The 55,307-nt window shown below is 41.4% G+C and overlaps 1 protein-coding gene and 1 long non-coding RNA gene across 2 annotated transcripts; both read right to left on the bottom strand.

The window, feature by feature from the left end:
* Nucleotides 1–2,163: 2,163 nt before the first annotated feature.
* LOC114010553 (uncharacterized) lies at nt 2,164–21,423 on the bottom strand. The gene is made up of 4 exons (XR_003552021.1): nt 21,256–21,423; nt 6,917–7,027; nt 4,310–4,441; nt 2,164–2,238 (listed from the first exon to the last, which is right to left on the bottom strand). It is a non-coding gene; the product is annotated as an uncharacterized LOC114010553 (long non-coding RNA).
* Nucleotides 21,424–28,753: 7,330 nt separating this feature from the next.
* On the bottom strand, nt 28,754–49,397 carry SHISAL2A (shisa like 2A). Its single transcript, XM_005231679.3, has 4 exons — nt 49,184–49,397; nt 41,446–41,585; nt 34,511–34,596; nt 28,754–29,227 (listed from the first exon to the last, which is right to left on the bottom strand). The coding sequence occupies exons 1-3, from the start codon at nt 49,363–49,365 to the stop codon at nt 34,565–34,567; spliced, it is 354 nt and encodes a 117-aa protein (XP_005231736.1). The 5' UTR covers nt 49,366–49,397; the 3' UTR covers nt 28,754–29,227; nt 34,511–34,564.
* Nucleotides 49,398–55,307: the final 5,910 nt, after the last annotated feature.

Genomic DNA, 55,307 nt, shown 5'->3' with positions numbered 1-55,307 from the left:
GGTCTCGCCTTCATTTGCCATGAAGTGCTCCATGAAACTCTGTTTCATTAAAGCCTCCACACAGTGACCTTTGCACAATAACCTGCTCTCTGTAGTCCTTCCATAGTCTGAGGCTGCTCTCATTTAAATTACTGTTATTCTGAGGGAATCAAATACATCTTTTCTCTTCTTAAGTGCCTGGAGCAAACTAATGTCCTTCTGCAGTCATGAAATGCAACAAAAGGACCATGATTTAGAGGACAAGGTGAGGCTTGCAGTCTCTATGGAAACTGGAAACCAGCGTAATGACAGGGGAGAAAAGGAAGCAAGAATACGGGTCCATCAGATGAACAGAAACCATCAAACCTCAGACAAAAGCTGAGAAAACGAGGCAGTAACTGTGGTGAGTAGATGAAGAGCTGTACACTAGCTAGCTGGGAACCTGGTAAGGACTTGTGATAATCTGCAATCACCAAATAGTGTGGTACAGCAAAAACAAATACAGACACCATGAATCTGTATTGGGAGAAAACGAGGAAAGTCACAAATACAGAAAGGCTATACTGTACAGATTTCCCCCCCCCCCCCCCCCCATGTTTTCTGTTGTGGCTATACCAGATGCAAATATGAGCAAATCTGATTATTCAGGGACGTGCCTAGCACACATGCTGATTGATCCCGTCTTTGTAAGCAGGGCTGCTGGCTTTGCCCACCAGCAAGGCTCAGAGGATAGAGGAGGCAGCTTGCAGAGGAGGAACATGGGAGGCATTGGTGCAGGAGCTACATTCAGTGTTTAGCTGTTTTCCAGGAATTTGCACTGTTTCTGCCTAGCTCAAGAACAGAGGGAAGGTGATCAGCAGGTCGGTTTGCTGAGCCTGTGTGACCTGCTTTGCATTTCTTGTTGGGAAGATGTGAGGGCTGAAACCTCTCTTTTCAGATGCCAAAGAGGTTAAACTGTAGGGTCTTGCTGCACAAAAATTGTTAAGAGTTCTCTTTCACTTTGGCAACCTGGAATCAAAGAACTGCCAGGTAAGTGCTGGGGGTCCAACGAGTGGGTCCAGTGAGTTAGGCAACCAGTACAGACTGTGACAGCTCATATCTTCCTATTAAACAAATCGAACTCTCCATTTTATTTCTACAAAGTCTCTCCCTGTCTGTTTTGCAAATATGCCTATTTCCCAGCAGTCCAATCCTCTGTGATTGCCCCAGGACTTGGAGTTCTGCTTTTCCCGGTTTGTTCAAGTGGCACCACTTTCAAGCATGTCCCAGCTTTGTTCAGGGCACAGAGACACACACTCACACCAGGCACGGCTCTCCAGCACATCAGCCGCTGCTCACCAGTTTTCTGTCATGAAAACATCATTGTATTTAGATGCAAAAGTCATACTCTTCATTGTTGCAGATGGCACAAGGTAATTTTGTATGAATGGTCTCCTGAGGAAATAAAATTTTATTTCAGTGTGAGTGATATTAAAATGTACCACACTGGGACACTAATATGCATATTAATAATGTATGTGCTATATAGAAGCCCAGGCAAATTGAGCAAGAAGGAGCCTTGTGGTTATGCAGTCTATTTCTCTGTCCCAAGCCAGAATTATCTGTATTTATCATATCTGAAAGCTATTTGCCCTGTCTAACCTCTACTGGAGGCTTCACAGTTGCTGCACGCAATTTTTTTCCTGTGTTTACTGATCTTTCCACCAGAAAGCTCATGATTTCCTCAACCACCATGAATACAATGAATGAATGTAGTAAAAGCACAACATGCAGGCAAGAACAAACCTAGGAGCACAAATGCAGGAGTCCTGGAAGTCTAAGGGAAGTCCTACTTAACTTGAGCGTTTATTTAGTTCAGGTTGACTACAGTAGGGTATTGTCTACCATCAGGTGAAGAACAACGGTCCTTTCAGCATGCTTGAGAGTGCAGACAAGATACAATTCCTCAGTATCAGAAAAGATAACTAGCAAAGGGTCAATGTAAAAATGCAGTTCATTGCAATGAAAGAGAGAGGCAGAATAAATGAGAGTAGCCTCTTATACTAGTGATAAGGATTGGTCCAGGCTTACTTTTTAACTGTGTCAAAGAGTAACTGCTCTTGATTTTTATTGTTAATGCTGTCATTGCAATAACATGCTAGAAATAAACTGCTTTATTTATTTATTGGTAAGGAAAGAGATTTACCTGCCACGTGATATACTGCTGTTTTCATGCCAGTACAAAGACTGCATCAGAAATCCCAGCCATCTGATTAATATCTGGAATTAGAGGAAAGGCACCTAATGGAAACTTGTTTCTTGACTTTCTGTCCTAGGAGAAGTGCTGTAAAGTGCATGACATCCTGATTTTATTTTAAATACTTTTATTTGAAAATGAAAGCACTCCAATGGCTGTGGTCCAGTTCCCCAGAAAAGAGGGCCCGTGGCAGAGTGTCCATTGCTGGCACAGGCAGCCCTGCTCTGCCACCTCCCTGGGAAGGAAAGCAGAGAGGCCAAAGCTGTTGATCTGACTAAGCAGCTTGACATAGTTTTTCCAGCCCTAATCTGGCAAACGTGCCTCTAAATGTTTGATGAGACAGAATAGAGAAGAATACATTGTCCTGTGCGAAGATGGCTTAATATATACTTTTTTCAGCCAAAACTTCCCATTTCAACAAAGGAAATCGGAGGAAGCCCAGGGAGGACCATGTGAAAACAGAATTCACCCACGGGCCCAACTCAGTAAAAAGGCTTTTGGTGCAACCAGACAACTCAGCCCACTTCCCAGCACCTCATCTAGCAGCGGGCCTCAAATGCCTTTCACTGCCATAATTCTCTTAGATTTCCAAGGCATAAACCACCAGGTCTCATTTGCACCATCTGCCATTTCCTCTTTGCATTAAAACTCTGAGCTGCCCTTGTCAGGTCAGCGCTGCAGTATCACCCTCTCCAGAAGGACTTCGGTCATATATATAACTGAATTAATATTCACTTCATCCCGTATGTCGCAAAGTTTACAATTTAAAATCCCAAATACCAGCTTGGTGGCTCCAGCAAATCCTAGGAAGCATCGCCAGAATCTCTGTAGCTCCTAACCGCCTTGCTCTGGGCCCCCCAGGTACAGCAGTGCTCCTAGGGCGCATCTCCGCCTGTGAGCTGCCCCGTCGCACGTTACAGACTGATGGCCCCAGTCAGAGCGCCAGGGTTAACAGACCATAGTTTCCATTAGTTCAACTTCATGATTTATTGATGCAGCCTAATGAAAAGGAAAGCTGCAGAAACACATTTTATTGTTGACTCAAAAGAGAAATCAATACGTTCGTATATATTAGAGGGAGCAATCTCCATTAAAAAGCAAAGGGGTGAGACAACTATGTTCTTCATACTTGCTAGGACCCCATGGCTTTTAACATGTGTTAGTTTCTGCCTTAAGCCTCTCCCTCAAAAGCTGATGGGCTCACACAAGTGATCAGCCCCATCCACCTGCCCTTACTGACCCCTGGAAACCCACAGCTGATTTCCAGACCCTGCTGGGGAGGCACCTTCCCCAAAAATACCTGGAGGAACTGCCAGGAAGAGGAAGATTCATAAAGATTTTTTTTCCTGTGAATGGTCCAGAGTGATCAGAAGATATAGTGAGATTCAATTTGACCATACTGGCACAGTACATGCTTGCATTTGCTCACTTAAGAAAATAAAATTACATTGATGGGGCTTGTGGTTCCTCTGAATGCCAGGAAATTGAATGGGGCCAGTTCAGATCAAATGAATGATTTTAAGTGCAGTGCTTTGTGCAGGTGTCCTTGTTAAAAAAAAAAAAACAAAAACCAAAACAAAAAAACCCTCCAAACCAAAAGAAACATTGTGAGTCATTAACAGCCTCTTTGTCTCGTGATCGCTTGTGGTTTATTTTACCGAATGAAAATTTATTGGGACATCACTACAAGCAATTTCACTGTTCTCCTTCAGGAACCAAAAAATACGAAGCATTAAACTGGTGCGAGCAAAAAATCCACCAGAGAAGGCAGCAGACATCATAGAGTCCAAAACTGGCACATACCACCCTGGCTTCAGGAGGCCAGGGAGTGCAGATTTGCATGGTTGCAGTCTCCCTCAAACTGCTGTTCATTATAAAGCCTTTTTCTACGGCAAAATCCACCAAAAGAAGTGAACTGTGATGTTTGCTGCAGTAGCTACATGAGAAAATGGTATATTTTCTTACTGAAAACAAGAAACTCTCAAACAGCTCTGGTCACACGTTGCGTTTTGCACCTTCAGCGGCTGTGGCTGCAGGACTACAGGACTAATAGTAAGTGTGGTGGAGACAGGAACATTGAGAAAAAGCACTTACCTAATACCAGCAGCAAAATCACCAGCAGACTCACTGCCAAGCTCATAATGAGCTGGAAGCCCCAATGCTACAAAGGTGTAAGCACAACTGCCGTTTCTCATGGTACGTGATCTACAAAGTATCATGGCAGCCCTGAAAAGATAAGAAGTAGGAATGTCTTAACTAAGGAATGCAAAGTGTTAAGAGAAGACTTGAAGAAGGCAGGTCTACCTACCATGTCAAAGCAATATTTGTACATTTGCTAATATCTCAGAGAAAAGACTCTGGGGAGGAAAATCTTCTGTAGTCAGGTAGCTGCTCCAGGGAACCTGGAGTACAAACATGGACTGACGATCACAGCAGAGGGCAGGATCCTCAGCACCACTTTGAGCTGTGGAAATAGTTACTAGAATCTGGCCTCAACTCCTGCTTACCTTATAGCTTGTGGTACTTGGGAAGAAAATCCTGAAAAACTTGTTAAAACCAGGGACAACTAACTACAGATGATGTGCTTTGTTTCCTTTGATCTGTCTTTAGCTTTGGTTCCTATATGCCAATGAAATTTTTAAGCCTCTACTTTGATAAAACACACCAGATTACCCTTACACTCACTGGTGCACTGACAAAGCAGCTGCAGAACTACAAGGTGTGCACTGGCTTGTCGGACAAGGCCAAGGCTCACAAAGATCCTCCTGCTTGGGATGCCGGGCATACCCACAGTGCCTGTTGAAAACACGCCAGGACCACTGTCTGCTGTCAATATGGGGTCACTCATGGCAAGCAGCCTGCCCAGGAGTGAGTATTTGTACTTCTGAGTCAGAACTCGCCTGCCTCCACTGCCCTGCTGAAGCACTTTTTGGTTTAGTGTTAACTGCCTCTAAACTCTTATCAGGGTCTCTTTCACCCACTAGTACATGCTGCCTTGGCAAATAAGCTCTGGTGACATCTTTGCTGCGTGTTTGGCCCCAAGTGCAGCTGTGCTATTCACAAGCTAAACCACAAGATGCTGCAGCACCGCCCTTCATACAAAAAGGAGGTAAACTCATGTGGTTACACTCATAGCTCAACCTGCAGAGTAGACATCACTAAGTATATAAACACATTTTTCATTATATACCCTGTATAAAAAGATCTAATTGAATGTGCTTTATCTGAAATCAATTTTTACTCCCTCTCTGCAAACTCAGTGGAAGTCAAGATAAGCCCATCTGTTTTAATCCCCAAGACTAATGCTGCTTCCTCTCTTTCATTAACATGAGTTTATCCTGCTCTCCCTTGAATGGGAAACGCAGCAACCTTGAAGTTTGATTAGCGGTAATCAGAAAACATCTATACCTGCATGTAGGCAGCGGGAGGCTTTTCAGTTAAAAATGGATTTTGAGAACATAATGTCTCTGTCTTGAAAGGACAAATGCATCTTTCAAGGAATACCAGCTATAACATGCATTTATGTATTGTGTCCCTTCAAGTATAGTAATGCTATCAGAGAATGAAGTAACTTAATTGTTGAAGGGATTAATTTCTGCCCTTTGGAACTAAATATATTCAATATCACTGAAGAAGTACTGGAGAGTTTTTCAAAGGTTGGATGATAGAACAACCAGTGTTTACCATCTGTACAAAAACAGGGCCCTTTTTTCTTGCTCAGTTTAGGTTTAAAACACAGGTCCAAGACCTGTGGTGCGGGCACCTGCACCCGACACAAAAGCAGCCCAGAAAGTTCTGAAGCAGGGCTGTGCATGGAGGAGCAGGATGATTAGTTCTGAAGAAAGCAGAACGGCAAGGAAGCGGTGCCTAACTGAGATAAGTTATTTATATTAATTCCGTTTCCAAGTCTTTAATGCCTGTTGAAATAAAACATTTGGAAGAAAAATCCTCGCTGATGGTTTAACTTTCTCACCTTTCGGTTAATTTCTAAAGATGTTTTTGCTCCTCGTTTGTCAAGTTCTCAGTAAAGTCAGAGGAAGGCAAGATTTAATATTCCTGTTGCACTTAAATGTAAACTGCAAGCAGAATTATAAACAACATCTACAGGCCTCTTGCATATGCTATAAAAAGCTCAGAAAAGTACATCTATGCACTTCTTTTTCCTTTTCATACTGTCTTTCATCTTTCTGCTTCTATTACCCTAAATAGAAAGATAATAGTATTAATCTATTCCCTGGGGCTCTTGTGAAGATTCATCAGTTAATATTTATGCAGCAAAATGGAGTAAGTGCTGTATAAGTGCTAAGCATAATTGTTGTTCTCTCTCTCTTCATTAGCACATCATGTACATACCAAACAGACCAGATAAGCAGAGAAATTAACTGTCCTCGATGTAAAACAACTGAGAAAGGTAACATGACTGGTACAGAGCCACTAATTACAAACGTTTGCTAGGGGTTATGTCTGTATCTAAGAAAATGACCCACTAAGTTTCAAAGAATTAAATATATTTCTTTACTTATTTGAGCAAGTTCTGTCTGCAGCAAAGAAGCTCTGAGAATATGTCCAAATTAAATATGCTGCACATTTCCATGTGAGTTGTGCTTTGGAAACCACACATATAGTAAGAAGCCCAGGAAATAAATGAGATCTGCAAAGATTCACTCAGAAGGTTTCCAGATCTTAGAATGCAAAACCTACTTGCTGCCTCAGTTGAATTCCTGTTTCAGAAGCTGCTGTGGGAGAGGACAGCCATGGAGGAGTTGGAGGGACAGCTCTGCTCTAGAGCTTTGTGCCGGGAAACACTCTGTGCTGGAAGAGGAAAAATGGTGGGAAGAAAAGTTAAAACCAGAACAAAGACAAATTTCAGAAAAGATGCCTGGCGGATGCCATCGTAGCTGTGGGTGTAAGAGCAGAGGTGAGCAGCGGCGCACCCTTTTCAGTCAGGTGAGCCCTCCACCTCCCAGGCTCACACCAGCACGGAGCCGAGGTGTGCAGTGCCCACGGGACACAGCACCCATGGCATGTGGATCCCCTCACCCCACGGCTCCTGGCAAAAAGAGGAGGCCCAGGAGCCCCCTGCACCAGGAAACCCAATCTCTGCTCTCTCTATCCCACCTTCACCTAAATGCTGACTGCCCCCCTCCCTTTTTTTTCATTACCAACAAAAAACCCCTTGATTGGCCCAACTTCTACCCACAATGTGATCATGTTTCTCTTCAGGGTAGATCTGTAAAATGTAGTATGCTGATCTGGCAACGTTTTACACTTGAGCACACAAAGCCGGTGCAGTGCAAAGTACCTCTCTCAGCTTCAAGACACGCTCTGTCTTGGAGTTTTGTCCTGATCTGGAAAACTCTGAGTCCAATTTGCCTGCAGAAGCCCCTGCTCCTGCAACAGCTGAGGGAGAGCCATGCACCCTTCTCGAGCTAAACCGGAGCACGTTGCAGCGGTGCCAGGTGCTGCACAGCCCTCTTGGTTTGCAACTGCCTCCATCTTTGCAACTACTATAGTAACTAATCCCCATTTCCACAGGTTTTTGATGCAGGAATTGAGATTAGTCCCAGCATCACTGGGACTTTTCATTTGTCCATCTCAAAGCACAGCTGGTGGTTGTGTTTCTACACCTGTCCAGAATACCTTGGCCTTTGCTTTTGGAACAGCTTGCCTTCACTTAGGAATTTTTCATGATGCAGCACAGTATTATTTCCTAGATAAGGCTGGCATGAACAGCGCACAAATACTTAAGCTGAAGTGGTCTAACAGAAATAGGCTTTTTATGCTGTATCACAGTCTGACATAGAAAATTGCCGCATTTCTCTTATGAAAATGTTGCAGGGCTGCTGTCTGCTCAACCATGCATCAGTGCCCAGCTGGGTACATCAGCAAAGGTGCAAGGGAAAAAGGGAACTTCCAGAGGTTCTTGCAATCAAACCCCCTAGTTTGGGAAATCAAACACACATATGAGACTAAAACCAGGCTATGGAACCTGTTTTGCTTTTCTTTTCCAGGAGTAACAACTTCATAATAGCATCCTGCTGGACACAGCCTTCAGTTGAGGGGAGGTGACTTTTATTCCAGCTTATGCAGACGGGGAGTTGAAGCACCCTTCTATGGAAACCTCACAGCCATTTAACAGTGGGTTTACTCAAGGGACTAATCCCCCCGCAACTGCTGGCTGGAGAGACTGAGCCCTCTGCACAAGCAGCTCTTCCCTGCATCTCTCTACATCACAACACCCTCCTGTCCCACTCTTCCAACCTCCAGCTAAAGCTGCTTCCTCCCAGGATGAATGTGCAGTGGATGGCTTGAAAAATGGCAAAACTGAAGGACATCAAGGTGTACCAGTTCTGTGGTGCTATGTGGATCAAGTTGCACCTCCCAAACAAACCGATTAAAAGTGTGCAACCATGGAAGGAATAAAGATTATGGAAGAAAATCAACTTCTCACAGCACCTGGAATTTAGGGATTTTGCCTTCCAGTTGGCCAAACTGGGCCCCTGTTTTACTAAGTTACAGTATTTTATTTAATACTGTAGTAAAGCCTAAGACTCCTTCTCACTCACTGTCAACCTATGGTTCTGGGTACTGCAGAGACTCAGTGAAGAGTTTGTCCTGCATAAAACATTTGCCCTTTGGGCATGCCAAGATGGGACATCTCAGTGCTAAGGAAGGATCTGTCAGTAAGAGAATGCTTGAAATGCGATGTGCCTGTACATGCATACACCGGCTCTCCAGGAAGGTTTTAAATAATAGTGTTTCTCATGCACAGCATTCTCCAGCAGAAAGTTCCTTTTGTCCATTATCACAGATATAAAAATGGTCATTACATTAGGTAAGGGAAACAGGAAAGGGATGCAAAAGACTGTTTTCTGGCATAAATCAGCTCCCCAAAGGCAGTAACTTCTTCCAAGTAAGTCCCCCGAGGACTCCTCTCTGAGGCAGTTCTGTTGGGGCTAATGGCACCTGCCTTCAGAGCCAGACTCCTGGAGAATATGAAGTACTGATCTCAGAGAGCACAGCCACTACTGTGTCCCTGCTGAGAAGCAGTAATGGCAAGCTCTCTGCTACAGCACTATGGTGTCTTAATTCTGCACTTAAAAATTATTAAAAACTCTGTAATGAGATTCCGTTTGGGGAAGTTTGGCTTTGTCTCTCCTCAGAATGCTCTGTGGAGCTGCCAGACAGCTGTGAGTGGTCAAACTGCTGAAAACCTGCCTGCTCCAAGCCAGCACTGGCAGGTAAGCAGTCCTAACGGGCAGGGTGCATGTCACTGGAGGAAGAAAAAAATCCTTCAGAGTATAAATTGTATTAAAGTGTGCCAAGGGAAATACAGGCTTTTCACGTTTGCAGAGGCCTGACAATCATGACGTGGCTTTGTTTCCCGTATCTACTACAGATGTCTTATATGTTCTTGGGGGTGTTGGTGGATGAGAAGTTCAACATGGCCCAGCAATGTGTGCTCACAGCCCAGCAAGGCAACCGTATCCTGGGCTGCATCACAAGTGTGGTAGTACCTCCCCTCTACTCCACTGACATGAGACCCCATCTGAAGTGCTGTGTTTGGTTCTGGGGCCCCCAACATAAGAGGGACGTGGACCTGTTGGAGCGAGTCCAGAGAAGGGCCACGAAGATGATCAGAGGGCTGGAGCAGCTCTCCTGTGCAGCCAGGCTGAGAGAGTTGGGGTTGTTCAGCCTGGAGAAGAGAAGGCTCCAAGGACACCTTAGAGCAGCCACCCAGCACCTAAAGGGGGCTACAAGAAACCTGGAGAGGGACATTTTACAAGGGCATGTAGCGACAGAACAAGGGGAAACGGCTTCAAACTGAAAGAGGGGAGATTTAGATTAAAGAAGAAATTGTTTACTGTGAGGGTGGCAAGACATGGGCGAGAAGCTGTGGATGCATTAACTGCTCTCTCCCTCACACTGACACTCTCGCTGCTTCCTCCTGCATGCAATTTTCCTGTTACACAACACCAGGATTTTGGATTATAACAGAACTGCATCATCTGTGAGGAGATGCTGGACTTCAAAGCAGAAGTGGACATGCCCTTCAGAGCAATAAGGTTTTACAGTGATAACCTGTTCCATTAGCTCAGATTTCATCGCAATGCGATTACCCTTGTTCATGAAGCTGCCTGTTTTAGATTAGGCTTTATGTTAAACCCATGACCACTTCCGTTCTGGAGCTTTAGAAAATAATTTGCATGCTTCAGATTGTGAATTATTGAAGACAAATTGATAGTTTAAGTAAGGGTCCATAAACTATTTTATACAGTGGATGCTGATCCCCCCACCTCATTCCAGTCCAGTCTCTGACCTAAGGTAATCTGGCTCCCAGACTGTGCTTCAAGTCAGAATTCAGCCTTCAGAAAAGACAAACTCAATGCATTGTAAATGTAAGAGTCAAATCTGGCTGGGGAGAAAGCTCATGCCAGCTACCAATCTTTAATTCTGTGATATTACTAGCCTGTGTCCTACAAAATCCAAGCCAGATGTGTTTATTAATAACAAAGATTTTCTCTCGAGGAATATCTGGCTACCTGATGGAGTCTAATTAACCCTGACACAGACAGCTGCCATAAAGAGCATTGAACCATTTCTTGTTCTCATCATTTGCATTTCAGGAATGTCCTAAAGGAAGAGGAGGAAGGATTCACGGCAAATGCTGTCCATTAATTTGCCTGATCTTTTCCTTTCAAGAGAAATAATCACCAACAAGCAGCAGTGAAAACTGCAGATGGCAAGTGAGAATAAGTATAACGTGCAGCTATAAAATAAAATGTCCATTTGCCACAGACAAGAGCTAGTAAAAGAAACTCAGTGAAGCAGGCCAGTTTCGCCCAAAGGTTTTGTTCTGATCAATATGGTCAGAATCTGACTGTCAGGAGACAAAATGTTCGCTTTTTGAGCAGGCCATTACATTGCTTTTTACACACTTTACATTTCAGAACAATTCCTTAAAGCAGATGTTGTTTTCTGGCTGCTTTGAACACTTCTGGGGTGTTAAAAACATTTCCAGGTATGATGAGAGACACTTCATAGGTAAAGGATAATAGCAATTCTTAAAAAGCAAGTTTGTCTTGACTTTTCATGTTCCTAGTAAAGTAACTGGTTTGGGCTTTGTTTGTTTGCTTTTAGTACAGGTTTCTGTAATGAAAAAATGGTTTAGTGCATTTCTTCCATTCAGACTAGGCAAAAAACAATTAATCAATGCAATGTCTGAATCACGTTCCACTAAAATAGCCATCTACAGTTTGTATGAACATTTCAACCTTTCTGAGCATGAAGCACCTCCTTATACAACAGATTTTCATTATACTCTAACATGCAGTGATGCCATCCCACAGCTCTGCTGGGATGTCACATACAGCTTGTAGTTTAAATGTTAAATGCCACCCCCTGCTACTCTGTTAGAGATGCACCCATGTACCACAGCTACCTCCCTCCTGGCACCGCAAATGTTTGATAGCTTTGTTGGAGAACAGTAGGAGCAAGGAGAGCACCATGAGGCAGTTACCAGCAGCTTTCATGATGAGTAATTTTGGATCCTTGCTTACTCATATCAGTACCAATAGATGTTTGCTTGTTTGTTCTTCTGCTGATTTCAGTGATGTAGGATCATACAGTATATTTATCAAAGTGTGAGTTGATCTGCATTTTATCTTTTTCATAAACATCTGTGGGAACTGTGAGAGTTGGACAAAATCCTTACGCACCTCTCTGCTTTTCAGTGTTTACTTATTGTTAACGGTAAGCACACTGCAGTCTTACCATTTGGGATTCATCTCAGCTGCCTATAAATAATCTGAAAGGCAGGCCTCTGCTCCAAGACAGCCACCTGGGTCCCTTCCAACAGCAAATGGCAGGAACACATGTTGCTACAGGGTGAAATAGCTCTTCTGGGGCCGGGATGAATTGGCAAGTGCTGGTTGCTGTCTATCATTTCCATTGGCTACACCAGAAGTGTGGACAAATAGCTGAAACTTTTAGATAGTTAAAATAAGCGTAGACAAATCTACCCTTTGAAGCTGTATCTGTTTTACTTTGCTTTTAAAAGATCTGCTTGGTGTTATAATACATAAGCAAGATTCTTGCTTTCAGGACAAAGCCAGGAAGATTAAAGAAACTTCCTTCCCCCGTTGGCACATTGTTACTCTTTCCTAGCCATCTACTACTATTTTTTTAACCTCCTTCCTGCAAAGCACCTGGTAGCAGGCACTCTGAAGTAGCTGCTGGATTGAAATGAACCTTTGCACAGGTTCAAGATGGAAATTCAGCCATTCTGAATTCAGCGATTTTGATGTTTTAAATTAATACTGAATCATGCAGAGGCACACTGCTGGAAATTTTACATTTATCTATTCCTTGCCCTTCCTCAGTTACTAGCCTGAAAGAACATCTTCTGATCCACCAGCCTACACTGCACGGAACCAGTGTGAAACTTGTGGGCTGTTTGTTCCCTTTACTGGCTTTTGCTTTTAAAAAGAGAAACGTACGCAACCCTCTTCTATCTAGTGCTCTGTTTTTGTGACAATCCATGCCAAACCTGAACTAGAACTGCAAACTCAAAGGGGGTCCTATCAATTAACATCATTGCTAACAATTAGGCAATGAAGGAGAAAAACCCTAGTCTTTTAAAAACAAGAGGCTAATTGTAGCAGTAGTTGTTAACTACAATTAATTTGCAGGACTCTCAGAGGAATCCATCATGGAAAGCCATATGTTACAATCCACATCTGATGCTGGGAGAGACGCTGCCTATTACACGTAATTGCTGTGTTGTAACTATTTTGCTTTACAGCAGGGTTTGAGTTGGGCAATGGTTTGGGTGGGTTTTTTGCTAATGTAAACTTAAAACTAGGCTACTTCATATTTTAAGGGGTTTTTTATCCTCGAATATTGTATGATTACCTCTTATTCTCTTGGAGGCAGACAGCACCTGTGCATGCCAGGGCTGTTCTCTGCTGGAGAGCAGCGACAGTCAAAACTGCTCAAGTGTTTTACTGGCTTCCCAGTGAACTGTGTGATTTAAAAAGTAATCCAAGAGGAATTACAGGGAATTAAAAGATCACTGAGGCTGACAGCTCCACCAGGCCAACTTGTGGAAATCATTACAAAAATCTGAATCAACAAGTCTATGGACAAACATGGTTGAGCAGGAGACTGTCAGTGTAGCCCTTGTACAGAGAAGTCTTCCCCCAGATCCGTGCAAGTTCCTGGGAGACAAACTGTGGCAAAGCATCTAGTAATCATCTTCTTACCCAGCCTCATGAGTAATGTGAAAAACAGTCCTGGGTCTGTGGTGGAGGGGAGGGAGGACACACTGCTGAAGTACTGTGACTGGTGCAAGCATCAGAAGTAAGAAGGTGGTAAGACAAGGGGACCCAGAAGGGACTGGGAGCAGGATTGTATAACAAAGTTAACACGTGGACATGATGAAATAATTAAAAGTCATTGAAATCATGCTAAAGAAACTGGAATAGTGAACTTGGTTCTTGAGCTTCCTAATGTGTTCTTAACTATCCCAGTATCACTGATACTCATATGCATAAAAGGATGCTTTTTTTATATAACAATAAATGATTTGTTAGCTAGCCTTCTCATCTGCTCCTTGGTAGTTTAGATTAATAGCATTTATGTCTTTTTTTTAAAGAAATAGTTATTGCATCTTTCCCATGGTGCCAAAAGAAAGATGCCTGTTGCTGTTCTTTATCCTAATACTATACTTTTTAAAAGTCTAAGCTGGTTTTTTTATTCACTTGAACAGAGAATATGAATAGCAAAAGTTAATTACATTTGCAGTGTATAAATAAAGATGACATCACTTTTGTGGTCTTGATATACATTTAGAGCATTTTTAAAATTCTCATATGCCCAAAATGTACATATACACATTGAGGATAAGTAGCTTGTTCAAAGGATAAACTACTTCATTATTATTTATACTGTTTGACTACTGAAATTATATGCTTTCTTCTCCTTCGATTAAGATTCTGGGTAATCTGAAAGGATCATAGCCAGATGTTAGTTCCTGTGGATGTAACTCACTAGTCATCCAGTTTTATAAGCAAGTTTCACATGCCTTTTCCCTAGAGGATAAGAATTTTATGCCCAATGCTGAAGATGGTCGCATTTTTAGCATAACTTGCAACAGCTTGGTCTTATCATTGGAGGGTGCTGGTTCAGTCCCATAGGAGGACTGCACATGGTCCTTTAAATCATGTGGCAGATGCATTAAAATCCTACTAATTAGAGCTAATTTTAATAAATTCAGGAATAAAGTAGCCTACTCTCTGACTAGCCCTGCAATACTAGGTACAGTATCTTGCCAATTATTTGTGCTTCAAGTTCTTTATTTCATCCCAGTGATGCCGACCACAATGGCGATCGGACATCCCAGCAAACCTAGAGAATTTAGGCACCAAGAGCCAGTGGCCTGGTGTATTCGGGGAGGTAACTGGAGAGCAGCTGTCAGTGGTAAGCGTGTATGAGGTAATGGCAGTACCCAGGCTTTCAACTGGACGCCTTCTCTTACAATCCTTTGGCACATCAGAATGTGACCTTCTCAGCTTTTTCATCACCGGTAAAATGGAGAGATGATACAATTTGTTAATTGTCTGGGAAGAGGAAAAAACCTAACATTGCTACAATTTTGTTGAACAATTTGGTTTTCATGATCTACATATCTGGTTGCTAATTAGTTCACATTCCCAGCTGTCCTTCACATCCCCCATGACTAACCTCACGCTAATAATTCAGCATCTTTTAAAATTTTACTTGAATAAAGCAATTTTTTTTCTCAACTAATTCTGATTGCCTCTAATTTGGAAGCCAGATATGACTTAGCACATCACTAATATCCCTCAACACTCTTCAGTTTTCATTTGGCCACCAGGGAATTCTTTAGTGGCTGAGTGTCAGGTTTTAATTACATGGCTTTGTTGGAAAAGCTGTTTTATTTCAGTCCTTTACCCTTCTGAGCCACATAAACAAAACCATAAAACTGAACAGCTATTTGAAAAATGGGTATTGGAAGACAACATGCATACAACGGCAAGTTCACATACTTTTTGTATCACTTAAAAATCACATGGTGCCTGAACTTGCAGCATTGCACTGTCCAAAATCACAAAACCATTAGGACTGTATTGTGCTGAGGGATTTTTCTCCCTCAGTTGTGCTGAGGATCAGTTTCTCTGATAATTGGCATGTATAATTAGGTTATATTTTATTTAAAGAAAGCACCTAGCAAGATGAATTCTGACTCAAATCACATTAATTCACATTAAGCAGGACATTTAATCACATTTAGATATCTGGAGATGCAGCAAAGTGCTTAATTCACATGGTTTGCTGGAGAAGTAGGCTACAGTCTGTTTCATAAACCTAACTTCAACTTCCTCAAGACTGGTCCATCTTTCTTTTCTCCAGCTCTCTCCACAGCTCTCCCAGTGTTTCAGGCTGGCTGTGAGCCATATGGCTACGAAGGCACAGTCCCGAAGCTGAGCAAATGCAGTTACCAGCAGAGAGTCAGGGCTTTGCTAACCCACTGTTTGGAGATGGTACTTTTCTAGCAAGCACGGGGTAAGATCATGTCTGCTCATAAAGGCAGACCGTTAGTTAGATACCAAGGTAATGTAAATTATTGCATTAGAGCAAAAGAGAGATTGAAAGCAAATCTGGCTTTAACGCTCTGTTTATGTGTTGTGCTGCTCGGGGCTTGGCAAATGTTCTCAGCCAGCAAACTCATGGGGAATCTTCTTAATCTGGCTATCAGGCCCTGGACCACAAATCATTGTACTAGAAATAACTAGCAGTGAAAAATACCAACGTTATTTGACATTGTAGAGCTCTTTCTCCAGAGAAAATACAATCACTACAAGGGGGAAACACAGCTTACGGATTTGGGATGTACTTGTGTCATGGCAAACTGAACTTGGGCTACCAAGTACCTACGGAAGATTTTAGTGATCCAACTTAGTGGGAGCTCCTTGTCATCTCCTTAGCCTGCTGTGCTGACTCCAGCCTCCAGCTATGGATTGTACTTCCCTGGAGTCCCTGAAGAACACTTCTGAATGTGGAAGCTAGGTGAGAAACAGGGCATCAGTTCTTACCGATCTTTCATCTACACTTTCATCCCAGCTAGATGAAAGCATCTCTTGCTAGCAGTACCCCTGGGTATTTTCCAGTGCTGGTTTTCACTGGAGAGCACAAACAGAATAGAAAATGCCATCCATCTTTCCTATTACAAAGCAAGGACAGAATGTTTTTCAGTTTACTTATGTGAACAGCACAGCACCCTGGTAATTAGTAGTTTGGGGATTTCTCATTCTGCCAGGTTTAATGAATATTAGCAATGTTGAGGAATACTGCTGTGAATAGCTGAACACTGCTTTAGTTGTTTATCAATGAAAATTTTCAATCTAGGTCAGGCACAAGTGGATTTAAAAAAAAACAGTTTATGAAGCAGTACCGGGTAAAATACAAGCCTTGCTTAAAAACCAAAGGGAACATAGGGGAAAGCTATTATACACAGAATTAAATTAAATAATTTGATCTTTAGACATAATTTAATGCCTTTGTGAGGCATTCTACAACATTTTAGTACTGTTAATGCTACAGTATTTGATCAGTTTGCACAGTAACAATCATATGTTGACAGAGCAAACAATTTTGCCCTGTAATGTTTTCTCCTAATATTTTCTCCTAAATCTACATTCACATCTGCATTGTTTAAAGTCCTTAGATAGGAAAATAACAGAAACATAGTGGAGTATCTCAAGTGAAACCAAGCTGGTCCCAGTATTTACATGGCTTCAAGCTTTTTAAGCCAGGTGTTTTGCATTTTTGCCTACACCAAGTAGCAATCACAAATAAAAAGCAGCCCTAAGCCACCCCTAATAATACGACAAGATGCTTACAAAAATCATGATATTTTAAAATAACAGTTTATGTCTTTGAGGTTTGGCAGGGGGTAAGACTCTAGCATGCAGAATTGCAAGCCCTCCCCATGAAAAAGCAAGCAATATATTCTGTTTCGGTTTAGTGTTCAGAAAAATGTTCATTATTAAATCTGGGATTAAGGCCAGGTGTGGTCACAAATTTGGGAAGGTGAAGTAATTGTTACCTGCTGAAAATAATTGCTTTCTGTTATGATTACCATAGAAGTTAATGCAATTCCCTATAATATTCTTGGGAATAATAAAGTTATTAGAGGAGAACAGCAAATACCTTTGTCTGCTCTAGAAAACAGATTAGTACCAAACCTGGTTTGTTATATGTCCAGCAGGAGAGCTACATTGTCCTTAGCACTTCACTTTCTTGCTTGTGAATGCTTGGCTTAGTCAAAGTTATGGGAGACAATTAGGTTGTTGTCACTTAGCAACCCTAATTGGGTCCAGGAGCAAAGCACTTTGGAGCAGACAGTACTTGACTACTAAACATTACCACTACTGCATACCTAGGTCCACCCACTTCTGTTTAAAAGAGACTGGGGCACAGAAGAACAAAGTACCTTTTAAAAGCGTTCACATTCCATTTTTCAAGCTACTAGTGGAGCTTTATCCTCCCCTGATTTCCCACCACCACATCACCCACACAGATGAGCTTTTGAAGAAATGTGCATATGAGGACAGCATCAGGCCCCTCCTGCTTACAGCTGTGACCTGACAAAAGCACTGTTGAATCACAGAGACAAAGTGGGAAGCTCAGGGCCACGCAGCATTGCCCAAGAGTGAGTAAGTGTGTATTTTCCTAGGAGTTTAAACACAGTCTCGAAAAATGTCTGACAATGTAACAGGAGCTCCCAATGGCAGCAGCAGCCCAGTGTGGCTGGTCTCAGAGCACTAACAGATGAGGAGGCTTTTGCCCTGATATTCTAGCATCCAGCTAAACCTTTCAGTTCTGGAAGACCAAATAGATGTAGCTGAAAATACCAGTAAGCAAGAATTTCTCGTTACTTTTTGCTGCTGAAAACTGCTATGGAAAACAGAGGAAATTAATTTGGCTGGGGCATGCGATGCTTGCCTGGTAGTCCTAAGTATTCTGTTCAGCCTCAGTACACAGAAAAGAAAAATGTCTGCATATATTCAGTGAGGGTTCAGTCCTCTGCTTGTCACACTAGGCAGCAAGTCTGTGACTGGCTGGAGCATGCTGCGGCTGCTTGGGGAAGAACAGCTCTCTCTTGCCACACCACCTTGCCTGATCTCTGGCACCAGTGACCTGCTTACTGACCATTCCCCGGAGGTCCAGCTTTACAAAGATCATTTGCCAGTGATACAGGTACGCAGCAAAAAGGGAGTCAACAGATACAAAATGGAACCTGCAGCTACAGGGCCTTGGCAGCTGAAGAGCAATTGCCTCCCCTCAAAACAGCTAAAGACAGTAAGTGGACAGGATCCATAGGAAAATCCATTCTTTCCATTGTGATAGCAATATCACAGAAGTCTACATTTACTTGAATCCCTCATTGCACTATTTCTAACTCTGTCCAGCCAAGTTCCTGGTTACGTACCAGCTACATGTATGTTGTGTGTATTTTAATTCTTTACTACCCATCCACAGCTATTGTACCAAGCTGCCCTGTGCTGCTGGGGATCCTCCTCCACGCTGAGAGGCCTCTGCACTTCCATTAGCCATAGCCATGAAGCTCAGCATCTCCTTATGGAGCTAAGCATTCCTAAGTGTGGGAAAGAGCACAGAATCAACACAGCAGAAGTCTAAGAAATGCTTACAGCACTCTTAGGCTTCAGAATACGATGTTTAGAGCTCCTGGGAACTGCAGTCACAGCAGCAGCAGTGAGGTGAGAAGTGATCATCTTGATGTAAACAAGTGATATTCTGTAAAAATGCTAACACCGAGAGCTAGTGGCTACTTGGGGTTTCAAGGTTTCTATGTCTCAAGTTCTTGTGTTTTGAAGATGAAACTAGTACAAGATCCAACAACATTTTTGGTATATTCACATGTATTAATTATATTCTATAGAGAAATAAGATGACATTTAACTGCTTCTAATAATGTAACTGCACAATGAAACTATTCTATTTCCTTATGCTAAAATAAGAAACAAGGATTGTGATGATATTTTTGCTTTATTACGAGATACTATTATTTTTAAACGTGTTGTTCCTATTAGCAGAAAATCATGGATAACCATTGATCTAATTCTCAAGCTCAGTTTATGCTTAACAGTATGTTAAGTCTGCTCCTTAACTGCCAGAGAAATGTAGGCTCCTGGGTATTTCCTTCCAGCTCCTTTCTTCAGCATTTACAGCATTCCTGCCTCCTAAAAGCTCGTTCTATAAAAGGATGTTATGTGTCTCTGATACTGTGGGATCCTATTCTTCCCAGTCATTAGACTGGAAAACCTGTGTGTCATGCAAACATTTGCTAAAATATTCATATTCCAAACTGGCTTCAAGACGTATCTTAAAAAACTCAGAAGAGCCTAGATTCTGGAAGTTACCAGGGTTTAGTCCAATATTTTGCAGTCAAACCCCAGAGTTTTGGGTACTGAACTGAACATAAGTGTTCCTGAAAGAGAAGAAAAATTGGAAAAGTGTAAATGAAGAGGAGGTATGAGCCAGAAGCCAAAACTCCCAATACTTTTCCCTGAATCATCTTATGCTGTGAGACACAAAATCTGCACAAACACTGTTCCCTCCTTAGGCAGAAACAAGGAAGAATTTGAAATCTGTAAGGCTAAAACTAACTTTCCCAAATCTTTCTCTTACATTTCTGTTGCCACATTAGACACTAGGAAAAGTACAGAAGTGTGTGAACGTTTGGATGTGAACACCTGACAATGTGTCATGCTGTCATGTGATCTGCCATTAAAAGCAAGTCACATGGGTGACTGTAATGCAAGCATTGTTGAGTACGATAGTGTGAGCTTTGGCAGTTGCAGGATAACAAGAAAGCAACCTGCGCTGAATTCTTCTACTACAGCGGCACATCTGCATCCCCTCTTGATCAGTAAGTCCTGGGTGGAGACTCTTTTTGCTTCACCTGGTCTTTCTTTTCTTCTTTCTTTCTGTGCTTTTCAAATAGCACTTGAAAACTGATGGTGTACCTGGCTGGTATAGTGCCTCACAACTTTGCCTCAGGCAAGCCTGAGCAACAGAATGTTTTGCAGATTATGACAGAGCTGGACCTGGCTGTCTACTGCTCAGTGTCCTTGACAGGACATACCGACACAATGTAACAGACTTTATCCCTAGTGTAAATAACCAGACAGACCAATGCCTTCCACAGGCTTTCTATTATCTGATATATGCTGTAGAAAGATTCCTTTCTGACTCCATCCTTTCCTACTGTGCATGCCTGTTACTCCTCTACTTCCCTTTTCCTGTATGTTACTGTGTGGGATTAGCAACGGATGCTGAGCACTGTTCAGATACAGCCCGATGATCTGCCAGTGAATTCCTTCTATGGGTGTTTGAATTCCCTGAGTGTAACTTCCAGATTTAACTTCGTCCCATTATATCACTGAAACAGAGTTCTGCACTTTCATTATTCTCTGTCCTGGAGTATTTTATACTTCCTCATACTATTACAAAAAGACATGCAAGCAGCTGCACAAAGCATCATGTTCTGTGATGATTTTATTTTTGGCTGACCAATAATTAAGTTACCTGGCAAGTTAAAGTATTATTCCACATACTCTGTCTAACACTACAGAGTGACTGCTCAATACAACCACTTCTTTTTTATTATTATTTAAGATATTGTGGTATTCTGAAGAAGTCAGAAATTTACTTTATAGAAATGTTACTGCTACCACTGAGGACTCTTCAGCTCCTTGTATCACTTACTGTTGCCAAGATGATAAATATGAAACATTGTCTGCTGATAACTTGCAAGGAACATTATTTTCCTCAAGCAGAACAAGCTCTCCAGTTGTAATGTACTGGAGGGATCTTTATTCCAACTGCCACTCATTAATGTGCAACTCAACAGCAAAGTGAAGAATCAAAGCCAAAACCACAAACCCAAAACCTCCTCAAAATTTGAAGGAAATCACTTGCATGTTACTCACTACTAAGGCTGGCATAGGTATGCTCCAACTTTATGATCTTCCTGTTTTTTTCTCCACAGAGCAGATGACATTTATGCAAAAGGTATTTTCCACGACTGGGTGCTTTAAATCCATAAACTGAAGAAAGAATAATAAGAGACAATGGTGAATCATGACTTCTGAATGAAAAGTGGAATCAGACGGAAAGGGGATGGAAGAAATCAGAGACTTCCCCCCCGAGTCCCAGAATGCCAGCCCCATCCTCTTCCACCTCCCTTTCATCACCCTCTCCACCGCCCAGGCCAAATTTCTGTCAATAATTAACACAAATTTTCACTCTGCTTTCCCATGAGTGACCTAGACTCCCTCCCCCACAAATGATCTGATCACTCCATCTTCAAAAAATGCAGTTAATACACCTGAAAATAGTCCATGATCATCTGCTACACGGTGTGCGCCAGCATGGTTCCTCTCTATAGGCCCTTCCTGGCTGGGTGCATTCCCAAGTATCTGGCTTCTTCCAAGCTCCAAGGTCTGCCAAGGCAGTGTGTATATCTCAGCTGGCCAAACACCAGGCCACGCCACTCAGACTCCTGGTTGCTTGAAGGTTTACAGCTACTTATTCTCCTTATAGTCTCATTCTTTCTACTTATTGCCTTAATTGCATTATTAATTGCCTTATTGCATTGGAGGTGGGGCTGTGATGCATATTTGGGATTCATATTCACATCTGAGAGGGAAAGGCTTCTATATCCGAAGTGGTAGTTTAACTCCATACGTGGCAGGTTAAGCTTTAAGAGAGGATTTGGTGTACAGTGAGAATTTCTTCCCGTCCCAGGTTTGCTGCTATTGAAAGGGACAGACATGCTTTGGTCTGCATTATGAGCAATTACTCTGCATCAGATGAAGTAAAAAAAATGTTAGACAATTAAATAGGGTGGGGATTTTTAAGAATGAAGTCTTCACATTCTCAGACCAAACTCTCAGATTTCTTACCCAGAAAGAAATGAGATGACAAATGCAAGTTGCGCATACCATTTTTGTCTCTAATACAAAATGAACATCATTATTGTGTTGCCTTAGGCACATTTACCTCCACATTTTCTCAGTATGAATGCAGCTTAGATACAGGCAATGCTATGCAGGAGGTAGCATGCTACTTCTTGCTGACTGCTCTTTAGATCTCCATCCTGGAAAGGGCTCAGTGCTCTCGTTTCCATCTAGTTAATGAGAAGTGAAGTCACTTAACACGTTAAGAGACACTGCCTTCCAAACTCTGCTATAAAATCAGCCTGAGTGAATTCTGGCATTTTTTCTCCATCTAACCAAAATTAAAAAAATATTGCCAGGACACAATTGAAACTCAAGAGCTGCCAGAAGGAAGTTTGAGTGGGTCTTATCCTGCCAGGGGCTGGGTTCAAAGCCTGGCACTTGTGGGATAAGAATTGGATACTCCCAGCAGTGGTTACGTCTATTCCCTCAGTTCCAGCACAAACCCAGGCATTTCCTTTCCATCTGTGCCCCTGACAGACCCACTTACACTGTAGTCATCAACATGGCCATAGTGTGCAGTTGTCAGACTCTGAGACTTGAAACAGTGGACAGGTGGACTGGGCTCAATTTTTCATGATGCTGGTATCAAACAAGTGTCACACTGCTCCCACATTCTGCAGCTCTATTAAAGCTTTTGAAGAAGGGGTCAGTAGACATTCAGAGGACTGTAGGTTTCTTTCTTATTAGCTTCTTTCTTCCTAGCCAATCCCACTGGAGAGGACTGGGATCATCCATGATAAACCCCAAAGCCTATAACAGGGATGCAGTGCACTTCCTAGGACCTTCTCCATCTTGCAGAATTACTTTATAGCATACAGGATTCCCTTTTCGAGCATACCTCTCTCCTGGGACCCAACAACTGCAGATGAGGGAGCCAATTCTGCTCTGCTGCTTTGCTGGGAAGAGAGGGGGATGTGATGGGGAAGAGAAGTGCTGTTTCTCCCCAGCCCCTCCATACAGGGCACCATCACAGCACTGGGGAGAAAAAAGGAAAGAATGAAAGCCAAGGCACAGCAAGACCAAGGCAAACCACACCGACAGCCCCAAATGGAGCACAAGATTAGGATCAGGATCTGGATATGATAGTGTATATATCTTTAAAATCACAGTCCTACCACAGTACTGTTGTACCAGCTTTATCAGCAGCCTGTGCTCACACTCAGTAAGTTCATCCTCAGGTACAGAGGTAAGGATCTGTAGGATGTGTATACCACTTCAAAATATTTAACCAGACCTCATGACCTTTGCTTTCCCATCTCCTGCTTTCCCATGGCAATGGAGAAAATAAAAAATAGAAAATATTGACAAATTACAGAATCTAGTAACTTGCCCTTTAAAAGAATCTTATTACTCAGACCTGATCTGTACATGTAGGCATTAGAGCCAGTAACTTTAGCAATTGATTTCCCAAACTGTTACTATTTTTTAAAAACAATGTATTGCATGAATACCAAATGTATTTCTTAGAATTACTTAGTGTCTCCCACTAACTGTGGAGAGATCTGAATTCGTTGCCTTGGTCATTAATAAAGCTATTTCCCTGGAAGCATCTAGCTTTTCATTCAATATGAAGTACTCAGATACGACCTCATCTGACATTAAAGTCACTGCACCTTGTCTCTTAGCACCATAAAAATAAGGAATAAGGTAATTATCTCTACTTTAAAATGCAAAGAAAAATGATGCAGCTGCAATATTGTCTCCTATGTAGAACGGATTTTGGGGTGACTGATCTTTTTTAAGGACAGCAAAATGCGGAACAATACTGCATTGAAAAAATAGCAAGCTTCTTTACCTTTTCAAAAATCCAAATGCATGAATTCTGGTTCTTCCTTTCCCTCCCCTCACTTTTTTTGCACTTAAAAGATTTCTTTAGCAAAACCAGCAACAGACTGAAGGGTGCAACCAGACTATAAAGCTCAGATGGAGTGAAAAATTGAATTCTGAAACTTTGCAAACAAGTTGCTCCGAGTCAGTTTTCCCACAGCTGAATCTATGCTCCTGTCTGTTCTCATTTCCCACAGGTAGTTACAGCACTGGCAATTTGAAGTATTTCATAAATAATTTGCTGGTAGCTGGTATTCAGCATGTTGCTTTATTTTCTCTCCTATAATTGAGTTGTGCTGGTTTGACATTTTGATTCAGCACTACAAAAAAAAGCAGACTCAATTTACTGAAATTTCTGTGGTTGATGCATTTAGGAAAAAAATACTGATTCAATTTTGCCGTGCATTCATTAAGGGAAACATACCTTACATGTGTTCGCAGAACCAAGTAGTCACTCATCAGGAACAAGGGGAATATCTTGCTCTCCTCCCTGGAGTAGGTCACAACTTCAGATAAGGATAGTTCTGACCTCAGACCTGGTTTCCACAAGGTTCTTCTGGTTTCCCAGATGGATTCCAGTCCCATGGCTATTTGAAAGCCACATGCAGAGCCGTTTTTGTACTCGCTTGACCATACATGAACATCTGAAGGCTTTTCATCTGCTACACACTGTGTGAAAGAAGAGGGAGAACACAGAGCCAGAGGTAATGGCAAAAAGCCACGTCACTGCAAGGTGTTACCTGTGGAATCCAGGTTATCATATTAAACATGAGAATTGACAACATATAACGTTCATCAGCCAGCTACCTGCTCTCCCCTGCCACTTCCCTCTAACTCTAAGGGCAAACCCTGGGTTTTGCTTCTGCACACCCTTTTGGAATTGGTACAGATTTTGCCCGAATGAGGGCTCAGGAGGCTCAGGAGGCTGTCCCATCAACACCTCCACACCCCTTGGCAGCAGTCCATCCACAGCCAACAAAAGCCTGAACTACTTATTTTTTCCTAAAACCTCCATGTGACACTGGCATAATGCTCAGCACAGGTGATGGAGCAAAGAAAAAAATCATGGTCCTTAACATCCTATTGCCACCAGCTTTCTTTTTAACAAATGGGAAAGGGAAGCTGTGGTTTCATAAGATACTCTTCAGCTAGAATTTCCTGAAACATCAACTGCAAAAAAAAAGTGCATACATGCAGCTCTTTCTACTTACACCGTTACCACTAACCAATTTCAACACTTTGTGTTGCTGTTGCCATCAAAATGTACTCTTATGTATATACAGCAAGGCTTTTCAGGCTCTTCAACAGTTTTTTTAGTGCTTTCTGTTGCCATCAAAATGTACTCTTCTGTATATAAAGCAAGGATCTTCAACAGTTTTTCCAAAGGATGTGGATTGGAAAAAGCATAGGAATAACAGAGAAGACTAAAAAGATGTTTTAAAGTAGCAAGTGTGTAACATACCTAAAATCCAAATTTTAGCATATGTCAGAGGCTTATGGATTCAGAGATACTTGGATAGATTCTTCCCAAAGGCATTTATTTTACAAAAATGTGCCATATAGACATACACATATATATAAAAATCAATTATCTCTGCCTGTAGACCACATTCTCATGGTCACTAAAGGCACAACAGAATGACAGAAAAGGGATGCTAAATGCAATCCTGTTGACCAGTAGAAACCAGCACCCTGTTTGCAAAGTTCTGTTCTGGAAGTAAATGGTGGCAGGGAAATTAGACAGATCTTGCAGCTGGTGGTTGTTCAGATCAGGTTTTCAATTTTTTCAATTTCTCAGTGTAGCAGAGATCTCTTTTGAACCAGAAATAGTTTCATGTGGCTAGGAAGAGACTCTCCAAAAACTTGTCCATTACAGAATTTTTTCATCCTCTGCTTTTAATGCAATATATTAATGGAGCTTTATCCAACTATTCAGTATCACTTAAAATATGAAGTCTATTTAAACATTTTTTCTTAACTTTACAAACTTCTAAACAAATGGCTACAAAAAGAACAAGTAGATCTTCCATAGACACCTACTAATTGGCCACTTCTCTAACCTTATAGATATAATCACTTCTAAATCTATTCAACAAAATTTTAAATTCCTTACCCCAAATTAAGAGAGACAAGATTTCTGTGAGCTTCAGGCTAACAGATGAAAACTTAAAAGCTTCTCATTTGTGTTCCTAGAAAGTAGCTGAATCTATGCTTTTACTGCTTCATGTTTTTCAGAACTTGAAGGATAGAACAATCGTGAGGATCTCTAGCATTTGTCATGGTAAAAAAAAAATGAAAACAGACATTATTTTCATTCAGTAAAACTGAGACTTTTCTTTGGTCTTTCTCCATAATTTGGAAATTGCAAAAGCCAAAGTTTTCAGGAATTATACTTGAATAAGGTGATAAATTATGAAAGTCATTAAGTACTTCACTGATACTGTGGAGCCATTGATAAGGTATTTTCTACTTAGACCCAAAGTGAGATTAAAGATTACAAGCAAATTTAAATATCCAGAGAATTGTAGGGATGGGAAAGGTAGATCACTCTGAAGCAAGCTGCTACTTCTGCCAGCGTGACTCCAAAGAAAGATGCAGCCACTCCCAGACCTACCAGTGGGACCCAGCCAGCCTGGTCCCAGTGAAATCAATCAGGGACCACCGCTTGTGCTGCCTTGCTGGTATCTGTAAAAGCAGAGAGACAAAGCACACTTTCTATATCCCACAGCCCATGAGGCCTATCGCATACTATTACACAAAGCTTCTACCACTTTTAATTTGCCCTTATGATTACAAAAATTCCCCAACTTTGAAAAACAATAAAAAATGCTCATAGCAACTCCTATGAGTTTTATTAGCTTCTGTATGGATGATGATAGCACAACAGCCCTGACTTTGCTTTACAAGGCCATTTAAACAACTTAAGCTTAAAATGTTCCTAGGGCAAAAAATTAGTGCTATGCCTAACAAGTGCATTAAGCCATATTATGTTTATTAAACACAGGGAGCCACCCTTGTTGCAACTGCACATTACTTTCAAAAGCTGTTAATGGGCAGCAAGCCAATTCCCTCACCAAACCAGTGTGGGAGGTACTTTTTTGTGACCTTTAGAAACCCTCAGTTACAAAATAACTGGCTAAAAGGGCAAAGAAATGGATTTTCCTAACACAATACCAGAAAACATCAACAGGCATTGCACATAGGCAAAGAACGGTAAGTTGGGTGCTTTTTTGCATTCTGGTTTTGCTTTTATTCTGCTACTTTGGTATCTTAAGATACTCAAAATGAAGAAAAAGCCCAGTACTTGAGGAATCAAATGTTCAGAAATTGCCCTAGAGACAAAACCCAAAGCTATTTTGATCTGCAACATTCAAAATAGAGTACCTTTTATTACTTTGAAATAACTTTAATACTTTAAAATTTAAAAATTACAAAATTGCTGGTCCAAGTTTGTATGAAGCTGAAATAACTTAAACCTCTTTTTTTCATCTTCTGTAAGTCTTTTATCGATGGTTTAAAATGAAGCATACACTTCCAGAATGTACATGTCAGGGAGAGCTGGAATCCTTAAAGGAAACCAGATGGCAAATATCATATATCTTTTTCCCTTCTGCTGTTTGACAGTCCCAATCAAGAAAGTTATGAGGCTGGAAGATCAGGTTTACGTTCTATTGTTACAAAAATATTTTCTTTGTGCATCCAATGTGGTTTTAATTTTCTAGAAGGCCACAGTAGCAAAAGCCAGTTTAGTGAGATAGGATACGAAAACAGTTATAGAGAGAACATTACCACAGTCTCTATTTCTTTTGAGGACACTGGTGTATTATTTCACACAAGTGATGCAACTTAAGAGTAGCTTAGACTGGAAGCACTTGGGGTTCTGTTATGCATAATGCCAGATAGCTGTAAAGAAGTTTACATTTCAAGCACTATCACGCACAAAGATGTCACTCCCAAAAGCTGTCAAGGATCTGATCTTAAAAAGTTGAAGTTTAGCCAGAGACAAAACTGACATGGTACATAAATAGGCTTCATTGCAAATGGAAGATACAACCTATCTACTGCCTTAATATAAACAGCATGGTTAAATATTTTAGAAATTCTTTTGATCACTGATCTTAAAGAACCCTCACAAGATAAAAAGAAACCCTTACCGTTAATGTTCATGATTTCAAGGCTGAAAGCTTGAAAGACTTGAAAGCTCAAATATGATAGTTAAGATTATGTTGGCTGTTCCTAAGACTTCTGGGGAAATAAAATGTGCAATTAGAGCTCTTCGATTACCTGAAGGAAGTTCAACACTTCACAAATTAGTGCTTCAAACTGGAACACTACTGGAAAATTTTTAGTTAGCTTCAAAATAAATATTCCAACATATTTTGATGTAGAATCTGCAAAACATTTGTGGATGTTTATTTCAATTCATTTCAGTGTTCTCTGTTTCCTATGAGAACAGCTATTCAAATCAAAACTTCCCTACAAAAATTAACCTTTCACTAACTTCACTTGTTTTGTTGGAAAATTCTCCTATCAAAATGATTTTAAGATCCCTGAGAATCTTCTGAGGAAACAAAGGTGGGGGAAAATGATAAATTAAGAAAAATACAACACAAATGTCAGATTTTATTGAGGTACTGCATCACATGTGTTTGTGCAGCAAACAATCACATTTGGCTAAAGACAACCATATTCATGATGTGAAGACACCACGCTAAGATGACACACAATAAAAGCTTAAAATAAAGCTTGGTCAACATGGTGTGCCAAATTCTGCTCTGCTTGACAACTGTGTTATCTCACTGGAACTGCACAGAGTAAAGACAACAATTTGCATGAAAATTACTAGCAGCAGTAGCTGGTATGTGCAAATCAAAATATACTACTTCTCAGTACAGTAACCATACACAAATACATATCCTGGCATAGCTTCAGATTGGCCTCTGGTTACCAACACTGGTCGTAATAGCCAGGAAACACCTCTGGAAGAGTGATTCAGGTTCTTGTGGCTTACAGTCACAGTTCATCTTTGTGGCTCAGGAAATCTCTTGATGCCACTTGGCTTTGTCAAACAGCTTGTTTTGGTGGGGGTCTTGTGAAGGATGCAGCTCTCTATCTGCAAAATACCAATCACAGTTAAGAATTAGACTGAAAGAGGAAGATTTTTTCCCTCGGCTGCATAGCAAAGTTGATAGGAAGATCCTACAAACAAATCTAGAACAAACCACACAGCTCAATCCATTTCACTGGCATTACTTCTTCCCAAGCACCTCATTAGATTCCTGACCTTTATCTTGTGAAGAATTACACCTCTGAAGGGCACTACTACAGCTATGAAACACTAAATGCCTCCTCTGGGGATGTATGTCGATGGGTAGAACTGCTATTGCTCCTCTGCTATGCAAATGAGGATTTCACACCTTACTTGTGATAAACTCAAGGCACAAGGGTGTTAAAACAAAAGAAAAAAGGCTTAGCAGATAAAGACAGGATCATTCATCTAACATTTATATGCAGTGCCTCTTGGAAAATACACCACTAATATCTACATTAAACCACGCATTTCATTATTTTTGTATGACAGCATACTCACAATGTGTGCCTTTAATCCTAAAGGATACAAATATATATTCCAAACACTTGAAGAATTTCTGCACAAAAAAAATTACTGCTCATTAAAACGAGATTGCTTTTGAGGAAGCACAACAGCTGTTGGTAGAGATGGGTTTAGAAGCAGATGTTTGTCTGGATATGCAAAAAACAATGGACATGCACTGAAGTCTGGCCAGAAAATCTCAGCTAATTCAGCTACTGACAGATGTTCTGAAGTGTAAAATCTTGGATTTCAAGGCAGAGAGCAACTATCAGCAAAGAGTATCCTAACCAGCAAAGAACACCACTTCGGTACTGGTTCATTCATTGAGAGGAATGATGCTTATCTGAGTTATCAGTGATACTTCTTGTACATTCTACATTTCCTTCTGCTTAAGGCTATGAGGATGGTTATACATTCCTGACCAACTTAAATTAAAACATATGAGACATACATATAACCTTAGATTGGTACCCTCCTCCAGTATTGCCATCTGGTTGACAGCAGGCTCAGTATGAGTCAGCAGCGTGCCCTGGCAGCCAAGAGGGCAAACCACATCCTGGGGCATGTTAAAACACAGTTGGTCAAAAGAGGTGATTATCCCGCTGTTTTTAGCCTTGGTGCAGCCTCACCTTGAGTACTGTGTGCAGTTCTGGGCACCAAAATTTAAGAAGGGTGTTAAGGTCCTTGAATGTGTCCAGAGGAGGACAACAAAGCTGGTGAAAGGGCTGGAAAGGGCTTATGAGGAGTGGCCGAGGACTCTGGGCTTCTCTAATTTGGAGAAAAGGGGCTGAGGGGTGACCTCATTGCTCTCTGCAGCTTCTTGAGGCGGGAATGTGGAGAGAGAGGTGCTGAGCTCTTCTCCCTGGGATCCAGCGATAGGACACATGGGAATGGTTCAAAGCTGGGTTTACACTGGACATTAGGAAGCATTTCTTTACTGAGAGGGTAGTCAAACATTGGAACAGGCTTCCTAGAGAGGTGGTTGATTGTAGAGAGCTTTATGGCAAGTGCCAGAGGCCATGACGCCTGTGAAGGACTTCGAAGGCTAAAGAAGAAAGAAAGATAAAGTTGGCTGAACGCCTGGAAGAAAAACAGGATTTGAAGCGAGGCTGGAGCGGATGTGCGATGCCACATGTCGGCGGCTGGCTGAGAACATGAAACTCACAGAGATTAGCCAAGAAGAGTGTGAACAGTATTGATTAACCAATGATATTTTAGTATGTTGTGCGTGAACAGCGAACGAGGATATATAAGCGTGGGTTTTGGACTAATGAAAGGTCTTCTGGTCAGATTCAGGAGTCCGTGTCTTAATCTCCTCAGTTGATGCCCCATGCTTGTCAGCGTTGAAGAGGCATTTGAACAATGCCCTTATTTTGGTTTAACCTTTGGTCAGCACTGAAGTGGTCGGGCAGTTGGACTAGATGACCATTGTAGGTCCCTTTCAACTGGAAAAGTCTAGTCTATTCTGCCTCCACATACAGTGTTCCTGATGAAATACCAGATCAGAAGGGAGCTCAGATGTTCGTTTATGGCCATCACTTTTTCTCCAGACTGGGGGGCAGACCCACACACAGCCTGACACAGCGCCCAAGACTGTCTCTACTCATAGCAGTAGTATGACAGACATTTCTTTCCCAGACCTGGACACAGTCTAGAAAAAGCCAAGGACTTCTGGTGTGGCCTAAGGGATGCCTGGGACTAAGACACAGTCCCACACACACTAAGGCTGTAGAGATCCTTCATCTATCTCACTTTTGACTAGTGTGAGTCTAGCCTGTTCAAGATGACCTTGGAAGAAATTCCCACAAGTTGCCTCACCGGCAGGTCCAGTATCACTTCTCCCCTTACAGTGTGGAAGATTTTTTCCATCACTAAACTGGGATCTACTTCAATGTGAAATTTAGCGCATTAGTTATCCTGTCACAGACATGGAAAAATAATCACTGTCCTCTATTTCACATAAGTGAACACTGTCATTCATCTTTTCCTCTCTAGACTTAAGCCAGTTTAAGCCTGTCCTGCTGTTCCAAAATCTTCATCATTTTCTCAATTTTCCCTCGTCTCCAGTATATTAACACCTAAGAGCATTATTATAACAGAGGCACTGCCAGTACTAGCTGCAGCCAATTATTATCTTACATCCTACACACAGCTCCCCTCTTTCGTATGTCAGACTAAAAGAAGAGCCCAGAACATCAATATTCTTGTTTATGGCATATTGTAAATCCCCAGATATTTTTCCACACACACTACTTAGTTATTCTCCCTTGGGTACATCTGGGGACTTGATTCTCTTTTTTAAATACAGTACTTTGCTTTTATCTTTATTGTATTTCACCTTTTTTATTTCAGACCATTTCTCCAGGGCACTGAGATAATTCTGAAAGGTAGTTTTATTCCCAGAGTCCTGCAACCCTTCCCAGTGTGGTATCATCCATAAATTTTATAGATTTGCCTCTTACTCCTTCAACCAAGCTTTTACTACTCAACAGGCATAGAGTACTGAGACATCCTTCCCTCCAAAAATCTGTTTGTGAATGAGCCACTGAAAACTTCTCTTTGCATTTTCATAAAGACCCATACTCATAGCCACTTGTTCCCACTTACCTGACAGGCAAAATTACCTTGACAAAGAGAAATTACACTGGTTTGTCATGATTTGTCTTCACTAAATCTGTGTCAGATTTTTCTTGTGCGTAACTCTTGCTAACTATTTCAATACGTTATTATTCCAAATTAGAAGCGACGCCTCCAGCTGCCTAGTTCCTCTCCTTTCCCTTTTTAAAGCTAAAAGCTGTGTTTGCCCTTTTGCTGGAAAAGAGCATGCAAAGAAGATTGAATTATATGCTGCACTACAGTTGCAAGTATGTAGGGGGTCCTGTTCCCAATTAAAACCCAGTGAATTTGGCAGAGGAAGTATGCATGTTAAATCAAATCTAATTGCCACGTATAGCTTTGTCACAGCAGTGGAAAGTTCCCAGCCATTGAACTCTCTGGCTTATCACTGCACTGTGAAGCAGCTCCCTGTAACAGGTGAAGGCATGAAATCTGCAACAAGCAGACAACATGAAAAGCAGAAGACAAAAAACAATGAAAAACCTGGAATTTCTACCAACACTTAACCAGATTATCTGTTGAAGTTCAGAAAAGATCCTTGCCCCTTGCCTCCCTTTTCATTTACACAGAAAGCTTCCAGCTGCTCCATTCTGGATCTGGAAGCAAAAAAGCTCACAGGCTAAAGGCACAGTTTTCCTAGTTTTATCCCAAAAAGAGGTCTCAAGTATTTTGAGTCTTCGTAACAATGCCAGCCTCATTTAGCCGACAAAAAAGAACCGGATAATTCATCCACAAACAAAGCTTCTAAATTTTTTGGTCTTTATATCATGCGTGCATTCAAACACTACAAAAAAATGCTTTGCAGCTGGCCTTTCAGTTCTCTCCTCCTTTCTCTCTTCCTGTAAGCAACACTGGTTAGCAGGTTACACTTCAGAGCACTCCACAAACATTAGTCTCTACGCTACAGTGGAAGGCTGGCAAACTGAAGCATGAGGAAATGAGAGGTTCATTGCCTTCAGCAATGCCACATTCACAGACCTGAACTGAGGTCTTATCTCAGCACTTAGCGCCTGCCTCAGATATTTTTGGATTTTCTCACTGCAGATGGCTTTCTGACTGCAGGATCCTTTTTAGTCTTCCCATGGCATTTTTCTCCCACAAGCCATTTCATTTGCAACAGCAGGGGAAAAAAAAGCGTGTGGAGGTGGTTAGGAGTTTGAAAATGAGTTTTGTTACACTTAAGTACTTTCATGAGGACAAGCAGCCCAAACCAACCTGTTAGGCTCATAATAGAGTGCTGAGAAAGATGCAGGTGCACTTACAATGCACAGGTACAACAGAAAATACGTGAAGTAGGGAACTCTGACACATTTACATCCCTCCTCATCTAAGAAAAACTGCTGAGCAAGCAGGCCCACTTTATTTTTTTCTGACAGACATTGCTTATCTATGGCTATTCTCACATTCTGTGGCTGTTTAGCTATGAGCTTTTACACCCTGCATAAAGTAAAATGCATGTTTCATGCCATATGAAGTCTTTTGCGTTACTTACAAATTCCTCTTAAGTCTGAAGTATAATTCATCGGTACTGGCATACATTTGAATTACTATTTTGCACAGTCTGTGCCATAGGCAGTTCGACTTTTAAACAGGATTTCAGCATAAAAATCAGGTCAGTATATGAAACTTCATTTTTTGCAAGATAACCCTCCTCAGTTCTCTATCATGACTTGACTCAGCACTTGTAGGGTAGCATCCCAAGAAGCAGGGTATGACTAAACTACCCACCAGATACTTCATTGCTCTTACCCTTTGTCACAGAGTCTTTCTAGCAGTTTGTCGCTAAAGAATTTTTTTTGAATGACAAGTTATAATGGCTGCCCCCTTAGTAAGCTCTGGTGCACCCTGGACAGCATCAGGGAAAGGACAAATACAGCATAAGGGGTACGTAATCTTCTCTGGCACACAACCATGGTGGACTATTCATGTACAAGTAAATCAAAAAGAGATTTCTCTATGGAAGGACTTTGTTCAAATCTCTGCAGATACTTCCCTGTGCAAGGACAGCATCAGGGCAATGTATAAGCAAAACAGACAGTCTGCTAGTGCTTTTCAGAAAGCTAAAAACCCACATAAAAAATCATGGTATTTTAAAAAACGCTTATCATATCTGCATCACCACATGTAAAACAGAGCAGAGGGTATACAAATACAAGAGGAAGACGAAAATAAAAGTTCTCACTGTACCTATATTCATTACAGCATTAGTAGAAAGTAGAATCCATCCAGTGACTCTGTTGTTTAACATATCGAACTCCCTCTAGTCTCACTTTCTGTAAAACAAAAGCATTTTTAGTAAAACTAACAGCATTATTCTTCCTTTAGTTGCAAGCAGTAATACACATAGGTGCCTACTGCACTAGAAAAAATACAATTCCTGGAATCTTCCTCTACAATTTTCAGAGGATGGGATAAACAAGAGCCATCCCACTTCCTATTCCTGAGCCCTGGGAGGCTGCAACTATTAACTTACTTGTGTTAAAAGGGAATAAACGTCAAGATGAAGAGCAGTTTAAGTTAGTAGCACTGTGGTATAAGTAGCACTTACAGCAGGAAATCAGAGTCTGCTAAAATAAATGGCAGAAAAATTTCCCATATTCAAGAAAACAGATCAGAAATCTCAAAATTTAACCCCTCTCCAAATATGATCAGTCACTACTGTAGTCACTGCACCTTCCATCCAGTGATCCCAAACCACTGTGTGAGTGGAGGCTTACGATACTTCCTTGCGTGAAAGAAGCATCACACTTGTTTTTCAGAAAGATTAAAGAGATGACAGGAGCAAATAAAGCAATTTTTAGTTAGGCATTTCACCAGTTGCCCAGAAAATCTCAAGTTCTGGTACCTCCCATCTTTTAAATGTTTGGTTCTCAAGCTTAATAGTATTTGAATATTGTTTTTCAGAGCACAGCTTCATAGGCTAGAATAAATAATAGTTCATCAGATTCCACCGGGTAACTGACAGACATCTGCTTGGAGCAGAAGGGCTGGAATCTTTAGATTCAGTGCAGATAACGTGAGCTTGCCGAGCTGATCAGAATAACCAAAGCAAAAGCAGTCTGCAATGGGTCACTGTCACAAAGGGAGAAGAGAGCACTCTGCCAGTGCTTTTCACTGATACCTGCTCACAGCAGAGAAAGCAAAGCTCAAGGAGGAAAGACTTTCCTGACCACACTTTGAACTTTTTATTTCTTTCCTACCTTATGTTCATTCTTTCATTCCCTTCCCAGTTTCCTCACTCAGTTTCCAGTCCTAATTTTCTGCTACTATGCTTCCCATGCTAGTCCCCATGTCTGTGAACAACAGTTCATACTTTTGAGTCCCTCCCATCTCTTTTCTCTGCCCTAAATCTCTAGTTGTTCCTGTGCATGCTTTCCATCTGCAAGGCTCTCTCTTCATCCCTCTCCTCAAGCACCCCACCTCTGCTCTCCAGACCACCCACAGCCATTGTTCCACTCCCTGGCCCTCACAGGAGTTTCTCCATCCCCTCCAGCATCATTGCCTCCCTGCTCTGCTGCTCTCAACCCCATTAGCCTAGTCCCTCTTCCACATGCTCCCACGCACATTGAGGTCCTTGCAGTTTCTCCTTTATCTACTGGCTCCAAAACCTCTCTCTACTCCATCGTCTCATCTAAGTCTCCTTATGGAGCTCATCTTCCTTCCAGGCCAAGCTTCCCTGTATTGCCCATTAGCCTCTAGTCCAACACTGTCTTTGACCTCATTTTGCACTTTCCCACTGCTTGCGCCAACACAGAGAACGAAAAGCAAAGCGTAACTGGGCAGGGTGCCTCTGTCCAAGGAAATGTAGGGAAGGGATTAAAAAAGGTTCCCTATATCCAAAAGGGAGGAAAAGTTGAGAATTCAAATATTTTCATTTAAAAAAAAACTGCAACAAAGCAAATTGGGCAAAGGAATCATTTGTTTTTGAAGCATTTTGAAAGTTGCATTTTGTTTGAACTGAAAAAACCTGCAGTTTGGTTTCAAAATATCAAAATGGGATTTGATAGTTTGTCATTTCAAGTCTGTACAATATTTAAGCCAAGTTCGTAGCTGCAACCAGGTCTCTTCAGTGAGTTATTTCAGCTGTGATGAAAAAAAGCAAACCCAAAGAGTAAAAAAAAAAAAATAATCCTAATCAGTTATAGAGGAAGGCACCCTGTTTTGAAGCTTGTCTAGATTTCATATCTAAACCAGCTTACAGCATCTATGTGTATTGTTGCAGTTAAAAAAAAACTGAGTCAATGAGCTGCAAAAAACTCAATACTACAAGAAAGTTTGGGAAATTTAAAAGCTAAGGAGTCCAATTTAACCATTCCCAAATTTAATCTGTCCTAGTGATGTAGCTTTGAACTAATGCTACCCTTCCACTGTATTTGAATTCCCAGCTCCAAAACAGGAAATTTCTTCATTTCCTAAAGAAAAAAACCCTTTTTTTTTTAAACAGTTGAGCCCATTAGGCTGATTTTTCCCATATACAAATATCTGAGGCAGATGGCTGGCAAAGAGAAAAGTAGCCTAACTGGGGAAAATTTAAGGCCAGCTGCAGAAAGACTAAATAGTGGAAATCATTGATAAACCTAGAAAGCAACCCTATCAATGCATACTCCAAAAACCAAGCACAGTGTCTCTGAAGTCAGATGGTTTCAGAACGAATAGAGTCAGATAACTCTACTGAGCTAAGGAGGAGAAAGTGTGAGAGTTTGGTGCTTTTTCATCAAAATACCTAAATGTTTTGTATATTTGATTAGTGCTCCATAAGGAATGTTTAATTAAGGAGAGAAATAGGGACAGGAAGGTCATCTGGCTATTTTTCGAGCTGATTTTTTTATTACTATGAAATGAAACCATGAACTTTAGCATACTATGATGTCACTGCTTTGTAAGAACAAAGAATTAATCTCTTTCATTAAAGCACACTTTTCCCAGCACTTATGAGTAATTTACAAGGCCATAGTTCTCTTCACACTCCAACCTAAAGGTCCCTGCTGTCTGACTCCAAATACATTATAGAGGGTTTCCTGTGCTAAGTTTTAAAGGAAAATGTTAGTTACCATCACAAAATGTAATTTGCTATTCTCGCTTCGCAGTGATATAGGACACCTTGCCTCAAAGGTCTTCCTGGACTAATGCTGGTAGAAATATGAAGGCAACTCAGAAAACGTGTTTATAAACTGTTTGGGTCACGAAAGTGGGGAGTCTCTATTTACCTTTTTATCTCTGATGGCAAAACCCATTCTAAGGGGTGTGCAGAGATGACTACTGCTCTCCCATCAGCTGCCTGGAAGCATATGTTCACCTTTTCTCAGAGCTCAGCAGCAGATACGCCTCTAGATTTCTGCTTTTCTGCCTGTTTACCACTCCTCTCCTGGCAATTATGCAATCTCTACTCAGTCATCCTCATCTCCTCTAGATGCTCCAGCACTGTTTGCTCAGCCTTAACAAAACATTCACAATTTTGTGACTCCCTAGCTCCCTACATTTTGAAGGGGATAAACTTTTCGCACAAAGGGAAGTTTTTTCATTAGAAGGAGAACAAAGCGTATAGCCAAATTCCCTTTCATCTTGGGAAAATCCATAACTGCATAATGCATAGCTGCATTCTCAGGGCTCAGATTCCTTTGGGGCTTTTTTTTACCACGAAACACATAGTTCTCCAGCTTTCAAATGGGAAAAACAGAAACACCTACAATAAGTTCAGCAAAAAATCCTTTCACTTAGAAAGAGCTTACTGAGCAACCTGTATGATTAAAAAGCAAGTTCACTATGCTAAGAGAAAGTATGGTCCAATGATTTAAGTATTCATCTTGGTCTCAGAAACCACGGCTCAATTCTCTGTACCACAGAATTCCTGTGCCAAGCTAGTCTTAGAGCCACGTTTTTAGAGGTATCACAAGCAAAGGGAAAAAGCTCTTCTGGTTAGTGAAGTTCTTTCAAAATTCCACTAGACAAGAATGTCTAAATTGACACAAAAAGTATTAAAAATATGACACTTCCTTGCAGTTCTGTCTCCTTGTGAGACAGACCTAATGGCACCTCCCTACTTCTGAATGTAGATGTGAGGATAGAAGAAAAAATGAAGCACTTTGACACTTTAGTAAAGCAGATCATTAACCCACAAGCCAAATCCTAGGCAAACCTTGCATTCTGAGACAGAGCACAAACAATAAGAAAGCAATGTATAAAGAACTGAAATTTTGCCTGTAAAAGGAGAGGATTTCATTGAAAGAGGTAAAGTACATTGCTGCTTTTTGTTGAGAAATACTAGATCTGATGAGAAACTAGACTGTGAACTCCTTGGGATGTAGGATCTTCTCGTTTCCCAGTACACACTGTCTTGCATATAAGGGATCTATTCCGCACTCTATACTGCGATACTACAAATAGAAATAAGTATAACTCCATTAACATTTAAGTAGTTACTGCTGGTCTACACCAGTGGCTGAGCTCATTTTCCCTGAAATTTAGTTCTCAGATTAAAACACTAATTTTTGATAGGGCTAACAACATGCTTAGCTAACTCAGGAACCCCATAGGTAGTATCTGTGGTGATGCTATTGAAGACCATTTGTTCAAGACTAAATAGAGCCAAATTCCAGCTGATCTGTCTTTTGCAGAATCAGAGACTTTAACAAAGGCCACACATCCAGATTATTTTTATATTTATGATTGCATGTGAAATTATTTCTGTAAAAATTCAACAATTCCACTTCTATATTTAGGAGATCTTGGATGCGCCCGCAGAACAATGACCAACTTTGGCTATCAGATGTGGGAAGCACACAAGAATCTATTGTATGTTTAATGAAATACAAAACTCCAACTAAGCTGATATATTATGGGTGAAATTGAATATAGTAACAAGTATTGCTTTTATAAATGAGTGCTTTCTAAATGCTCCAGGGGTCCAGACACTGCACAACATCTAATGTGTGACAGCTTTCATCTAAAGGCAAGGTTATGCTAGTTCAGAAAAAGCAGGGCTGAACTGAGTTCACAGTTAAAACTCATGATCCACAGGCCTAAAATTTTCTGAAATTTCTAAAGATTATTTTAATTTTTTTAATTCATTTTTACAGCCTATACAGGATTATGTTCAAATCTCAGAAAAACTGAAAGAGGAGAGGCTGCTTTTATTGTTCCCCAGGCCTGAAAGTAGCTAGCTAGTCATCTCATAGATACTCAGCCCTTGCATGACTTCCATACAAAAGAAACCCAAGTATAATGAAGATAAGTACTCAGGCTTGTCAATTAAATCCTTCAATATTTTCAAAGATCTCTCAACCTTGGCAAAGCAACTGGCTTTCGATTTCTGGCAACCCACTTCATCAACAGCTAAAGCGATCAGAATTTAGATGTGAAATAATTGTCATTCAGAGCAGTCAAAGAAGCAGAATAATAAAAGCAAAAAACACAGGATGAGAGCAAAGTCAAAACAGTGTTCAAATACAAAGCAATGCAGTCTGAACAAAGCTAAAAACAACACAGAAGATGGTTTGGAAAGAGCAAAGATCTCTCAGCTTCCTGGAGTCATAACACCTAGAATCATGGGAAACAGGATGCCTATGTGAATGCTGGGTCATCAGTAGAGGAGCTTGGGATGCGGTTCACCTCATGATAGGAAGAGAGGAACTATCTCTAATGCCAAAGCAGGATGTGGTTTTGCAGCAGGTTTTGAGTCTGTAGAGAAAGATGGCATCACTTGGCAGCAGTAGCACCTGCCTCCTTCCCAGCTCCCCATATGCCAAACATGTCTGGCACAAAAACACAAAGCATGAGAAAACCAGCACTGCTGTCCTGGCAATGGATTACAAGCTGATGCCATAGCAGGAAAACCTGAGGGAAGAAATTAAACAGCAACACGTTCAAAAGCATAATGCCAGTTTATAATTAGAATACAACCATCTTGTGAAAGATCACCAGGCATTTTGTTCATCCCACCCAAGCGTTTATTTAGGCTGTTCTAGGTTACAGGTCTTATTTCCACTCTTTCCAGGACAGGTGTGAAGTTTTCAATTTGCAGATTAGTAGCAGTTTGCTGAATGTGTGACTTTCACTTCAGCAGCTTGCTCAGCTTATATAGCTCCAAAGGGAGGCTTTGCATTTCCTGACATCCCTATAAACAACTTATAGAGCAAAGCCTGCATTCTCTGTAGAACAAGACATAAGAAGTTTGGTATGGAGCGGACTATGTTAACTAGACATTCAGAAGGGGTTTACTGCTGTATAATAGGCTATAATTATAGTAACTCATTGGTCATCTATTGCCATGCAGGTATGGAAACATTTTAAAAACTAGTAAGAAAAAAGAATTTGAGGTGAGAGGACTTTTTCCCAAGAACTATTCCCCTTTTTCAACTTCTTCAACTTCCAAGACCTAATTAAGTACAACATTCCCGTTACTTCCTACAACTTTACTGGCTGAACTACTGAAGCCACATTTAAACACCTAGGAAATCCAAGACAAAGGGCAAAACTTAGCACACCCCACCTTGCCATCAAAACTTGCAGTCAGATTTCACAAATGTAGTGAAATGTGGCAGCAGCAACAGGTTTTCCCACACCAGTGAGTTAGTGCTGGCTACATGCACTGTTCCTGCAGGGATCCACTGACACAGTTTGGGCGCAAAGGTATGAACTACTGGGACTGAAGCAAAGAGTCTTAGACTTCAAAGACTGGATCCTAAGTCAGTATGAAGGACAAAAGAATGATCTCTCCCTGTCACAAGAAAAGACACCTAAAATCTCTTTTGAGATTCTTATTCCCAGAATGGAATCACTACTATATGCTTATGTACTCTTGACAAGAAATCCAGAGCAACTAAATCATTAAGCCTCTTGCTGATAAAGGGACTTATTTGTTGCACACTTACTCAGTATTGCAAAGTTTTATGCTCTTCCTACTACTAAATAAATATACTGAGTTTCTGTTACATTTTTTTCATTTGAGTTTCGTACAGATTTCATTGAGAAGGTAAAACAGCAAGATAGCTTGACTAAATCTTGAAGTCCCCATCAGAAAGAAAATACACGCTGTTTGTTGGATTCCTCCACATCCATTTAAAGACAAAATAAGGCTTTTCCTCTGCAGGAGATAATGTATGTCAAGTAACAACTGGTCTTACCTGCCAGCTGTAAGCTTAAACCAGTATCCAGTTTGCTGCGTGGCTTCGTGCTGATAAACAAATAACAGAGAACACACACAGTGATGATAAAAGCAAAGAGGACCACTGCTGCTATCGACAGGCCCACAAGTGCTCCAACACTAAGAAGAGAGAAAAACAAAGAAATTAAGTGTAAAAACACCCTGAGATACCCATTAAAACAATGGTCAGGATGTTGTCTGGAGGCTGCCTGCACTCCATCAGGGGAGTGACTGTGTATTTTACCGCAAACTGAAGTTTAGAGCTCAATACTTAAGTTGCATAAACTGGAATTATTTCATTGCCCTCAGAATGGTCAATGTCACTACACAGCAGCTGAACACCTGGCCCTCAGTGACATTTCATGTTACCTATGCTTACGACTCCTGAGCCTGATTTAAACTGTGTTTATGAAAATCAGAAATAACTTCATGCAGTAACTGGCATCACTGAGATCAACAACTTCTCCAATGCAGGGTATATTCCTAGATAAGCATAGTATCACACAAATATATGCACACACTTCCAGAGCTCCAGGCAGCCCAAGCAAAGTCCTTTTCCTCAAACAACATGACTATTAAATCCGTATTTTCTATTTGAAATGCTATTTTTATTGCAAGAAGAGCCCATTGGAGTACTCCAAGCAAAGTACACATTTGTCACAGACTTCTCACCAAGAAAGACATGCCCATAAAGAACAGGATATAAAATGTGCAAGCCATGTTATTCAATTCTGTTAGCAACTCTGTAAAGCAGGGTAGAGTACTGTGATCACTGTTGTGCCTTTGTGTTAATGCAATAAATCTCCAATCAAGACTGAAGTTTTTCCATGATCTTTGTCAGGGTAAAAGGAAAAGTAAAGATGAATTAATTTACACACAATATCAAAAGCATCAAAGGAGCAGGAACTTAATTATTCAGGAGGCCAAACACACAATACTATATATAGATTTTATCAGTATACTACTTCTGCAGGATAGAAGCTACTTTATAGTTCTCCCACAGATGCTCAGTGAGACAGTATATGTACATACAGTCATTCCTTTAGCAGCTTCCTTATTTCCAATCCTTCTTTTCAAGTTTTTTCCTAATATAATATTCTCATGATGAACTAAAGGACTGGTTGCAATACAGTCTAGCTATCATTTACTATCCTATCCTCTCCTGGGCCATTTTATGCCTTCAGCATTCCAATCCTCTATTCTACAGTCCATGTCAAAGATTTCTGGTGAAATTGTACAGCAGCCTCTTGGTCACAGATTAAGTGAGTCCGAGGACTGAGAATCCTTGTATTACTACTCTGGTATATTTACAATTTTTGGCAGACGTAAAAAGGACAGGAGAGAGATGAATGTCTTAAATTCTAGGAACCCCATCCTCTAGTGATAAAAATGCCTTTATAAATCACTGCTATCAGTGAGAAGTCAATTCTACTATGACCTTCCAGGGAGATCAGAAGAATTGTGCCTTGGGATGTTTTTATGAATTTTACATTCAAGCTACTGCAAAGCTTCTCTGCAAGTTCCCATAACACCAGTAGACAGATATGTCCATAGGGTAAACTCTTAAGATCAGTAGGATGAGAACAGATACCAGTATGACTTCAAGATGCAGTTCTCATCAGTTATTGGTCAGATCCATTAATGAAGTTTGTGCAGTGTTAAGTTCCATGCACAACTAAAATAATTCATTATCAGCAGAATGATTGGTTCTAGAAAGAACAGCTCTACCCCTATGAAGATTATTCGTGGTATTTATCATCCATATGAACTAGACTGTCCTTGTATGTTTGTGTATATATGCACATATTAAGCAAATTTTCCCTTATCATTTTTTGGCTCAAACAAAACTTACAGGCAAGCAATATTCTGCTTAACATGGAATCTGAATATGTCCTTACAGCCAGAGATCTCACCTGTGTTCTGGCCTCATTTTTGCATTTTCACTTGGAATACCTTGACCCAAATGGACAAAACAGAAGACACTACACTAGAGGAGGTTGAGGTGAGCAACCATTGAACCATGGAAGTTCTCCACAGCTGAATCTATTTGAGGAAGTAATACCAACCCAAAGGCTCTTCAGAGACAAGTATTTGTGCTTTTTTGTCATGTCAGTAACTAGCCCTATTTTAATATTCTAGTTAAATAATAGTGTGCAGTGCAGAACAAAGGAGGTTGCTCACCATTAGCCAAACGTTAAGTAGAGTCAGCCATCCTAAAGCTGACTTGATCAAGTACATATTAATCATTGATTCTTTGTCTTTCCATTCAGGCATCTATTACTTCTTGGTTGTAGCTCTCCTCCATGCAGTTGTAAAGATGACGTTAACAATACAGTTGTGTACTGTACAGCATCATGCATCTTCAGTATTACTACGTAACTTGTGTAAGATGCTTTGTAAGATACAAATAGCAAAGATAAGAAAAGCAGTTCCTGAGGAACTCTTCGTTATTTCCTACTATAGGTCAAAGACCTACCACAGGTTATATGCCACTAAAAGTACTTGTCATGCTCCATCAGCAATGTGAAAAGATCTCACCAAAAACATGAAGATCAGCATCACAAAACCAAATAGACACCCTGGATTCCACTTCCTAAATCAATGAGAAATTAAGACTCAGTTTGTACTTACTCTTTTTAAACAATGTTTCAATACCAGATTGTTCTCCACATGCTGAAGCCATCAACTCTCTTAGAACGTATGACTATTTCTTTAAGGTTAATTTGGTGTTAAAGTTGGGGGGTGAGGCATTGTTTCTTAATTTATTTAATTTAGAGGAATTCAGTATGGCTTCCACAGCTCTGAACACTTAAGTTCCTTAACCACAACACAATCTTTTTTTTCTTTTTTCTTAATAGTTAAAACTGTTTTCAGAAACAAAATACAAAAATAACTATGATCATTGATTATGTTAATGATCACCCTCCTCTGAAAATAAAGACAGCCCTTCAGCACGTTCTCTGGATTCTACAGCAGTTACTGTGGTGCTGCATATGCATCTAGACAAGACCTTGATAAAAACATTTTGCCATCTTCTCGTCTTTACCTTAAACACTAGGTGTTTAAAGATCAGTTTTCTGAACAGAGACACTAAACAAGCAAGCTAAAAAGTCACTCTTGCCCACAGCTATGGCCTCATTAGAAAATGAAAACCTCCGCATTAACATCACACACACACACACACCCCAAACGATGACCTAGCATAAAAATGGCAATGAAAGCCTAGGGGTAACCCCAGCAGCATTTACACAATTCTTGAAACATAAGCAATGCTAAGTTCGGTAGAAGATCCACAGACCAAACAGAACACTCCCAAGTTACTTTCTACAATACTTTTCTTCAATAAAGATACAGCGATACCACACATCTCACTAATGCTCCTACTGCTGTTACACCGAGTGCCACATACGAGCTTGTAGCACTGCCACACACCTCTGCACAAGGGCTCTACTGGACAGAGAGGCTCCACTCTTGCCAGCAGACTCTCTAGGGCTCCCCAGGCTGCTCTCCAGGAAGCTGTTTAGTGGGTCATTGACATTTCTGTCACGGGATGCTCAGTAGCACACACCTACAGTTATTTTTAGTCCATAAAATTAGTCCATCCACACCAACAACAGCTAGGAAAAATTTAAATATTGGCTAAGCAGATGCTGTATGTCCACTGGTAGATTAAAAGGAAGCTCATGAGTCATCCGGAACTGAGTGAATCAAAAGTTTCTAATGCCATCATTGCAGTGATTATTTTTTTTTGTATATAGTATTTGCAAAGCAAACAAATATTCCCTGGAGATTGGAAGAATGGCCATATGGGAACAAAAGACTTGCTCTTTTGGAAAGCTAAAGCAGACTCCCGAGGATCTGTACAGCTAAGCAAAGCTTGGCTACACCATTAGGTCACCATGGTTCTATGGGTATTAATTCATAGAGCATTTTGAATAAAATCTATACTTGGCCTGCCAGAGTTTTAATCAAATGTGTAATATTACATGAAACTTATAAAAGGTACTGTAATTTTATTTGATACTGAAAGAAGCCATTAAATTGATAAAATAAAACTTAACTGAAGAGTGACAAAAATAATTCTAAATAATTTTAGAACAACGAGAAACAAAAAAGGTGCTGACTGACCCTAACTGCATCACAGTTCAATACAAATGCTACATGCTCAGTATTTCTCCCCTTCCACTCTGCTTTGGAGGTAAAGTAGATGTCACGATGACTATATATACATGCACAACATAAAGATATGAAGGGCAAGTGGTTCAGTGTTTTGCTCACTATTGTTTTACAGCATCTGTGTTTTGTGGTTTCAAAAGCTGCATAACCTTCTGGCAAATTCTGTACACTCCTGCCTTTTCCTAATGTGCCCTTCCCTGTTCTATGGGCTCCTGACTGCTGCAAGAGACAGAAAAAAGACAATTTTCACTCTTCTTTGCTGAGGTCAGCTTTTCAATAAATGTGTAAAGGGAACATAGGCTGTTCTAACAGAAAAAAAACCCGAACGACTATACTATTTGATTTTAAGTACCAGCAAAAAAAAGAAAGAATAAGTGAGAAAGAAATACTACAGATAATACATTCAGGGGGAAATATGACATGTGCCAGAGTTCCTCAAAGGTCAATTACTTATGGCTGTCCAGCTGCTCCTAGTACAGCGGGTGTTAGGATGCACTTGTCTAACACTGCAGTTTTTGCAGGAGTGGGAGGAGAAAAGATGGTTCCATTTTGCTAAGGGATAGTGCAGTATATAGCTCTAAATGTAGTACCGGCAGTAGTGAGTAGGCAAAAGAACAACAGCATAGGCCTGCAAGTGACTATTGCTTCAGGTTGCCTAGGCGGCTGGTTTCTCCATGAGCTGCTTCCATCAGAGCTGACTGTCAAGTGGTCTGGCAAACACGTCTCCCACAGCAGAAAAAACACAAGAGATACATGCAATAGCTTCCTGAAATTCTACCTGGTTTATCACCAAAATAACCCCTCAGGTACCACCAACCACTTGGTGGTACATTCAGTCACTGCTTTCAAATTAATGGGGGGAGTCAAGCAAACAAAGGTTTAAGATGAGAAACTTAAAAAGCTCTGGAGTAAAGAAAGCAGTCATACTTCTCAGACCCAGAAAATCTTTCTAAATGAAGAACATTCAGAGACATGCTTCATTAAAGCCTCTCATAGGATTCAGTTCTTTGAGGTACTTTCTGAAAAGATCAAGCTCTAACGGTCTCCACTACAATGTCTCATCAAGATGCAAGAGCTAGACGTCATCTTAATCTTTCAGTAGTTCTCCCATGTTGAGAAGGCTTCCTGTGACCAAACCAGTCAAAGACTACATCAAAAAAATCACGTAACATTAAACCAGTATGGGTATTTGATGAGAAAAAGCGTAAAAAAGGACACTTGAGGATGTCTTCTCACATCAGAGAAGCTGAGCAATTCTGTGTCAGAGCTGCGGCTGGCTGGGAGATTCCCACATTCAACCCACTATCTGCACCAAACTAGATTTTAAATAATTATACACTAAATATTAGACCAGATAAATTAAAGTAAGCCTGCAGTACTGGATAACATTCTCCAAGAGCCCTGAATGAATTCATATGTGAAATTGCAAAACTGCTGGCCAGGGCATGCAACATAAGGCCACCCTGCGAGAGCACTGGTAGGCTGGGAGTGTAACTCCAACCTAAAACAGGGCTGTAGAGGGGAACTCAGGAACTACAGACTAGTAAATCTGATTTCCATCCCTGGCAAGACAGAAAGGTCTGTAAAAAAAGGAGTAATATCCCTAAGCCAAGAGATAAACACAATGTCAGGGCATTGAGTGGGGGGCACAGGGTTGTATCTGACCTTGGCTATTATCCCCAAGCCACGATGCCCAGGCCTGCCCCACTCACCTCACCTTGATATGAGGGATACGTCCTTTGATGGTGAAGCCACTACCCTCATCCAACTTGTTACCACACTCTGCCCTCAGGAAGCTTCTGGCACTTCCTGCTTCCTGACAAAAAAATCTTTCATTAAACAGCCAGCATTACTATGTGGGGGAAATACTGCCTTGTTAACCTGCTGGAATCTATGAGCTGTCAATAAGCAGATGCATAAAAGAGCCCAGCAGACAGAGTTAGATTTTTCAAAAAGCCTTTGACAAAGCCCTGCACTGAGGGTGGGACTAAAAAGACTGAACTGACACAGCATTAGGGAAAAGTTCTGTTACAGATTCAAGGCTGCTTAAAAGAATACGCACAGGGCTAAGTGGTCTCTTTTCAGTATAAAGAAAAGTCACCAGAAATCATTGGCGAGACTGATTTTATTCAGTGTCTTCATCTATGACCTGGAAAAGAATGAAATCTGAGTTTCCGATGATCCTGAGTCCCTACAAGCGACCAAATGCTATGAGGGCAAAGAATGCTAGAAGACTTGCAGAAAACTGAGCAAGCAGGCAAAAGTGACGTAAATGAGCTTCAGTGTACATAATGTAATATATAAACAAACAAAACCAAGCCTAGATGGCAATGAACTCAGAACTGGCAGCTGTGAACTCAAGAAAAGTTTTAGAGCCATCAGTGACAGCTCACTGAAATCATGAGGTCAATGTGCACTGGCAGCCAAAGACATCAACAAAATGGTGGCCACCACCAACAGCAAGGATTTTGAGAGCAAGACCAAAGGCAGCATCTTGCCAGCCTGTAAAACCTTACCATACCCACATGAGCACACAGCTCCAGGTTATGCACCTCTAGAGCAGCGCTGTGGAGTGAAAAAAGGTATGAAAGAAAGGCAACCAAAATGATCAGTGGGACACAGCATCTGTCTCAGTGGGAGTCCAAAAAGACTAAGGCTGTTCGGTTTGGAGAGCTGAAAGCTGAGAACTGATGCACCAAATGCTTACAAAATTTTTAATATTGTGCATAAATTTAACATGCAATTTTTGTTTGCCAAGTCTCACAATACTACTACCAGAGGGCACTCCAGAAAACTGGTAGGAAACAGTATAGAACTGCTAAAAGGATGTATCCTCAAACAGCAGGTAGTGACTGCTGCCACCGAGGCTGCAGAAGCAGAGAGTAGAAGCAAGCGTAGAAAGGGATTAGACAAAACAAGGGATAACAAGTCCATAGAAAGCTAATGAAAGCACCATGCAGAGGTGTACTAACACCCTGACACAGCCAGCGTGGACTAAGAGCCTGAGGGGAGCCAGGCACAGCCAGCAGTGGTGCGCAGTGATCCAGAGCTACATGGACCCTCGCGCTGACCCAAGCAAGCACAAGCCTGATTATCTGCCATCAACCAAGTGGAAGCGATGTAGCGCTTGATCTCACTACACACAGAAAAGTAGCTAAAGTCCTTGGGAACTTTACGCAAGCAGCGTCTCGCCCGCGGGGCCCGCCGAGGGCCGCTCCCCACACCCGCGGGGCCGCAGGGACGCTCCGCATGCCCCGTACACGGGCACTCAGCGTCCCCAGCGCTCCCCTACAAAGGCCACGAGTTCCTTCTCTCAGAGATCACCCCGACACAAGCAGAAGTCTCTCTGGGTAGCAGCTGCAGCTCTACCGCTACTCTCAGCGGGACACAGGCAGCCGGCTACAAGTACCTCAGAAACACAAACCCGCAGGCAGGCACGCTCGGGCCGACGTGGGTCTCCCGCCCCCGGGGCCGCGGAGCCTCACCACCGCCCGCCATGCGGGGCCGGGGCCGGGGCCGGGGACGCGCCGCCGCTCCCCTACCTGAGCCACCACATGTAGCTGTGCTCGTAGGGGAAGAAGCTGTGGGGGTCATCGCAGCAGTACTTGACGTCCTGGAAGCCGCAGCAGTACACGGCGCGGGCGTCGCCGCCCGTCTGCGGGCAGCTGAACCCGCTCACCAGCACCTTGTCGGCGGTGAGGTAGCTGCTGCATTCGGCGCTCATGGTGCGGCGGCCGCCCGCCGGGCTGCCCGCGCCTCGGCTCCGGCGGCACCCGGGCGGGAGGTAGGGCGGCGAGCGGGCGGAGCTCGGGCGGGCGGGGGGCTGCACCGGCGGCGGGCGGGAGCCGCCGCGGCCCCCACTCCCCAGCCCGAGGGTCGCCGCAAGGCGGGCAGCGGCGGGAGCCGCCCGCGCCCTGAGGTGAGGGAGCGAGCAGCGCTTCCCGCCCTTCGGAAGGGGGGAGAGTGCGGGGGGGGCCCTGCCGCCCTCCGCGTTGCTCACCTCAAAGGCAGCACCCCCACGTCTCGCTGGGGCTTGGCTGCCCTCGGCGCTCGGGGCCCCGTCGAGGAGGGATTCTGGGGGTCCCCCTCACCCGTAAGCCTCGGTGGGGTCTCAGGACAGCCAAAGCAAGGAGGTAACTGAGAGGGGCCACACCGCAGCTGGGCTCAGGACCCCTTGGCTTTATTGAGGGGTAAAAACTCCACAAAATATTTAATGCTTCTGAGAGGCCAGTCTCCTGCTTTTGAGGGCATTTCCTTTTAGTTTTTTAGACCACTTTTAAAAAAATAAATACCGGGCCTAGGCAGTTATTCTGTTACCTGTGTGAAAGAGCCTTTCCTGAGGGAAAGGTGGGTAGGGCTCAGCTCAAGATAATGCACATGCATGTCATTTGGTTCATGGAACGAAGGATGATAAAAACTGTCCCGGACAGCAACGGTTAAGATGCTACCCCCTCTACGGACCTGTTCCTCAGTCTCCTCTCTAGGTTACAAGAGAGCCTGGATCAAGTGCTTTGCCACACAAGTGACTTCCTCAAGGAAAAGTTCAGGTTTCAGAAAGAAAGTAAAGCTGTACAACATCAAGAGAGCTAGCACCAATAATACCACATTAATTCAACTAACACTTTACATTTTAATTTCATAGGTCTTGCCTTGAGATCACCTCCAGGCAAGTGGGAGTTTCATGCCTTCTAGCAACAGCAAGAGCCAGGAGTGATGGCAGCTGAGGGAGGGGCAGTGTCCTCACTGACCAGGGCACAGTCCTGCAGGATCTGAACACAGCCAGGCTAGTGACAATGACAGGCACCATCAGCAGTGCCAGGCAAGGTAAGATACTGAGTAGAGTCCAGGTCCATCCAGGAAAGGCAACAGGAGGCAAGTAACCTACAGCACAGGTTGAAAGTTCATCCAGAAAGACCAGTAAGCAATGCAGGCCAGCTAGAGACAGGACTGAGCACAAGCATACCTCTGGCATGGTTTAGGGAAGGTCATGTGGCCCTGGCATGAGCTTAAATGTGATTCTTGGACCAGTGAGCAGAGGGGTGTGGGTGTTTTGAGGACCCAGGTGATGCTGCTGGTCAGGGCCTGTTAGCATTCACTAAGAGCCATGACACTGAGATCTTCCAGTACTACATACAGTCTCCCTGCATTTGGGTCCTTGACTGTACTTGCTAAAAAGTATAAATATTCTTCAGTTGCTTGGTTGATTTTGTGAAATCAACCCTGATTTAGCACCAATTGAAATTAATTCAAAAATTCAGTCAGAGTTTATCTGCTGAATTACAGATTTGCCTTGCTAATCTTTGGATGTATGAATAGCCAGGGGAAATTCAAATTACTCAACTGTTGGGTGCCTTAAGGTTGAGCAAATTGAGAATTTGACTTTAAGGACCTCAAAAAGAGGCTCAGTGCTTGATGTTGCACTACACAAAATGCAAGGATAAATGACAGTGAAGTGGCTGGAGCGAAGACTCTGGAAAAGGAGAGACTAGGAGGAATCAATGAGTTATGTCAATAGTGCTACTACATGTTAGGATTTAATCATGACTCTTGTGATACTTGAGGTCTTTTTTTAGAGACCAATCTCCTGGTCATTTGATTCAGAGCAGGTTTAATTTCAATACAGTATCTTAGTCTTTCAAAGACATAGGGACTGTGTTTCAGTGGTTGAGTAAAGTCTCTAGTGAAGGAAGGGTGAGTGAATCTCTGCTTAAAAGCGGCCAGCTGGCTGGCCACATAGTGTGTATGCATCAGCTAATCAACATGTGACATGGTTGAAACGGAGCAGTGTATTCAGAATTTATTGCTGAAGGATTGTCAGACCCACAGACAGCATAGTTATATACATCTTGTTCTCTAATTAAGTTAGGTTAAGACGTGCAAGAAAAACCAAATAAACAAAACAAACCCAAATACAGTGGCAATTGTCATGGTTTCAGAGACTGACTCAAGTCTTTGTGAGGCTGCCAATACTGTGTTCAAAAGGGAGATCTCACGTAAGTCCCACGATTTCCCAGATGGAGGAATATCTAATTCCAGTCTAATAGTTATTTGTCTTTTGAAATATCTTATACGTACCTCATTCAGTTGCTAATAGCTATTTTCTTCCAAAACCTGAATTTCCATCCTTGTTTTTCTTTCTGATTATCTTTATCTCTCTAGGATTTTTTTGCCCATCTTATCCTTTCTTTATCTGTTTCCATTGAGATTCTCTTCATACCAGAATTTGACAACCATGGCAAAAAGAGATTGATCAGAGAATCAAATGCAGAAGTGGTTCAATTCACCTATTCAGCTGACTATTCTCAAATCAAGTGGTCAAGAGGTCAAGAGATGTTTAGGAATATAGGACATTCTCAGTTATTTTTGTATTTCATGTAATTATTTTACTTTTGGAGATTTTTCTCTTATTACTTGGAACTCAGAAAACAATTTTCTACTCGGAATTATTACTACACTGAATTGGAACAAGTAAAATTACTTACCACAGTTTTATACTCAGTCTTACACAATCTTCCATTTATATTTACTGTGTAGAAGGTAGATCTGAGTCAAGAGTTGAAGTAAAGGTGGATTCTTTCTCCAAACTTAATGGAATTTAGCTTCAAAGAAGCCACATGTTATGAAGTGGCAAAATCTTTTTTTTTTTTAATCAATCAGTATACTCATTTATATCATGCAATTGTTTTGTACTTGCCTTGATTTCTGGGTGATAATAATTAGTGTGTTCTGTTGTCCCCATTATTTGGAATGATTTATATGAAACATTAGAAATTAACTTTGAGTTATCTACCTCAGGGACTGAATTAACTGTGTAACTGCTGGAGGATTGAAATAAAAAAACCATTCTCTTTTGATGAGACATTCAGAAACAGGACTTGAAGTGAGAGTGGGAGTCTCATCACTGACCAATGGACCATGTGCATCATCCTTTATGTCAGAAGAAAACCACATGACCTTGTTTTCCCATTCCAATTACAAAACACAGATCTCTTCTTCCAGCAAGAGCTAGTGGTTTGGGTCTCATAAAATATGTTGCCCTCTCTCTCTTTCTCCACTACTGCCAATATCCATTTAAGTTACTACGCAGATGCCTGCAACAGATCTCTGCTGACTGAGGAGTGTGTTTCAACAGTGAGGTCATTCAGCTTTCAGAAAAACACACACAGATCAAAGGCTTTTTCAGGACAGGTGTAAGTAACAGACAAATCATCTAGATAATTCAGGAGCAGCTTTCAGAACTGTATCCAAAACAGGATAGTTCTGTTCTCTGAGTGCTGAACTATCGTCCTTGTGAATGAGTCTCTCTTGCTGTGAAGCTCTAGCTCTACCAAGTCTGGTAAAACCTGCCAGCTTTCTCACATGCTTCCAACCCAGCCTCTTCTGCAAATCTTTAACTGACTTACTGGTATTCATATTGCTTCCAAGAGATTGTTTTGACTGTACTTAAAGCCCCTTTCCAAAATACTTGGTGCTGTGGAACTGCATCTTTGGCTTTCTATTTCTTGGAAATAGGAAAACAACTGTTTTCAGGCCTTCCCAATGCAGTCATAAACATAAATATATGTGTGCTGCACTATGCAATAATTAAAACAGTAGCAATTCTTGTAATCATTAAAAAGAATTGTAATCATATAAACTATAATTAATGTGAAAAATGTACAGCCTCTTATTTAATTATCTGACTCCACAATATCCGAGTCAGCAGAACCAGCCTGGTTTAGTTTTCCAGCAACTTAAAAGAGTTGCTCTGGCTGAATACAGCTTAGAGCAAAGGAGACCTGAGGAAGAAGCTAAACCTCCTGATTTAGCCATTTTCTTTGGAGACAACTCAAAGTGAATTGTACCTCTGCATTGACCACTACTTAAGAGCTGAGAACAAATGTTCATAGTAAGAGTTATGGGACGCATTTCTACCATCCAAGCTTCTAAGAAACAGAAAACTGATTATGGGCTACCAATAGAGCTGTCTGGATCAGCATCAATCCTCATCTGCAGACCTACATGTAATGGTTTTTCCTTAAGAGCATAATCTAATTATTAATAGGCTAAGAGCTGCATAAATTACCTTCAAAAGTAATCTGGCAGTAAATTATGCAATTAAACAAAATTGTGGTGCTAAGATGGTGTAACTAGCCCCATTAGGAGCAACAGCTCAAACTGACATCTGGGTGAGTGTAGACACCATGTTTTATCACACGAGTAGTAGGCGCTTCAGGAAGGCAGATGACAGCATAAGGTTCTAAACTGAAAGAGGAACAGAAGTTTAAGGGGTGCATACTTGCAGTACAGTGAGATGCTGTCACTCAGAGGACTAAAAAGAAAGACTGATGCTGGGAGCATTATAAAGAGGAGTATCTGCTTTGGCACTGTGTTATTTGACTCGTGCATTAGTGAAGGTCTGAAATCTGTCAAGAGGATATGATACATCTTGCGTTATGCTCTCAATTCAACTGATGTACAACTGTAAACAAATTGTTTTCACTGTGTGTGCTTCATTGTAACTCTCCATAAATTTTTTATGACAACGGAGTTGTCTGTCACTTGTTTACAAAAGTGTGTTTCGAGATCCTCTCTGTGAAAATGAACACATGTATAAAGTATCATCATGATTTTTTCATGTCACTCTAGAGCCAACCAATTTTTCTAGTAATTTTAACGCTTTTTCATTCACATTATTCTTTAATTGATCCCCCCAGTCAATATATAGTATAGATTTTGCCTTTATACTGTCTCTGCTTTTCAGAGCTAAATGATGAAGGAGTAGAAAGTAATTTTGAGCATCAGGAAGTAAGAAGTTTCAGTCAAAATTTAAAGGAACAGGGAGAATCAGTGAAACAGTTAAGTACACAGATCTATTTTAAGTATTGACACTGGTAATTTTGAAGTGAGGATGGAGCTCTGATAAGTAGTTTGTGTTTGTATGTGTAATGGCCTTAGTATCTAGAGTGTTTTATGTGCTGTCAGAATAATGGCTCACTTAAGCAAATCTTACCCTTTTACACTTACTTGCCTGTCTAGAAATAGGATAGTAAGATGGATAATATAGTTTCCAGCAATGAACCTAGCCAAATATCTTGACTGCAGTTTGTCTTGGTGGAGTGGTTTTTTTCTGTTCAGAGGGGAAAATTCTTTTTACTCAGCTGAGTTTTAGGCACAGACAGAAATGGCATGCTTCTTACTTAACAAAAATTTGCAGTGTGACACTCCCTCAATCATTTAACTTTGCTTTTATTTACCCTGCTTGTAAAATATAATTATTATTAATTTTAGAGATACAATTATATGAGAAGGATACAAATTTTCAAGGATTCTAGTAAGTATGTAGTTTCTGCATGTAGGCGTTGATTATGGGGATAATTCTGAAACTGATTTACCAAATTGCAAGGAAGTTAGAAAGGCCAAAGGTTTGGGCTCTGACCCAGTTTGCAGTAGGAAACTGGAACTGTCATGAGAAATATAAGGATCAGGGGCTGGGATTTAGTAGTTAAAGAGAACAGGGCTAGGATGAAGAGACAGGAGTAGGAGAGTGACCAGAGGGAACCTGAAAGGACAAGGCAAAGAGGACCAGGCTTTGGAGTAACATGAAGCCGTCTGCACTCACTGGAGGTCATTTACTAATGAAGCTAGAAATAGAACCCAAGTTTCCTGCTCCCCCCCTCCCTTTTC

Source organism: Falco peregrinus, chromosome 10, assembly GCF_023634155.1.
Source record: "Falco peregrinus isolate bFalPer1 chromosome 10, bFalPer1.pri, whole genome shotgun sequence".
Classification (NCBI taxonomy): Eukaryota; Metazoa; Chordata; class Aves; order Falconiformes; family Falconidae; genus Falco; species Falco peregrinus.
This window is presented reverse-complemented; position numbering and strand designations above follow the sequence as displayed.

Coding starts and splice junctions, on each gene's coding strand:
- SHISAL2A (XM_005231679.3), bottom strand. CDS start 49,365: ATGAGCGCCGAATGCAGCAGCTACCTCACCGCCGACAAGGTGCTGGTG. Junction 41,586..49,183: donor AGCTACATGTGGTGGCTCAG/GTAGGGGAGCGG, acceptor CTCTCTTCTTAG/TGTTGGAGCACTTGTGGGCC. Junction 34,597..41,445: donor TTTAAGCTTACAGCTGGCAG/GTAAGACCAGTT, acceptor TTTGTTTTACAG/AAAGTGAGACTAGAGGGAGT.